The 72089-nt window shown below is 44.3% G+C and overlaps 1 long non-coding RNA gene across 1 annotated transcript; it reads right to left on the bottom strand.

Moving 5' to 3' along the window:
* Positions 1–28916: 28916 nt before the first annotated feature.
* On the bottom strand, positions 28917–55584 carry LOC117819853. The gene is made up of 3 exons (XR_004632645.1): positions 55456–55584; positions 55155–55217; positions 28917–29020 (listed from the first exon to the last, which is right to left on the bottom strand). It is a non-coding gene; the product is annotated as an uncharacterized LOC117819853 (long non-coding RNA).
* Positions 55585–72089: the final 16505 nt, after the last annotated feature.

Raw genomic sequence — 72089 nt, 5'->3', positions numbered from 1 at the left:
GCCTGACCATCAGTGGAGGCTGCACAAAGCGGCAACACAAAGAAAATGATTACCAGAGGAGTTCTGTCCAATGACTGACTCCTTTATGATGTTTCATATATATCTTTCTTTCAGCCATTACACCTGAAACATTCCTCCCTCGCCCTGCCAGAGCCGGTCCTCCATCCAGCCGGATCAAGGCTTCGGCCAGAAGATCTGACTGAATGCTCAGATTAACAAAGGGAATATTTGGGCTGTTCATTATTACAGTAAAGCACCAGCTGAGACAGCCTGGATCCACCCCTCAGACTCAGGACCATGTTAAAGATGGATGACATGACAGCTGCCCATAAGTGAAGCCAAAACATACTGAGCTTTCCTCCTGGTACTACTGGCAGCAGTACAGGTCATAAACCGGCCTCCTCCATGATGACTGGTGGGACATGAAGTCCTGTGAGTATGCTGATTTATGTCCCAGTGTTCATGTTCCTGACTCGTTTACTTTGGGTTATATTGAGGATCTAAAAAGAGGGGGTGTGACATCATGACTGACAGCTGTGTGGACCAGTCTGGGGTCTAGCGTTTTGGCAAAGAGCGCTTCATCACGTGGACTGTGAGAGTTGGGATCAAGCTGCCAGCTGACTGAGAGATGACCGACTGTAAAGCTGCTGCCTCAGCCAGCAGGAGGGGCAAAGTACCAAAATCAAACTTAGTTTGCAGCTTACCATTGTGTAGAAAACTCCAGGGTTAGGGTGGTGCCTTTAGTTTTTATAATAGGGTTAGGGTGGTGCCTTTAGTTTTTATAATAGGGTTAGGGTGGTGCCTTTAGGGTTAGGGTGGTGCCTTTAGTTTTTATAATAGGGTTAGGGTGGTGCCTTTAGGGTTAGGGTGGTGCCTTTAGTTTTTATAATAGGGTTAGAATGGTGCCTTTAGTTTTTATAATAGGGTTAGGGTAGTGCCTTTAGTTTTTATAATAGGGTTAGGGTGGTGCCTTTAGGGTTAGGGTGGTGCCTTTAGTTTTTATAACAGTCACCGTAAAGGTTCATGTCTTGGTAGCATGGCAGTGGAAAGTTTGGTGCCTCTGGATAATGATGAGAAGGTCGCACCACAAGCGTTGTTTATTTGGTAGAAGGTTCAATTTTGACCCAAATCTTGAGCTAGTTCAGGTCAGAAGAAAGTCCGACCTTTAGAGTGCTGAAGTTTTCACTATCTCAGCCTGGGAAATATTCTGCATCACTGAGTACTTTCTTTGAAGGCTAGAAACATGTATATTCTAAAGCTGCACAGTTTCTTACTGATTGCAGAGCTTCCTGATCCAGTAAAATGTGCCATCTCATCTTGTCATTGTTGAAAATTCCTCTCGGAGGTCTCAGTCCTCTCTGACCTGAGATTCATGCTTGCAGCAGGAAGACTGGCAGGACTCAGCAGGACATATTTGTCTGGCATGCAAAGCAATAATTTAATTCTGTTCATGATTTCTCACAGTTTGGTTTACTGGGAGGAGACTTTTAGTGAAGCTACGGGCTCGTGGCTGCTTTAACCTCCCTCTAGCAGAGTGATTAAACTGTGAGATGTTAATGATCATTGATGGAAAAGTAAGTTGTACTTGGCATTTTCCCATTCCCCGTGTCAGAAGTCTGCTGCAGATTGAAGGCATCCGGCCTCAGCAGCCTCACTCACTACAAAACCTACAAGTGATGGATTTAGCCCACAGCCACTAAGAATTACTGCTGAACCTCAGAGACCCTGGACCATGAGCACGAGCAACAGAAACGTGTCTGAGAGGCACTAGGTAACAGATATCTGTAAAAGGTACGTGAAATAATTCATGTGCTGAGAAAGAGCGCTGCAAATTGCCAATTACTCTCTGAGAATCAACTGAAACTTGTAAATGATGCGTTTGAGGCGTCTGAACGTCTCATCAGGGATTAAAACACTGAGCCTGAGGAAACACATATTAATCCTAATTACCATCTAAGAGTCCAGAGTGGCACCCTGTAATCAATACTGAATAAAAGACAAGCTGTGGTCATGAAGAGCTTGTGGTCAGAAGTCATGTCCTAATAAATGTAAACATAACACCATCTGAATCACCTCTCTGTCCATGAGCTAAAGGTCTTTAGCCTGATGCTAAACATGTCCATCTGTCTCAGTCACAGATTCAAAGACTGATGACAGTAAGGCTTTCTAATACTCGCCCTGAAACATTCCCAGTCTGTGCAAAGTACAATAATATGAAATGCACAACACTCATGCATCCACAGCCACATTCATTCATTCATTTATCTAACAGTGCTGATTTCAGAAAAATATACCATTCAGGTAAAGAGCGTGATTATGCTCAATGACAGGTCGGGAGTGTGGAAGAGGATGATATGATGATTCAGATCAAGATTATCCTCCATCGTTCATCGTCACATTCAGGAAGGAACTGGTGAGTGCCGCTCTGCTTGATCTCCATGTTGAGATCAAGGTATCGTGGTCGATATGTGAAGTTGATTTTGTGCATTTTAAAGCCCCCCAAAATCAATTTCCTGTTTATGGCGAGATAAACAGTGCATCGCCACGCCCACAACTTTTAATTTTCACAAAATGTTCTGATAACTTTGAATTGTCAATGTGTTTACCACAAATTGTGCATGATTTTATAGGAGAAAAGGCAGAGGGCAAATAAAAGTACTTCCTGTTTCATGGCGAGACATCAGGGTTTGAGGCGTCGCCAGAGACACACCCTTCAACGACAAGTCGCATTCTGACCAGTGATGCTTCATGAAGGTGTGACCTCCAACTTTGACTGCCACGCCCACATCCATTGACTTGGGGAAATTCTGTCTGATAGTTTTGAATGGTCAATGTGTCGACTACAGAATGTGTTGGTTTGGACTTGATCGGATAAAAGGCAGAGGGCGAGATCTCTTCTTTGCTCTTGATTTCTGTTTAAAGAATCTGTTTTAGTGTCAGAATGTCTGCTGCCTGTAAAAAAAGGGCCAGTTTTTCACTGTGGTGGCTACAGGGTGGAGAAATTGATCCTAATATTTACCCATTTGTGTGAATAATCCAAGGCCCTGCCACTGGTCTCAAAAAGAGGCATGCAGGGGTGAAAAACTCCTGACACAGATACAGGAAATGACTCTTTAAGTGCTCCATCTCCTCTCTGAACCGTCTTTTGTATATACTTAAAGAAAGTGGCTGCATTATGTGTTTGACCCAAGGTTGTTGGCAATCAGCAACAACATGTATTTACCGGATGCATTTATGTTTCTTGTACACTTTAAAGCCTTTTACTTTTGCACATTGGGAGGCCAGTTGGTCCAAACAAACAGAAACATAAGTACAAGTGAAGCTTTGTGCCAAAACGAGTGCCAAAGTGATCTGCATATAAACACAACCTCACTTAAAGCTTTCCACCCACACAAGCAGGTTTGTTTAGAGCCAGGAAATCACCAAATGAGAGCAGGTGTATCGTGACTGTGCTTCAGCTGACGGGATTTAAAAGTAAGGAACAAAAGGTTTCTGTTGTATTTTCATCTTTCCATCTGTTTCTCTGCTAAATGAAATATTTACAGCCCTCCGGTTGGTTGCTGTATGACTGCGGTTACATCATTTTTTAAGGATTTCAACCTTGAGGAGGAAACAATTCTATTCAGTTCACTTTTTAGTTTCTGTGTTTTGACAATCAGAATAAGATTCAGTGTTTGAATGATTGAATCGTTTACACCACAGTGTGATCAGAGAGTTTCACCACCGCCTGCCACAGGAAGGAGGTACCAGAGGCTCTGTGGTCATGTTCCCCCTCTCTTCTGCAGCTTGATTGGTCAGGTGATGCAATTTGATGCAAAATAAGAAACTGTTAATGACTCCTGTCAAATCAGTTAAGGCTCACATAACACACCTACTGTGGCTGATGAGGCTAACGAGCTGACGAGGCTAACGGGCTGATGAGGCTAACGAGGCTAACGGGCTGACGAGGCTAACAAGGTAACGAGGCTAACGGGCTGACGAGGCTAACGAGCCGGACCTCCTTCACGGAGAGGAAGGGGCTGCAAATGTAGAAACCATGCAAACTCTAAAACAGCTGCAGAAGTTATAAAATAGAAGCTGCTGCAGCGTGATTGAGCTGCAAATAAAATAATGACAACATCAATCATTACGTGTTCCTCAGCACCCCCTACAGGCCTGGAGCACTTCCACTGATATGCCAGTTTTGCAGCTTCTCCTTTTTGCATCTGTTGTTGACTTTTAATGGTTTGTTGTATCTGCAGTGTGTTTGCTGCTGGTGCAGGTGTGCTGTCTTTTTGCACTACAATCTTTCTTTGCTGTGCATTTCCAACGTGGCATTTGTTTTGGGCTCCAGCATGTGAACTGAATTCACCTGGTTTCTGCATTTGCAGCATGTTTCTCAGACTGAAGAGCTTCTTGTCTGCAGATTGGTCGGCCTCGTTGTTGACCGTACGAACATTTTGTGAAGACGTAAGATGTACGAGAATCAGACCTTTGTGATAATGTCGGGGTAAAAGAGAAAGGATGTCAGGAAGAGAAATACTTCAGTTAAGTACAGGAACATGAAATATCTACTGCAGTAAGAATTTGAACTTTGTGTCATCCCACCTTTGGCAAACTGTCTAATAACACACAGGAACATGACTGCTGAGAAGCTGAAGATTGCTGTTTGCATGTTTTGTGGAGGGGACCAGAGGGATTTGTGATTTATCTCTTTAATGAAGCAATTACAAGAAATGGAATAAAACACTCCTGAATTAGGCTTGTGGTCCCACAGGCTCTGAGAATACATTTCAGAGTGAAAAAAACACCTGACTGAAGGAAAAGAGAGCAATTAGAGTCGTGTTTCAGCAGAATTTGCCTCTCTGTAAACCGGGACAGAATTGCTGTTTCCTGCTAAAAAGCTATTACATTTTCTGTTCAGGCAATTTAGCCCAGGTTCTGTGTGTTATATGATACATGAGCTCTGAATACCTTGGCTGCTTTTTTTGGAGGTTATTGGAGTTTCAGCTCTGATGATACGCCGCTCTCATTGTGCTCTTAGATATGCAGCGCTCAGAGATTGAAACCCAGCGCTCCTCTGCAGTTAGCGAGTCTTACAATCTACCAGCTTTGCAACTTTTTAATAACATTTCCCCACTCTGCAAGATGTGCAGTATTGGATAATGTGCCACCAGCGTCACCCATAAGAGGATGATTAAAACCTGCTGCCAGGAGCTGATAGCATTAGCCGGCTGCCGCTATGATAAATGACCATCACATCTATCAACGGTTTTGTCAGAATAAGGGATAATATTTGGAGAAGCGATTATCGAGGCCGAGGGAATGAGACAATGCAGCAGGATGTCAGGGGGATTCATTAGCATCATTAGCAGAGATCAACCTCAAAGGTCACTTTTTGAACACTGCATTTACAATTCAGAATAGCCAGATTTGTTCACGCTGACCTTCCCTTCATCTTCCTCCCACCGTTAAGCCTCATTGATCTGAAGGGCTGCATGGTGAACTGTGTCTCAGACTGAAAGTACAGACAGTTTGAGAGGTGATCCTCCCGTCACATATCGCAACCACTTCAATTCAAAACCACAGATTGTGTTTCTAATGAAGAACAAGTCGAGCCGAGACCTTCGCTGTTTCATCTCTGTCAGATAATCTTTTCTTTCACACCGATGAATCCCCATCTGAAGGACATATTTACGTGCATGAACTCAAAGAAGTGAGAAAAGAATCAAAGCTGGTGTGACTGCCAGTTCTGTTCTTTAGCTGATCACATCAAAACTGAGAACAACATCCACAACCATTGACGGAACCAGGACGGCATTTTATTTACAGGTTCTGCACAATGTCAGACTAAACACCTGACCAACATCTGCACACCCGACCATCTAAACACCTGACCATCTAAACACCTGACCATCCTCTGTACACCTGACCATCTAAACACCTGACCATCTAAACACCTGACCATCTAAACACCTGACCATCCTCTGTACACCTGACCATCTAAACACCTGACCAACATCTGTACACCTGACCATCTAAACACCTGACCATCTAAACACCTGACCATCCTCTGTACACCTGACCATCTAAACACCTGACCATCTAAACACCTGACCAACATCTGCACACCCGACCATCTAAACACCTGACCATCTAAACACCTGACCATCTAAACACCTGACCAACATCTGTACACCTGACCATCTAAACACCTGACCATCTAAACACCTGACCATCTAAACACCTGACCATCCTCTGTACACCTGACCATCTAAACACCTGACCATCTAAACACCTGACCATCCTCTGTACACCTGACCATCTAAACACCTGACCATCCTCTGTACACCAAACCATCTAAACACCTGACCAACATCTGCACACCCGACCATCTAAACACCTGACCATCTAATCACCTGACCATCCTCTGTACACCTGACCATCTAAACACCTGACCATCCTCTGTACACCTGACCATCTAAACACCTGACCATCTAAACACCTGACCATCCTCTGTACACCCGACCATCTAAACACCTGACCATCTAAACACCTGACCATCTAAACACCTGACCATCTGCACACCCGACCATCTAAACACCTGACCAACATCTGCACACCCGACCATCTAAACACCTGACCATCTAAACACCTGACCATCTAAACACCTGACCAACATCTGCACACCCGACCATCTAAACACCTGACCATCTAAACACCTGACCATCTAAACACCTGACCATCTGCACACCCGACCATCTAAACACCTGACCAACATCTGCACACCCGACCATCTAAACACCTGACCATCTAAACACCTGACCATCTAAACACCTGACCAACATCTGCACACCCGACCATCTAAACACCCGACCATCTAAACACCTGACCATCTAAACACCTGACCATCTAAACACCTGACCAACATCTGCACACCCGACCATCTGCACACCCGACCATCTAAACACCTGACCATCTAAACACCTGACCATCTAAACACCTGACCATCTAAACACCTGACCGTCCTCTGTACACCTGACCATCTAAACACCCGACCATCTAAACACCTGACCATCTAAACACCTGACCGTCCTCTGTACACCTGACCATCTAAACACCTGACCATCTAAACACCCGACCATCTAAACACCTGACCATCTAAACACCTGACCGTCCTCTGTACACCTGACCATCTAAACACCTGACCATCTAAACACCTGACCATCTAAACACCTGACCATCTAAACACCTGACCGTCCTCTGTACACCTGACCATCTAAACACCTGACCATCTAAACACCTGACCAACATCTGCACACCTGACCATCTAAACACCTGACCATCTAAACACCTGTGCGTCCTCTGTACACCCGACCATCTAAACACCTGACCATCCTCTGAACACCTGACCATCTAAACACCTGACCATCCTCTGTACACCTGACCATCCTCTGTACACCTGACCATCTAAACACCTGACCATCCTCTGTACACCTGACCATCTAAACACCTGACCATCTAAACACCTGACCAGGCTCTGTACACCTGACCATCTAAGCACCTGACCATCTAAACACCTGACCATCCTCTGCACACCTGACCATCTAAACACCTGACCATCTAAACACCTGACCATCTAAACACCTGACCATCTAAACACCTGACCATCTAAACACCTGACCATCCTCTGCACACCTGACCATCTAAACACCTGACCATCTAAACACCTGACCATCCTCTGCACACCTGACCATCTAAACACCTGACCATCTAAACACCTGACCATCCTCTGCACACCTGACCATCCTCTGCACACCTGACCATCTTAACACCTGACCATCCTCTGCACACCTGACCATCCTCTGCACACCTGACCATCCTCTGCACACCTGACCATCTTAACACCTGACCATCTAAACACCTGACCATCCTCTGCACACCCAACCATCTAAACACCTGACCATCTAAACACCTGACCATCCTCTGCACACCTGACCATCTTAACACCTGACCATCTAAACACCTGACCATCCTCTGCACACCCAACCATCTAAACACCTGACCATCTAAACACCTGACCATCTAAACACCTGACCATCCTCTGCACACCCGACCATCTAAACACCTGACCATCCTCTGCACACCTGACCATCTAAACACCTGACCATCTAAACACCTGACCATCCTCTGCACACCTGACCATCTAAACACCTGACCATCCTCTGCACACCTGACCATCTAAACACCTGACCATCCTCTGCACACCCGACCATCTAAACACCTGACCATCTAAACACCTGACCATCCTCTGCACACCAACCATCCTCTGCACACCTGACCATCCTCTGCACACCTGACCATCTAAACACCTGACCATCCTCTGCACACCCCACCATCCTCTGCACACCGACCAACTAAACACCTGACCATGCTCTGCACACGTGACCAACTAAACACCTGACCATGCTCTGCACACGTGACCAACTAAACACCTGACCATGCTCTGCACACGTGACCAACTAAACACCTGACCAACTCAATACTTGGAAATGACTCAACCTAACTTAGTCAGGTGAAGAGGCGGAGCTTCAGACCTTCAGCCTCCTGACAAACAGCAACAACACACTTCCATGTCACTGGACTCAGCCACGCCCTCATTATTTAAAGACATGATTCTTTGCCTCAGTGAGGTCAAATCAATCTCAATCTCAATCAATCTTTATTTGTATAATCACAACAAACATTATCTCAAGACGCTTTTACAAACAGAGCAGGTCTAGACAGCTCTATGTCAAATCAGCGCCCCGTGCAGAGTGAAGGAACTAATTAGAGCTCCTGAGACGGGAGCTGTTTTTAAACCAGGCTGTGAACACTTTAATGTTTGCAGCTAACCTCTGGTGGACACCCCAGGAACTGCAGCTTTCTGCTGTTTAATAATTGAATATTATCTTACACTTTTGCAATTCCCCTTTAGGATAAGTGTACATTGCTTGCTGCATGATGTGCATGTCTGGTTCCAAAAGCTGAACAAAGCCTCCCAACCTGCCTTTAGCAATGTAAGTTAGTCTCTCCTGACAAATGCAGTCCCAAAGGATGTCCACAGTCTCCATGAACGGGCACTCTCTCCCAGCACAGTGCAGAATCAGTTTCTGTGGAGAGTCCTCCAGATAGACTTTGACATTTAAAGGGATTCTGGTGTTGAACACCTTTGACACACAGTCAGAGCCCTCTTACTTCAAAGAGACAAACCACTGACCCACTGTGACCCATTGTGTGTTCACACAGGAACAAATTCACCAAAAATACATGTTTTTATATAAAGTGAGGATGCAGCGCTGCTATCCTGCCTTGGCTGTGACCACAGAAATGTTGCAGATGGATGTTTGTAAATGTGCTCATGCTTTAAATGATGATATATTTTCTGGCATTGAATTTACTTTGGTAAAATGTGTGTAAAGGTTTTAAAAAGTGAATTATTTATTTTCTTAACTTTGTTTAGGCATTGTTTGGCTCAGGGAAAACTTTGTGTTAACACTCTACATCATGAGCTTTAATTTAATAAATGTGTGTATGTAATGAAGGCAACAACACTGAACAGAAGAACACATTCCAACTCTCTAAATTAAAAAGCTGAAGGGCTAAATAAATAACCGCAGCTGCAGAATGCACGGCTACATTAAGCTGGATTCTGCTTGAAATGTAAACTGTGTGTGTTCAAACAGAGTGAGTCATATTACCACCTCACTTTGACAAAGGAGCAGAGAGAGGAGGAGCAGGAGAGCAGAGCTGGCAGTCAGTCTGAGAGCAGCCGTCTGCTGCTGTGTAAACATCGCTTTCTGCAGCACGGATGATATTTCGCTTTAATTGCATATTGCATGCTGAGATGATATAGATAAATCAGGATATGTAGCCTCCTACTAAGGTGCTAATTCATGCTATTATTTAATCTTTCTGTTAACCTTGCTGTGTGGGTGTGTGTATGCACCTGTCTCTGTTTGTATTTCCTGTTTCTGCACCTACTCTCCATTATGTTATCTATTAAGCAGCTGTGCGGACAGTCAGTGTGAAGCAAGGCGCTCCTTAAATAAGTAAAAACTATGAACTTAAAATACTGTATCTGTGGAGAGCAGACAGATAGTATTTCAGCACGGTGTTGCCCAGATATCTCAGCTGTGTCATATTGAGACTCTCTCCCTATAAACAGAGCTAGTTCACAGTAATGGCTTCCTGAGGGACAGATAGGAAACAGACCCTACAGACGTTGATAGTCCTCCTCTCACAAGTCCCATATTCTTGTAAATTTGCAGCAGTCTCACTGGGGTGATAAAGCAGATGCACAATTTACAAGCTGTGGGACAGCAACAACACACATTTGAGTTATTACCAGCAGCACCAAATTGAAGCAGGAGTCATGTTTTATGCAGACAGCTAAAATATCCCTGTCTACCTCGAGTATCACTCCAATGTTTGCCAATTCAAATATACTTTATGGTTTGAGGACACAACAAAAAATAAAACCTTTATTGCTGTCTGAAGGAGGCTAAATTATGAAACAGTATTGAATATAAACTTTTATTTGTTCTAAGTTGGGCTGAAAATGAAAGCTGTGTCAGAGGGCGGCGCTACAGAAAAGCTGAGTTTGTCTTTCGTTTATGAGACTTTCCTTCAGAGCATCGATGTGTTTATCAAACTTCACTGTAACAGAGGAAACCCCGTCCTCACCATGCTTCATCCAACAAGTGTCAGAGAGAGATAACAGAGACAAGCTGTCACTTCTGTTTCGATGCAATCTCTCTCTTTTTAATTAAAGTCTGAAACAAAACGTCTGATGATCATTAAAGAAGAATCGCCATCAGAGAACAGAGTTAGACCGACCCTGACGAGAGGAACCTTCAGACCTCCTGAATATCAGCCCTGCAGGTTATTCTACCAGAGTCCTCCCCATATGATCAAACACGGTCCTGAAAGAGATCAGGGTCCTGAAAGAGATCAGGGCAGTAAAAGAGATCAGGGCAGTGAAAGAGATCAGGGTCCTGAAAGGGATCAGGGTCCTGAAAGAGATCGGGGTCCTGAAAGGGAAACACTGAGACCAGTCTCCAGCCTACAACCAGTCTCCAGCCTACAACCAGTCTCCAGCCTACAACCAGTCTCCAACCTACAACCAGTCTCCAGCCTACAAACAGTCTCCAACCTACAACCAGTCTCCAGCCTACAACCAGTCTCCAGCCTACAACCAGTCTCCAGCCTGCAACCAGTCTCCAGCCTACAACCAGTCTCCAGCCTACAAACAGTCTCCAGCCTACAACCAGTCTCCAGCCTACAACCAGTCTCCAGCCTACAACCAGTCTCCAGCCTACAAACAGTCTCCAACCTACAACCAGTCTCCAGCCTACAAACAGTCTCCAACCTACAACCAGTCTCCAGCCTAAAACCAGTCTCCAGCCTACAACCAGTCTCCAGCCTACAACCAGTCTCCAACCTACAACCAGTCTCCAGCCTACAAACAGTCTCCAACCTACAACCAGTCTCCAGCCTACAACCAGTCTCCAGCCTACAACCAGTCTCTAACCAACAACCAGTTCCAGCCTACAACCAGTCTCCAACCTACAACCAGTCTCCAACCTACAACCAGTCTCCAACCTACAACCAGTCTCCAGCCTACAACCAGTCTCCAACCTACAACCAGTCTCCAGCCTACAACCAGTCTCCAGCCTACAACCAGTCTCCAGCCTACAACCAGTCTCTAACCAACAACCAGTTCCAGCCTACAACCAGTCTCCAACCTACAAACAGTCTCCAGCCTACAACCAGTCTCCAGCCTACAACCAGTCTCCAGCCTGCAACCAGTCTCCAGCCTACAACCAGTCTCCAGCCTACAAACAGTCTCCAGCCTACAACCAGTCTCCAGCCTACAACCAGTCTCCAGCCTACAACCAGTCTCCAGCCTACAAACAGTCTCCAACCTACAACCAGTCTCCAGCCTACAAACAGTCTCCAACCTACAACCAGTCTCCAGCCTAAAACCAGTCTCCAGCCTACAACCAGTCTCCAGCCTACAACCAGTCTCCAACCTACAACCAGTCTCCAGCCTACAAACAGTCTCCAACCTACAACCAGTCTCCAGCCTACAACCAGTCTCCAGCCTACAACCAGTCTCTAACCAACAACCAGTTCCAGCCTACAACCAGTCTCCAACCTACAACCAGTCTCCAACCTACAACCAGTCTCCAACCTACAACCAGTCTCCAGCCTACAACCAGTCTCCAACCTACAACCAGTCTCCAGCCTACAACCAGTCTCCAGCCTACAACCAGTCTCCAGCCTACAACCAGTCTCTAACCAACAACCAGTTCCAGCCTACAACCAGTCTCCAACCTACAAACAGTCTCCAACCTACAACCAGTCTCCAGCCTACAACCAGTCTCTAACCAACAACCAGTTCCAGCCTACAACCAGTCTCCAACCTACAACCAGTCTCCAGCCTACAACCAGTCTCCAGCCTACAACCAGTCTCTAACCAACAACCAGTTCCAGCCTACAACCAGTCTCCAACCTACAACCAGTCTCCAGCCTACAAACAGTCTCCAACCTACAACCAGTCTCCAACCTACAAACAGTCTCCAACCTACAACCAGTCTCCAGCCTACAAACAGTTCCAGCCTACAACCAGTCTCAAACCCTTCCCTGGTCTTACACTTCACGGGTCCAGAGTCTGTGTTCGGTTCGTCCTTTGGAGGCAGCATAATGAATTAAAGATGGCTTTAGATAAGAAGGCTTCCTTTAATACAAAGATTCATTACACAAACTCATCAGTGTTGAATCACAGCCCTGAAACAAAGAATGGAACCAATCTCAGTAAACGGACTCCTAAAGAACGTGTCTGAAGTCCGGATCAGGTTTTACACAAGGAGGATATTTGCCTGTGTTTTGGGGAACAGAGGAAAAAATAAGCAAGCAGCACCGCTGGAACACAAACTCTAAAATCTCCAATAGGAAAGTAAAAAGCTGCAATATAAAACCACGTGTCGCGGAGGGAAGTGAAGGTGTGCAGCATTGGGCAAACTGATGGTTGACGCATAGTGCATTTCAGAAACCGACACACATTTTCCAAGTCAGCCTTTTCTGCTTTGTGCCAACAGGCGTGGCCTCTCCTCGAAAGCTTTAGCCAGTTCCTTCAGACATTATCGGACACAAATGATAAATGTTGATAGTCACCATCTAACCCAGACATTCAGCAACATCACTTCTGTGATGTACAAGGTATTATAGTTTGTAATGAATTATTCTGGCAGAGCTTAATACACAACTACTGTGTGTTCATGTACGACAGATGGAAACAAACTATATAACCCTGTATACATGTAAAACAAAAAGACAATATTTGATGTATAAATAACTTTAATAAAAAACATGACCTGATGTTTGGGGGTCAGAAAGTTGATTTAGCTTTTGTGGAAGAAGAGAGAGACTGTCACTTTTTCTGTGCTGCAGGAAACAAAGCTTTAAAATGTTTCTGGAGGGAGTAAGGGAGAAGTCTCTGAGCTGCTCTTACAGACTGAGTCAAAGACAAAGGAATCATGAATCAACGAGCTGTAAGTCTTAAGCTACATGCTAATGTTAGCATGCTAACAATAAAAGCACTTTATTCACCAAATGTTTTAGCTGCTACATGCTAATGTGTGGCAGTGCGTGTTTGTGATAGTTTTACATGAGTAATTTGTCTATTTTTTCACACATTGGCACACCTGATCCCCTCGGTGTTTGGACCATGGAAAATATTTCCTCCATATTCTGGAAACCTTGAATTTCAGCAGCAGGCTCCATATCCTTCCTGCCAACAGTTGTCAAGATAAGTCCACCTGGACCGAATAAGTGGTAAATTCGAATGAGCATTCATTCCGGAGAGCAGCGCAACAAAAACAAAAAGCACGTCGTCAGTGTTTCGGACTGAGTGACGGATGTGACAGATGAAGCGTCGTTTCCGTCATGGACATATCTTGTCCTCCACTCCATTACCCTCCGTACACAGTGTTATTATTCTGCACATGCAACCCCATCAACTCTTCTCATTTGGAGCCTCTTTTGTTGAGTCAGGGGGAATTGATTATCATTAACTCAATGGAGAGAACCAGTCTGGCACCATCACTTCAGCGTGCACTCACTGACTGATTGTATTGACACTCTGATGCTGAGATGAGGCGACTGATTTGAAGTCAGAGTTGTTCTGTCAATTGTCAGTGTTGCTACGTGTCTGAGAGAGTGTTTCAGATTCGATGGTCCGCAGGCTGCTGTTGTTATTCTGTCTCAATCTGACAGAGGCAGGGCATCATGTGGGGAAGGGCCACTTGGTCAAATCCGTCAATCAATCAAAATCCTGAAAGGAGCTGATGCTTAGGAGAGTTCTGTGAGCATTTAGAGGGACAGAGACGTACAGACGCTTCACAGCGTGTTCCTCTTGGACATGACGTCTGACAGAAATCAAACTAACTAGAGCCGAGTGGACTTGATGAGGAAGAACTATCTGAAGATGAAGAGCCCAAAAAAAGCTTCTTATAATCTTAAAGGGGACATATCACGCTTTTTTCATCAATATATATTGGTCTAAGAGGTCCCAAAAACATGTCTTTAAAGTTTATGCTCAAAAAAACACTTTGAAATCAGATTTTGGCATGCCTGAAAAACCCTCTTCTTCATTCCTCATCAGAACACTCTGTTTTCCCTCTGACCACGCCCCCTCCGGAAGTGGATGTGCCTCGGCTCTCCAGCATGTTGATCTAATGTTTACATGTTGGCTGAATATACACGGCTGCTCAGAGATCGCGTTACTTCAACCCTCTGAATCTGATCCAGAATCTGATCCTGACGGAGAGGCGCCTGTAGCAGGACCTTTCTGAAGGATTGGTCATAGATTTAGTGTTTCTTGTTGTTTTATTTGTCAGTATGTCGACGTGTGTCTTGGTACACAGCTACAGCTACAGCTACAGCTACAGCTACAGCTATGAACATATAGCTATGTGGCTATGCTAATTAGCACTAGCACTTATCCATGACAAATAAAAATCATCCACTATATCTTCAAATCTGCAGACGTGGGGAGTAAAACCGACCTTTGTGTTTATTAAGACAGCCTACAACTAGCATGCCTCCCTCCTAAGCTCCTTGTTAGCACACATTTGTGCAGGTAATGAAAAACGGGGGAGGGATTCAGTATTATTTTATACAGTCTATGGGCTGAACAAGCTCCGAGCTCTGACTCCGTGACAGACCGGATATTGTTGTGACGTAACAAAAACACGGAAGTCTGAAACGGCTCGTTTCACACACATTTACAGAAAGGTGGAGAAATCAAAACCGGGGCAGAATGGATTTTTTTCATTCTCGGGGGGTTTGTAGACATGCCAGGGACACATATTTCAGGTAAAGAACCATTAAAAAGTCAATTTTGCATGATATGTCACCTTTAATCACTAAATATTCCCATCTCTGCGAACTGTGCCTTTAAATGAGCTCTGTTTATATATAGACTGTACTGTGGGGGTCATCCTGTGTTTATATATAGACTGTACTGTGGGGGTCATCCTGTGTTTATATATAGACTGTACTGTGGGGTCATCCTGTGTTTATATATAGACTGTACTGTGGGGGTCATCCTGTGTTTATATATAGACTGTACTGTGGGGGTCATCCTGTGTTTATATATAGACTGTACTGTGGGGTCATCCTGTGTTTATATATAGACTGTACTGTGGGGGTCATCCTGTGTTTATATATAGACTGTACTGTGGGGTCATCCTGTGTTTATATATAGACTGTACTGTGGGGTCATCCTGTGTTTATATATAGACTGTACTGTGGGGTCATCCTGTGTTTATATATAGACTGTACTGTGGGGGTCATCCTGTGTTTATATATAGACTGTACTGTGGGGTCATCCTGTGTTTATATATAGACTGTACTGTGGGGGTCATCCTGTGTTTATATATAGACTGTACTGTGGGATCATCATGTGTTTATATATAGACTGTACTGTGGGGTCATCCTGTGTTTATATATAGACTGTACTGTGGGGTCATCCTGTGTTTATATATAGACTGTACTGTGGGGTCATCCTGTGTTTATATATAGACTGTACTGTGGGGGTCATCCTGTGTTTATATATAGACTGTACTGTGGGGGTCATCCTGTGTTTATTTATAGACTGTACTGTAGGGTCATCCTGTGTTTATATATAGACTGTACTGTGGGGTCATCCTGTGTTTATATATAGACTGTACTGTGGGGTCATCCTGTGTTTATATATAGACTGTACTGTGGGGGTCATCCTGTGTTTATATATAGACTGTACTGTGGGGGTCATCCTGTGTTTATATATAGACTGTACTGTGGGGTCATCCTGTGTTTATATATAGACTGTACTGTGGGGTCATCCTGTGTTTATATATAGACTGTACTGTGGGGTCATCCTGTGTTTATATATAGACTGTACTGTGGGGTCATCCTGTGTTTATATATAGACTGTACTGTGGGGTCATCCTGTGTTTATATATAGACTGTACTGTGGGGGTCATCCTGTGTTTATTTATAGACTGTACTGTAGGGTCATCCTGTGTTTATATATAGACTGTACTGTGGGGTCATCCTGTGTTTATATATAGACTGTACTGTGGGGTCATCCTGTGTTTATATATAGACTGTACTGTGGGGTCATCCTGTGTTTATATATAGACTGTACTGTGGGGTCATCCTGTGTTTATATATAGACTGTACTGTGGGGTCATCCTGTGTTTATATATAGACTGTACTGTGGGGTCATCCTGTGTTTATATATAGACTGTAGTGTGGGGGTCATCCTGTGTTTATAGAATATGTAGTGTGTGTTTTGAAGTCTCGCCCTTCGTGTCACACACTCTTTGAAGTTCTCGTACTTCTAGAGACTTGAAGCCAGAGGTCTGACTGCAGGGTCCAGGTTTGAATCCAGCCTGCGGCCTCCTTCCCACATGTCATTCCCCCTCTCTCTCCATGCTTCCTTCCCTTTCCACTGTCCTCTCTTCTTTATAATAAGTAATAATAAACGGTGTAAAAGCCCAAACATATAAGTTAACAGAAGAACTACTTGAAGCAGGACTCCTGATGTTCGTGTGTGAGCTGGACCTCCGGTGTGTTTGTACCTCGGGTGTTCCTGCAGCTGAAGGAACTCTTTGTTCCACAGGTCTGAACACACAGCTAGCTTGTGTTTTGGCAGTTTGGAGAGGGTGTATTTTTGTACCTGTTGCTCCGGTTAATTACGGCTCTGTCTCTTTCTGTTTGCCTCAGCAACCCTGCTCAGAGTGAGCTGCTGTTCTGCGCTGTTGAAGGGGGATTTGCTGTAATTTTGTAAAAATGGCAGCTGAATATGTGCTTTGTGCGCTTGGCTCCATTAGCATGATGGTCCATTTGTACCTGTGGTGTGCTGAGGTTTACGGAACAGAACTATTTTTGCTGGTAGGCAGCAACTCTCCGTCCCACTGCTGTCATCAGAAGCTTGTTTTCGACTGGTTTTGCTAATTGTTAAAGTTGGGAGGAAGACACAAACTGATGATACAGACATTCCCTGAAAGTGTAGAAACGCAGGAGGAACAACATCAACATGACATCATTAAAGGACCCAGCTCCGCCTCCACAGCCTCACACTCAGAAACAAGCCAGCTTTACATAAGGATGATAACTGAACCAATGCTTCATCATGTTTAAGGAAAGCACAGGGAGGAGGACGAGGTCTCAGCTCTGGATATTAATTGTCTGTATCATCTTGTATATTTATCACAGGTTCCAACCTTCTTCAACATTGGGTCTACTCTTTATTTTGTTGATGGATTCTTATGAATTATGGAAAGCTACCAACCAGAAGTAGACTTTGTCTTTCCTGGTAGAGATCCAGAAAGCTGAATAATACTGAGAAAGGAAACTGAGGGAAGACTGAGGCTGGTGCTGAAGTAAATAAAAGAACACACCAACAGGAGTTTGACTCGTGGACAAAATATTAAAGTTTGAGTTAATTTCCATCGAGCAGTATCACATATCACAAACTGTCCTCCTCCGGGGGTTTAACAACCTGCACAGTGAGACACCGTCTGATCTCCTGGGATAAGGAGGAGTGTAATCTGAATGTTGTGATGGGATTTTTGACCTCTTTCATATGAAGAAGCTCTGCTGATGTAAACTCTGCTGCTCTCCTGAGTGCAGTGGCCTTCTCGTGTGTCTGTATGAACTCAGAGGAATTATTGCACGCTCTTTAACATGTGAATAAATCCAGTTTCTAATTGTTGAAATGTGCTGTCTGTCTGAAGCTGTTTGTGTGGTGAGAGGAGCTGCAGGATCCTCTCTTGATGCTGTTCAGCCCTACAGACAGCTCCAGCTCTAAACAGTCAGATTCTCTCCCGCCTTTTTTCAGCTCTGCAGTGTTTCTCCTCAGAATGGACTGAATGAGGAGGTGGAGCTGACCCTGACTGAAAATGAACCTGTTATGTTTCGGTCTGCTGCAGCGTACAGTCCCTTTGCAGGCTTTTAAAGCAGTATGCTGAATTCCTCACCTGTACTGTATGTGCCCTGCATCGAGAAACATTCATTTCACTCCTTCATTTCTGCTATGATTCCTTTTTCTGAAACCTGTGCCCCTGTTCAGCTCAAGGTAAGTGTTTTATAAGACTGGGGTATCATTACAGAAGCTCCAGGAGCCATGTAGTCTTCACAATGCATTTCTGCTGAGCTGAACTCCAGGGCTGCTCTCTCAGTATTTTCCTGGCAGGGAGAGAAACAAACGAGAGGCTGGAACATCGGTGCACAGACACACTGTTCAGATGCATGCAGACACAATAATTGTGATGCTACAGTCAGTTTTTTGGCTGAGGGTGGTAAATTTGTCTACTTTCCCGGCCACTTGGGTGTAACATCCATTATTTAGGAGACGCATGCTGACACATGTATAACTCTGTTTCTCTGTTGGAGTAGTTCAAGTGGAAAGTGGTGAATTATGGCATTTAGGAGTCCCTGTGGCCTGGACGCTGTAATCGAGCTGTCTGCTGTGTGAAGGTGTCAGGGACAGGGTGTGGATTTCATCATGATATTGTGGTTCCTGATTCCTCCCTGTGATATCAGCTCATTACTATTAAGGACATTATTTAAAGATAGTTGAACATCTCTGTTCCCATGAGCTTCTACCTGGTGAGGGTTAGCTTGTGAAAAGCTCCATTCATACTAAAAATACCAGTGATGAAATATTCACTGCACTCGGTGTTCATTTAGCTCATTGCTCTCAGCAGCATTTTAACCATCATGAAAAACAGGATGTGGTTTTTAATGGACATGGACACTCCACAGGACGAGCAAAGAGCCTCACCAGGGGGACGCCGGGGAGCTGACGGGGAGAGGAACGGGGGAGAGGAGCGGGGGAGACACTTGAGGCAAAGATAGTGCACGAGGTGAATTCTTAGTAATATATTTCACTCCTTCTCCGGGGCATGACTCAGTCAAATTCAAACACACAGACACGAGACGCATAATGATATCATTAAATGTGACCTCCACTGCACAAAGACAGCACTGTCAATACTTCACCTCCGGCTGGAAGGGGGGAGGAAGAGTCGAGGCTAGGTTTGTGTTTTGCTTTGACTGAAGGACGTCACCATAGATTTAAACAACAGGAGAACCAGTTCACCTGAAACAGGGTTTTACTCCAGCTGTAAATGTTACTGAGGGTAAAAAGGACCAGCATGTTTCCTCTGGAGGATTCTACAATAACCAGCCTGCACAGGTCATTTAAGGAAACCTAACCTCCCCCAGAGAAGCAAATCCCCAAAGACTGAGGGTTTAGGTCTCCAATAAGACCTTCTAGAAGTCAGTGAGGGGGGTTAGTCTTTAAAATGAAGGCCGGTTTGAAGGTGGAGGGATAAGTAAAGGACAAAATACCTCTGTAGAATTTCTGTCTATATAACTATCTATATATATAGATATATCTATATATATCTATATATATATATATATGTAACAACCAGCTGACCCAACATTGTCCTGCTTACAAACCTGGTAACCAACCAAAAATACAAACAAGCCGAGTATTGATTTAAAGAAGAGTTCAATCAATCAATCTTTATTTGTATCGCGCCAAATCACAACAAGATGCTTTTACAAACAGAGCAGGTCTAGATCACTGTATGTCAAATTAGAGTTCATTGACCTAAATTTTGAATTTAATGAAAGTCTCTCGGGATGACTCAGGATAGATAAATAAATAATCAACATTGACAGGATGTTGCTGGTTGCAGGTTCCAGACGTCGGTTTAAATGAATGTTGGACTAATAGCCCGTGACCCTTGGGTCAGCTCTGCAGCTCAGGTTTAATTCACACTGCATGATTTATTCTTCATTTCCTTTGCATGATCAAGTTCAGGGTGCAAGGGTTAAGGTGCAACATGAACTCTCTCCTCTGAACAGCAGCCTGATCATCTCTGTGGCTGGTCTGCACACCGACTTGTAATCAGGAGACATAGAGTGATGCTCTGCTCCTGAAAGTTTTTGCATGACGTGATTTGGGGTGGATGTGAGAGTAAGCGGTTTATCTATTTATAACAGCACCAAGTTAAAAACAAGGGCAGAAGACTTTATGCTTTCTACATGCTAACTTGTGTCTGTTTGGTACTGAACTGCCGGACTACCATTGAGACAGCTCACTGTAGTTTAATCATGAATCAGGCTTTGATTTGAGCTTTTATGCATGTTGTACATCTTTCATCCGTTTTACATCCAGATTCAAGAGAAATATTTATAGCGGAAGAGCAGAAATTCATCAAAGCTCTCATTTCAAACCCTGTGATCTTCAGCCAATCTCTCAATTAAACCTGTCTTTATCTCCAGAGCGTTTATTCAGCTCAACTCGTCTCTCTCTCTCAGTCCACATCATTGAAACAGTGTCAGCTCCTGCTGTTTCCCCTTGAGGTCTCAGGGGTCAGAGAGTCAGTGGAGCGTCCCCTCTGATCCAGGAAGGCAGCTCACCGCGGGGATGTGACAGACTGACCTGCCTGGCAGCTATGATAGATACAGTGGGACCGGTCTGACCTCTCTGGCTGACATCCATAAGCTCACGGTTGGCCCTAGTCGTCATCTCTGGGTTGGAACAGGTTTGGGAATAGTGGGGCTGCTGCGGCATATTCTGCCCCATTTCTGCAGGAGTCCTGAATCGCCTCTTTGTGTGCCAGAAAACCATATTTGCTTTGAGGATTTCAAAGTGACTGAGTGAGCGCCCAAAGGCCACAGAGCAAGCAATACATCCTTTCTGATTCTGTGCGTCCAAGGGTAAAATGACCCAAACCAGCAAATAGAATAAAAATACAGTCATGGAAGAAGTGTCCAGGCATTAAGTAGTTCCAAGCGGAAAGCTTTGACTTTCTGCCCTCATAGATCACCGAGCATCCTTCTCAGGCGTGCAGATTTAGATTCTTCCATGCCGTTTAAGTCTGAAACGTCCAGCTGGAGTCATTTCTACTGAACAGAATCATCACCGACCTCGTGACTTCCCTTCTTTAAGAACACCTGGCTTCTACCTGGAGTTCACCACATTACCTCCACGAGGTAACTTTGTCCCTGTTAATCCTTACTCAGGTCCGGTTTAACCGAGGACAAACTACAGAATAATGAATACTACAGTTACCAACACTTACAATAAGTGACGATTGTTTAAAACGTACAAAAACATCCAATGAAAAGCTTGAGTCTGACCCAGACAGACTTCCTGTGAGACCCTCAGCCAAAGGTCAATCCTTTCTGATTATGCAGAAAACTCTCCTTTATGTCTTCATTTCAAACAGACTTCACTCATGCATTATTTATTCACAGGCCTTCTGTGGAAACTTTGACAGACTTCAGTTGATTTGAAACTCTGCTGCTCGATACTAAAACCAGAGACAGGGAGTAAATCATGTCAGCTTTGGCCAGGCTCTGCTGGCTTCCAGTCGCTTTAAGCATTGATTCCTCCAAAATACCAACACTCCCAGGCTCAGCTCATATTCCACATTATTCTGTTTTCATTACCCGTCATGCTCTCTCAGATCACCCCTGTCAATGTACTTGATATATGTACTTCCATTAGGAATAATTGGATATGTGAGCTTTGCATTTATTTAACGTTGAGTTTGATTTAATCTTGAATCCTCCCTCCTGAATAATCTGGGTTACAGTATATTTTACCTTAAAGTTAATATCCTTTATGCTGTGCTGATTAAATTGTGATCTTTTTGTGTGGAGCGCTTTGAGCTGAATTAGTTTTATGAATTATGTTAAACAATAAAAAGGGTTGACTGTATTTCTGATTAAATTGTAGCTAAGCTTTTGTTCCTGCAGATACATTTTTATCTCGCCTCTTTGGTCTCTTTCCTCCTCCTCCTCCTCTGTCTGTGTCCCCTTGACAACCACTTTCTGCTCTGTAGGACAAAGTGAAAATGATTGAAAAGTCAACAGCAGCTTTCTCAAGCGTGTATTCAGGCATACTGAACACCCGTCGGTCAGCCAAAAGCTTTGTTCTGCTGCAGACTCCCATCAGTGCAAAAGAAACTTAAAAAATATATTAAGGGAAATGATGCACAGAGACTGCCAGGCACTTCAAAAACCGCTCCCCCTGCACAGGAACCAAAAGACCCCGAAGATACGAGTCTATTTGCTGCACACCTCATCTCACACATGCACAATCTAAAAGTATTGATTCAGTCAGTCAGTCAATAAAAGCCATTCACTTCTCCACCCCTTATTCACTCAGCAGTCAGCAAAACTTAGCGTTGCTCTGCCTGAGATTTGGGCTTTATCCAAATGCACTGATGTGAAAATGTAAATATAACAAGACTGTGTTGAGTCCCTTTCTACAGGACAGTGGAGCACCTTCTAGAAACCTGAAATGTTCTTTGATTAATAAAACTCCATCTCTTGAATCATCCTGCGACACAATCATGGGGTTTGTTTTCAGGGTTGTTATTTTGCTTCTGGTCTCAGAGTCCAAAGTTTCAGTTAACAAGTCCTCCAACACGTAACACCATGTGAGCTATTCGTTTAAACCACCTGGTGTTTCTTTCAGGAGCTTTCTTAGGCATGTACCTTCCTCATGGAAACACAGACTCATATCACTGTGGACCTGGAACATGAACATTTGAAAAAGGACGCAGCTCCAGAGGTTCAGGCTTTAAAAATATGAGGTTAAGTTTTAAAAACATGTCATGGGATGAAAATAAAAACACTTCAGTCATCAAGGAACACACAATAAGAGATAATGTTTACATATATGTGCAGTGGTTATAATGTTTACATATATGTGCAGTGGTTGTAATGTTTACATATATGTGCAGTGGTTATAATGTTTACATATATGTGCAGTGGTTGTAATGTTTACATATATGTGCAGTGGTTATAATGTTTACATATATGTGCAGTGGTTGTAATGTTTACATATATGTGCAGTGGTTATAATGTTTACATATATGTGCAGTGGTTATAATGTTTACATATATGTGCAGTGGTTATAATGTTTACATATATGTGCAGTGGTTATAATTTTTACATATATGTGCAGTGGTTATAATGTTTACATATATGTGCAGTGGTTTTAATGTTTACATATATGTGCAGTGGTTTTAATGTTTACATATATGTGCAGTGGTAATAATGTTTACATATATGTGCAGTGGTAATAATGTTTACATATATGTGCAGTGGTTATAATGTTTACATATATGTGCAGTGGTTATACTGTTTACATATATGTGCAGTGGTTTTAATGTTTACATATATGTGCAGTGGTTATACTGTTTACATATATGTGCAGTGGTTATACTGTGTACATATATGTGCAGTGGTTATAATGTTTACATATATGTGCAGTGGTTTTAATGTTTACATATATGTGCAGTGGTTGTAATGTTTACATATATGTGCAGTGGTTATAATGTTTACATATATGTGCAGTGGTTATACTGTTTTCATATATGTGCAGTGGTTTCAATGTTTACATATATGTGCAGTGGTTATACTGTTTACATATATGTGCAGTGGTTTCAATGTTTACATATATGTGCAGTGGTTTCAATGTTTACATATATGTGCAGTGGTTTTACTGGTTACATATATGTGCAGTGGTTTCAATGTTTACATATATGTGCAGTGGTTATACTGTTTTCATATATGTGCAGTGGTTATAATATTTACATATATGTGCAGTGGTTTCAATGTTTACATATATGTGCAGTGGTTATAATGTTTACATATATGTGCAGTGGTTTCAATGTTTACATATATGTGCAGTGGTTTCAATGTTTAAATATATGTGCAGTGGTTTTAATGTTTACATATATGTGCAGTGGTTGTAATGTTTACATATATGTGCAGTGGTTATAATGTTTACATATATGTGCAGTGGTTATACTGTTTTCATATATGTGCAGTGGTTTCAATGTTTACATATATGTGCAGTGGTTATACTGTTTACATATATGTGCAGTGGTTTCAATGTTTACATATATGTGCAGTGGTTTCAATGTTTACATATATGTGCAGTGGTTATACTGGTTACATATATGTGCAGTGGTTTCAATGTTTACATATATGTGCAGTGGTTATACTGTTTTCATATATGTGCAGTGGTTTCAATGTTTACATATATGTGCAGTGGTTTCAATGTTTACATATATGTGCAGTGGTTATACTGTTTTCATATATGTGCAGTGGTTATAATATTTACATATATGTGCAGTGGTTTCAATGTTTACATATATGTGCAGTGGTTATAATGTTTACATATATGTGCAGTGGTTTCAATGTTTACATATATGTGCAGTGGTTTCAATGTTTACATATATGTGCAGTGGTTATAATGTTTACATATATGTGCAGTGGTTTTAATGTTTACATATATGTGCAGTGGTTTCAATGTTTACATATATGTGCAGTGGTTTCAATGTTTACATATATGTGCAGTGGTCCCGGGTAGGTCTGGATCCACTCCGTGTAAAATGAGGTATGAAATGATGAATTGAACACTTGGTATTTAATCTACACATGGACAGAAAAGCCTTGAATAGTCGTCAGTGCATTATATCTTGGGTTAGACTCTAGAGTAAACTTGATATGACCTACAGTCTGCTCTTGATGAAACTCTGTTTGTAACCTAAAATAAAAAAGACTTTTCAGGCCCTGTAGTTCTGCGTGCTGAGTGTAAGATACCGGCCTGTAACGCAGCGAGCCAGAGAGAGTGTGACCTCTTTGTGTAACAGAAAGGATCGATAAAAATGTAGGCAGGAAGCAATCTGAGAGAGAGTCTCTGTCTGAACACAACTGTGAAGGTCTTCTCCTCTGCCGCAGCTTATTTATTCCCTGCCTGAGATAATATCACCCATGGTGTCATTCAGTCTGCCTCCTCTAATTCTCTCTTCCCACATTTTGGAAGGAATCCAAACCCAGATAATGCTCCGTTTACAATCCAGCCGAACAGATGTGTAAGCTGTTTCAGTCAAATTCATCTGAAATGAATATTACACCTGCACAGCTTCTGCAATTAATATGAATTTATAAGCAACAAGTACTATAATTACGCTGCAAACTTCCTCTGCATGGAACAGAAATAAAGAAACACCCAGGAGTGCATCGCTGATTAGAAACTCACCAGAGGCAGAGACCGTTTCTACTCCAACATGTTGCAGAGATAAAATCTTTCACTTCACTTGTCCATGATATCAGCCGAGTTGATCCCTTAACGTCTTATCAATCTGATTCAGGTCCTACAAGTCTTCAGGGAGGGCTGCAGTTAGCATGGGTGGGCAAATCCTTAATGGTCTGTAGAAAGACCAGATTAGTTCATTGACATGCTTTACTCGCTCTCCTAAATTCAATTATCCCGTCTCTTGAATTAAATTATCACCTTCTTGTCAGGACAGATGTGTTGCTGTAGTAGATGGAGAAGGTAAAAAGTAATTAGATGGTGTGTGTGTGTGTGTGTGTGTGTGTGTGTGTGTGTGTGTGTGTGTGTGTGTGTGTGTGTGTGTGTGTGTGTGTGTGCATTAAGATCTAACCCACAGGATAAAGGGAACTCTGTTTAAAATGCACACCTCAGCATTTCGCACAGGCTGTTAAAATTGACAAACACTAACGCAGGACTGTGGATCCCCGAAGGCTCAGATTAAAAGACTTTTTACCCCATTCTGGTCTCAGTGCAGTCTGGGGAGGAAACTGGGGCCTTTGTCAGAACTGATGTTTGGTGCAGACAATCTGGTGACATGACAAATTCACAGTTTCTAACTTAAACCAGATCATTCTGATATTTCAAACATGTTACAGATTTGGAGAAATACTTCAGGAACTTCAGGATCCCCGGAAACCGATGAGAGAGAAGTCTTCAGGAGACCGACCTGCTGACAGTTTCAAACAACAGAGTCCATCTTAGCCCTAAGGTGAACTTGCATCCTGCTGTAGGGTTAGGGTCCGGTTCTGCTTTAATCTCCTCTCTCGCTACGTTAAGCGGTCTGTTTCTGTTTCTGTAACATCTGATGGATCTCTGGAGGATTTCTTAATGTTTAAGATAAAAACTATCTAGAGTTTTATGTTTGCAACAACATGTTTTTAATTTCCCTGTGGTCTCAATCTGGCCTGAGAGGGTCTGACTTTCTGAAATGGTATATCCCTACATAACCTCGTTACGTTGGCATTATAATTAGAGTTATTGTCATAAGCAGGATTTCAGTCAGTCTTGGGCAGTCCAGGACTCACAGCATATACTCAAACCCAGTATATACAAACAGACTTTTCCAGGAGGCCATGTGGAGGCCTTCCACATGATGTGCAGGAGCTGCTCAGGCTGCTTTCTTCCACCAAGGAGTCATCTACAAACAGGTTTGATGAGATCAGGATGAGAGTGGAGGTGCTGACAGCTCATCGCAGCTATCAGATGCAAAACAAGAGCAAACTGCATGGAAATGCAAAACGATAGAGACGCGTATGCGCCTGAATATCAGGAGATAGATATGTTTATGTTTCTCAGTCCTCGGTGTAGGAGAGTGAAGTTATTCTCTCACTAGTTTCATTCAGAAATAAAATGTCTGAAGATGCTGATTACATCAAGGTCATTAACACATTTTGAAAAGCAGGTCTAATCAAACACCTGTTGGAAAGAATCGCTGCAGAGTGTTCCACAGAGCTACATGTCCCCTCCTGGTATCACTAAAGAGGGGAAGAGCTCTCGTGGCAGTCTGTAGAGAAAGAAGAAGTCGTAGAAACAGAGCTCACAGGTTTCAGCTGCTGGGATTTAAAGTGATTGGCTGGTGTAGAGAAACACACGTGTTAGTGGGCAGCGTTCAGTTATTAACAGATGGATCTCACATAAATAAATGACAGGCTGATTTTTTTATTTGGGTCTGCATGAGCACCAGAGATGACTTCATTCATCTCTGCAATGCAACACTTCAATTAGTCAGGGTTTAGGCAATATTTGCTCAAGATGTGGCCCATCAAGATTTCCTGCATAATTAATCCTAAGTCATGCCTGCTATCTTTTATGGACGTGACATTTGCATTTTGTCATTTTCTGCCATGGAGCGCTACAAAGATTGACATTTGAGCAGCTGTGTCGCTCGAGGCAGAAGAGGAGTGGAGCCATTCATCTGGAGCTACTCACATTTCACAGCCTCAGCTTCTACTTCATCTTGTATATCCTATAAACTCTATGAATGTGCATAAATTGGTACACTTTGAACTCATTTTTGCATAAATTGATCTTCGTTAAAGCGCCCTAAACTTCAACATTGCTGTGTCGAGTGAGTATTTTGAATTGATTTATGGCCACATGGTTTCCTTAAGTCTTCCAGTCACTTTTTTAAAACGTCAACAAACTCTGAAGTCTTGAAGCAAACACAACAAATCATGGATTTACTGCTGAGTGCCTCTGGTTTCTTCATTGTCTAAAAATCAGTTTGTGGAAAGTTTTCAAAGACGGCTAATCCATCACGTCTGCTTGTTTTTGTCAGAATAGTCACTAAGTGGTGCAATGCAGAGCCTTCAAGTGATGCTTGGTCTTCCACGTATCTCTGACATGAGTGAAGCTGTCTTAAGAGTTCTCTCCATTCCATGAAGACATGATATGAGGTTATTTCCTCTCTTTGTTGTTTGCAGTATGGGCGGCGGTCACTCTGGCGACTTTAGAACGACTAATATAAATGCTGAAGCTTGCTTGAGAGTTGTCATGTATTCTTATCTCTGCTGGCTAACAGGCTGCTGGCAGAAAGGCTGATATGAGCACATAAATGGTGAGGAGAAAAATCTGTTGTTGGCAGGAAATGACTTGCCACAACTGTCTGCCCTGCACCAGTGATTTATGTCCCAGGATATCACTGAGCCACACCATGAATCTTCATTTGATGGAGGGCTTCATGACCCTCCAGTGTTTCATACTGAAACACGAACACACTGTGGGCTGGAGGAACGCTGCTGGAGGAACGCTGCTGGAGGAACGCTGCTGGAGGAACGCCGCTGAAGGAAGGCTGCTGGAGGAACGCCGCTGGAGGAACGCCGCTGAAGGAACGCAGCTGAAGGAACGCCGCTGAAGGAACGCCGCTGAAGGAACGCCGCTGAAGGAACGCCGCTGAAGGAACGCCGCTGAAGGAACGCCGCTGAAGGAACGCCGCTGAAGGAACGCCGCTGAAGGAACGCCGCTGAAGGAACGCCACTGAAGGAACGCCACTGAAGGAACGCCGCTGAAGGAACGCCGCTGAAGGAACGCCGCTGAAGGAACGCCGCTGAAGGAACGCCACTGAAGGAACGCCACTGAAGGAACGCCACTGAAGGAACGCCGCTGAAGGAACGCCACTGAAGGAACGCCACTGAAGGAACGCCACTGAAGGAACGCCGCTGAAGGAACGCCGCTGAAGGAACGCCACTGAAGGAATGCCACTGAAGGAACGCCACTGAAGGAACGCCGCTGAAGGAACGCCACTGAAGGAACGCCACTGAAGGAACGCTGCTGGGGGACATGCTGAAAAGCCTGCAACGATAAGAGAAGTACGCAACGCGAAGATGCAAAGGAGGATTTCAATGCTTTAAGAGAATTCCTCCTTTTATATCACGTCTGTTTGATAAACTGTAACTTCATGTTGACCGTGACATCGACAAGAAACACACAATTCGAGTTTTCTTTAGCTAGCGATCAGGAATCAGCGGAGAACTCACGACTAAGTAAGATATAACAAGGGACATGTGATCAACGCTAACTTTCACATGACAGTGATGATGTGATAACATGTTCAGAGACCTAGAACCATTCATCACAATGTTTAACGGAAGAACACAAAGGCACCAAAGAGGGAAGGATAACGTGTTCGCTGCTCTTTGGGTTCACTGAGATGGACCATCAATGTGTTTTAAAACTGAAGATCAAATTTACTTAACTACAGAACACCTGTACAGGTACACCTTTCAGTCCTGAACAAACAGGTACACCTTTCAGTCCTGAACAAACAGGTACACCTTTGAGTCCTGAACAAACAGGTACACCTTTCAGTCCTGAACAAACAGGTCCACCTTTGAGTCCTGGATCAAACAGGTACACCTTTCAGTCCTGAACAAACAGGTCCACCTTTGAGTCCTGAACAAACAGGTACACCTTTCAGTCCTGAACAAACAGGTACACCTTTCAGTCCTGGATCAAACAGGTCCACCTTTCAGTCCTGGATCAAACAGGTACACCTTTCAGTCCTGGATCAAACAGGTACACCTTTCAGTCCTGAACAAACAGGTACACCTTTCAGTCCTGGATCAAACAGGTGCACCTTTCAGTCCTGGATCAAACAGGTACACCTTTCAGTCCTGAACAAACAGGTCCACCTTTCAGTCCTGGATCAAACAGGTACACCTTTCAGTCCTGAACAAACAGGTCCACCTTTGAGTCCTGGATCAAACAGGTACACCTTTCAGTCCTGATCAAACAGGTACACCTTTCAGTCCTGAACAAACAGGTACACCTGTCAGTCCTGGATCAAACAGGTACACCTTTCAGTCCTTGAACAAACAGGAACACCTCTCAGTGATCAAACAAAGGTTTAATTTGATGATATCATAAAGCTGTTTTATAGCGTTGAATATTTTCTTTACTCTTATAAAAAGCAGAGTGACGACTCATAAGTCTTTGAATCCAAATGATTGAATTCTTTAAAAAGAAGTTTGTCACAGTCGGATGCACAGACCGAAGAATATGTGCTTCATTCAAATCCAAGAAATCCAACATTCAGACAGAGGGCGGCCCTCTTCTCTCCTCATGAACTGCTGAGTCATGTAAAGTATTTAGGGTTAAAGAGTTAGAGGCCCCATGATGTGTGAACAGGCTCAAGCACTGATGTCGTCCGTGAAAAAGAACTAGAGACACGTGCTGCGGGGCCACTGGCTGTAAATGAATCCATGCTAACATTAATAACAGATAACAGAACTTTAATTTAGAGAGTGATATGGAAGTAGATTTGATTGGAGTTTAGGGGAAGGTTGACAGCTCTGGTGTTTGAGGACGTTAAAGATTTCATATTTCTTTTTAGGCAGAATCCTAAAAATACCCATCTTTGTTCAAATCATAAAAACTGCATCAAATCCAAGCTGCTGATTCAGATTAGATGACCCGTGTCCTCACAGCTTCCACTGTTTACTTTCTCTCTGCATCAGGACACAGAGCTCTCTACGCACAGCACTGATAGCAGCCAAAGCTGACAAGCCTTGGTGAACAAACATCCCAAACTGCATCATGATGCCACGACAAAGCAGCGGAGAGCGGAGGGGTCAGTCTCTGTAGGTCTTCCCTTAAACCGAGCTGTGGAGGACTGAACCCAGCCTCAGCTTTGAAGCCTCGTCTCTCCATCAGTGTGAGTCGGTTTGTTGGAGAGATGACTGTAACCAGGGTTAGGGTTCAGGAGTCAGTCCATGTCGAGTCATCAGTCCTAACACTTGAGACTGGAGTAAGACTTGGGTCCCAGACCAACGAAAACCAGCTTTTAAACCTCAACGAAGTTTAAATCCTGTCATGGACTCTAAAAGAGGTTTTTAACAGACTTGATTTACTCGAACCCTAAAATCCAGGCGTGGACTCAAACACTGAGTTTAGTTGTGGTGTATTTTTTGGTTCATCTCTTTGTGAGTGTTTTATTCCAGGGCTTGTGCAGAGTGGACCTTCAGTAATAACAGCACGGTGTGTGTTTCTGTGTGTTTCTGTCACATCTAGAAACAGTGAATGTGAGAGCAGCCGGTGCAGACTGGCCGAGCTTGTTGGAATTACAGTGCTCTCAGAGGAGGGCGCTGGATCTGCTGATAAAAAATTCACAAACATTCAGCCCGTGGCTTCAATGCATTTCTGGTGTATAAAGCTGCTGCTGGTGGAGAGATTGGCAACTGTGCCTCTTTGACTGTGGATTCCTCGCTGTGTGATTGAGTGCTGATGTAAGATGGCGAGTCAAGAATGAAGCCCTCTGCACTTAAAAAGATTTTCTTTAGAGCCCGGTTGTTGAAAAGCCGCGGTAACCTTCAGACACAACCACAAAACACAACCTCCACAGTGACAGACAGGTGCGTCACCTGGACCTGGTTCAGTTTGAGTCTTTGAATTTTTAAAGTTAAAGGGACGTTTGGAGTGGATATGTAAGAACAGGAGTGTCTAATAAAGCAGCTTTATCACTCTATTAAAAACATATCTGCTTTAGATGAACCTCTCTGGTCCGTGGAAATCATTGTCACTCTTTAAACATCATGCAGTATGGATCAGAATCCAAGAGGAGTCTGTTGTGATCCTGCAGCATGGATCAGAGTTCAAGAGGAGTCTGTTGTGAGGATGCAGCATGGATCAGAGTCCAAGAGGAGTCTGTTGTGAGGATGCAGCATGGATCAGAGTCCAAGAGGAGTCTGTTGTGAGGATGCAGCATGGATCAGAGTCCAAGAGGAGTCTGTTGTGAGGATGCAGCATGGATCAGAGTCCAAGAGGAGTCTGTGTGGTCGACTTCTTTCTTCTTCTTCCACCTTCAGACAGGTTTGACAAAGAGGACACTTCATTTCTGGTCAGGACCCTCCTCACATCCACGCCCTTCCTTCAGGACCTTCTGTAAATCTACCCTCCACCCACAGAGCCACACTCCTGTATAATGACTCTAGAGACCAGGGCTCGTCTGTTATGAAGACAACTCCTAATTTGCAAACAAGGATGTAAACAATACAAGATTCAAAATATTGAAAATGTTTTCTGAGGAGGGAAGTAAATGAAACATCTCAGTCGGGCCTGGAGGACACAAACAATGAGTTTTTGTACAGCTGTTTGTTTGTAAGAAAACTCCACCGGGTATCTTTTAATTCTGATTATGTGAGCTGATGCCAGTTAAATACAAGCTGCATCAAATTAAATGTCAGCAAGATGGAAAAACACCCGACAGAGCAAAGAAAGTTCAGTGGAAACAGACATGAAAACCAGCAGGTGAGAAAAGACCTGAACCACAAGCCTCAGACTTTCCTCCAAAACTCAAACCTGATCCAGCGTCTGTTTACAGAACGTCTCTATGTGCGTCTAAATCAGTTTGTAACGCACTCAGCGATCAAACTGCATCCTTCCTGCCGCCTGCATCAATAAAAGACAGTATATAAAGAGGCCACAACGGGGACCGATCCACACCGCTTCTGTTTGGTGTTTCCAACCCTCTCTTGGCACGAATTCTTCTGCTGAACAAATTTATTCTTTTCTTTTTTCCTCTTTAGTTTTTAATTATTTAGCTTCATTTCTTTTGACATGCTGTGCCTCTGCTTGTAACAGTAAATCCATGAATGATTAATGGCAATACATTAATTATAGCACTCTATTTTTAGCCCTCAGTTAGTCACCATATTCAAATCATTGAACCGTTATCTGCTTCTTTTACATTTTGAGTGGGTATGTTTTCCATCTAATCACACACTCAGTGGTTACCATCACTACCAGAACACACAGCCGCCATCTGCCATCAAGAAAACGCTGCTGAAAGGATAAACAGCCACTGAGCAATCTTCTCCACCTGCTTCAGTAGCAAAGGACCGAGGCGGCTTAAAGGTCTCTCTTCTTGACAGCTTTGTCCGAGAAACCCAGGAGAGGGAGAGTGTCAGGACGGCTGTTAATTCAGTGTCTGCATGAGAGCTGAGTTATCATCCCCCGTGGATGAAAATAATTAGATTTCATTGGCTGAAAACACAGAAGAGCTTCCATCCAAACACAAACACACCGCCATAAATCCTCCAACAGCTGCAACGTCCAGCTCAAAGCCAGACCAATCACCACGCTGTCCACATGCACCCACTAAATGCTGCTGTAGTTTCTGTGGTCAGAGCGCTCGGCCCGATGGTGCCTAACATGGAACACTTATTTACAGGTCATTAAAATCACGTCAGAGATTTGCAGAGAGAGGATGAACTTGAATCAGAGCCTCCTTCTAAATAAAGGCCTCAGCTGTGAGGGGCAGCCCTTCACGTTAGCACAGCCGTGTCTGACCTCAGAGTTCATGAAGTGAAGAGAGAAACTTTGCATGAGCATGGCATGAAGCGAGTGCAGCTGTGGATCAATTTGCAGGTGACAGCATGAACTCAGTTCTGACTGTGTTGCATGTCTTCAGTCTGAGATTCAGCACGGCTCCACTCACAGCTCTGACACTGAAAATAGCAAAGACCATGAGAACATGTTCAGGATGGACTGCTTCACAAAGAGTCTTTAATATGGAACTAAGGATGAGGCCGTCCTCATTGAAGCTCTGTTAGTGATTCATTACTGTAACATTTGGTGTATAGGATGCACTCTCAGTACTTCAGGATGAAATGCAGAGAGAGGTACGGACATGACGGAGGCACAGTTCAGCTAAAACTTCATCACACTCATCTCTCACTGTTCCCATTCATCATGTATCACAAGCAAACCAGGCAACGCCACTTTGAACCAGCTCGCCTCCCTCAGCAGGTCCGAGTCCTGCGTTTAAAGAAAGCAGTGATATAAGACGTGTGATACTCCTCATGATACTCCTCATGATACTCCTCATGATGCTCATCATGATACTCCTCATGATACTCCTCATGATGCTCCTCATGATGCTCCTCATGATACTCCTCATGATGCTCCTCATGATACTCCTCATGATACTCCTCATGATGCTCCTCATGATGCTCCTCATGATGCTCCTCATGATGCTCCTCATGATGCTCCTCATGATGCTCCTCATGATGCTCCTCATGATACTCCTCATGATACTCCTCATGATGCTCCTCATGATGCTCCTCATGATGCTCCTCATGATGCTCCTCATGATGCTCCTCATGATGCTCCTCATGATGCTCCTCATGATACTCCTCATGATAATCCTCATGATACTCCTCATGGGTGCGTGGAGCGTGGATGCTTATTACAGTAATGAGACATGTTTATTACAGTAATGAGACATGTTTATTATAGTAATGAGACATGCTTATTACAGTAATGAGAGACATGTTTATTACAGTAATGAGACATGCTTATTACAGTAATGACATGTATATTACAGTAATTAGAGACATGTTTATTACAGTAATGAGACATGCTTATTACAGTAATGACATGTTTATTACAGTAATGAGATACATGTTTATTACAGTAATGAGACATGTTTATTACAGTAATTAGAGACATGATTATTACAGTAATGAGACATGTTTATTACAGTAATGACATGTATATTACAGAAATGAGAGACATGTTTATTACAGTAATGAGACATTCTTATTACAGTAATGACATGTGTATTACAGTAATTATAGACATGATTATTACAGTAATGAGACATGCTTATTACAGTAATGACATGTATATTACAGTAATTAGAGACATGATAATTACAGCAATGAGACATGTTTATTACAGTAATTAGAGACATGCTTATTACAGTAATGAGAGACATGTTTATTACAGTAATGAGATACATGTTTATTACAGTAATGAGACATGTTTATTACAGTAATTAGAGACATGCTTATTACAGTAATGAGACATGCTTATTACAGTAATGAAACATGCTTATTACAATAATGAGATACATGTTTATTACAGTAATGTGAGACATGTTTATTAGTGATGAGACATGTTTATTACAATAATGAGAGACATGTTTATTACAGTAATGAGTGACATGATTATTACAGTAATGAGACATGTTTATTACAGTAATGAGAGACATGTTTATTACAGTAATGAGACATGTTTATTACAGTAATGAGAGAAATGTTTATTACAGTAATGAGAGACATGTTTATTACAGTAATGAGACATGTTTATTACAGTAATGAGACATGTTTATTACAGTAATGAGACATGTTTATTACAGTAATGAGAGACATGTTTATTACAGTAATGAGAGACATGTTTATTACAGTAATGAGACATGTTTATTACAGTAATGAGAGACATGTTTATCACAGTAATGAGACATGTTTATTACAGTAATGAGACATTCTTATTACAGTAATGAGAGACATGCTTATTACAGTAATGAGACATGCTTATTACAGTAATGAAACATGCTTATTACAATAATGAGATACATGTTTATTACAGTAATGACATGTATATTACAGAAATTAGAGACATGTTTATTACAGTAATGAGACATTCTTATTACAGTAATGAGAGACATGATTATTACAGTAATGAGACATGTTTATTACAGTAATGAGAGACATATTTAGTACAGTAATGAGACATGTTTATTACAGTAATGAGACATGTTTATTACAGTAATGAGAGACATGTTTATTACAGTAATGAGACATGTTTATTACAGTAATGAGAGACATGTTTATTACAGTAATGAGAGACATGTTTATTACAGTAATGAGACATGTTTATTACAGTAATGACATGTATATTACAGAAATTAGAGACATGTTTATTACAGTAATGAGACATTCTTATTACAGTAATGAGACATTCTTATTACAGTAATTAGAGACATGATTATTACAGTAAGGAGACATGCTTATTACAGTAATGCGACATGTTTAACACAGTAATGAGAGACATGTTTATTACAGTAATGACACATGTTTATTACAGTAATGAGAGACATGTTTATTACAGTAATGAGAGACATGTTTATTACAGTAATGAGACATGTTTATTACAGTAATGAGACATGTTTATTACAGTAATGAGACACATGCTTATTACAGTAATGAGAGACATGTTTATTACAGTAATGAGAGACATGTTTATTACAGTAATGAGAGACATGTTTATTACAGTAATGAGAGACATGTTTATTACAGTAATGAGATATATGTTTATTACAGTAATGAGATACATGTTTATTACAGTAATGAGACATGTTTATTACAGTAATGAGACATGTTTATTACAGTAATGAGATACATGTTTATTACAGTAATGAGATACATGTTTATTACAGTAATGAGACATGTTTATTACAGTAATGAGACATGTTTATTACAGTAATGAGAGACATGTTTATTACAGTAATGAGATACATGTTTATTACAGTAATGAGACATGTTTATTACAGTCATGAGACATTCTTATTACAGTAATTAGAGACATGATTATTACAGTAATGAGATACATGTTTATTACAGTAATGAGACATGCTTATTACAGTAATGAGACATGTTTATTACGGTAATGAGATACATGTTTATTACAGTAATGAGATACATGTTTATTACAGTAATGAGATACATGTTTATTACAGTAATGAGACATGCTTATTACAGTAATGAGACATGTTTATTACAGTAATGAGATACATGTTTATTACAGTAATGAGACATGTTTATTACAGTAATGAGACATGTTTATTACAGTAATGAGACATGTTTATCACAGTAATGAGTTACATGTTTATTACAGTAATGAGAGACATGTTTATTACAGTAATGAGACATGTTTATTACAGTAATGAGATGAACAGACCCTGATGTGGATGTGAATCCACAGCGAGGCCTTTGAAAGGAGTAGTGCAGCTGTATTAGACCAACACGGCGGTGAAGACGGCGGCTCCGAGATGAAAGAGAACAAAGTGCCAAACAGGAAGCTTTGTTTTGATTAATGAGCGAATGAGACTCCAGTAATCTGTGAAATAACCTGCTGGGGTCGTTAATGAAATATGTGAATTAGCTAGATGAAAAGAAAAGTCACGTATAAAAGCGACCGTCTGAGCTGTGAGAATAAGAAAGCGTGTGGGAACAGGGTTATTACTTTACTGTTCATCACTTCACAAAGGAAGTCAGTAAACAACCGTAGGCTTCATCTCAAACCAAGCAGAACAAAGAGTGAAGGAGTGAAAGAGTGAAGGAATGAAGGAGTGATCGAGTGAAGGAGTGAATAAGTAAAAGACTGAAAGAGTGAAGGAGCGAAAGAGTGAAGGTGTAAAAGAGTGAAGGAGTGAAGGAGTGAAAGAGTGAAGGTGTAAAAGAGTGAAGGAGTGATGGAGTGAGGGAGTGAAAGAGTGAAGGAGTGAAGGAGTGAAAGAGTGAAGGAGTGAAGGAGTGAAAGAGTGAAAGAGTGAAGGTGTAAAAGAGTGAAGGAGTGAAGGAGTGAGGGAGTGAAAGAGTGAAGGAGTGAAGGAGTGAAAGAGTGAAGGAGTGAAAGAGTGAAAGAGTGAAGGAGTGAAGGAGTGAAAGAGTGAAAGAGTGAAGGAGTGAAGGAGTTAGAAAGAATGAACGAGTGAAGGAGTGAAAGAGTGAAGGAGTGAAAGAGTGAAGGAGTTAAAAAGAGTGAAAGAGTGAAGGAGTGAAAGAGTGAAGGAGTTAAAAAGAGTGAAAGAGTGAAGGAGTGAAAGAGTGAAGGAGTTAAAAAGAGTGAAAGAGTGAATGAGTTAAAAAGAGTGAAAGAGTGAAGGAGTGAACGAGCAGCTGATAGGACTCACCTTGTTCTCATTAAGAGGCAGAGTGTGTTTATACCACAGATAATTCTGTGAGTTTTCCTCTGACACAAAATAAATATCCCATAATCAACACAAACCCAAGAGTCTTCAGTCCGCCTGAATTTATAAACTTTTCATTTTCAAGTTTCACAAAATATTCTATAAAATACTGCCGAGCAGACGTTCTTCAAAAGTCCTGAGGGCAACACACACTCCATCTCTTCAGCAGGGAAACACACTGTACAAACAACAACAACAACAAAAACAACAACAACACACACTCCATCTCTTCAGCAGGGAAACACACAGTACAAACAACAACAACAACAAAAACAACAACAACACACACTCCATCTCTTCAGCAGGGAAACACACAGTACAAACAACAACAACAACAAAAACAACAACAACACACACTCCATCTCTTCAGCAGGGAAACACACAGTACAAACAACAACAACAACAAAAACAACAACAACACACACTCCATCTCTTCAGCAGGGAAACACACTGTACAAACAACAACAACAACAACACACACTCCATTTCTTCAGCAGGGAAACACACTGTACAAACAACAACAACACACACTCCATTTCTTCAGCAGGGAAACACACTGTACAAACAACAACAACAACAACAACACACACTCCATCTCTTCAGCAGGGAAACACACTGTACAAACAACAACAACAACAACAACACACACTCCATCTCTTCAGCAGGGAAACACACTGTACAAACAACAACAACAACAACACACACTCCATTTCTTCAGCAGGGAAACACACTGTACAAACAACAACAACACACACTCCATTTCTTCAGCAGGGAAACACACTGTACAAACAACAACAACACACTTAATCTCTTCAGCAGGGAAACACACTGTACAAACAACAACAACAACAACAACACTTAATCTCTTCAGCAGGGAAACACACTGTACAAACAACAACAACAACACACACTCCATCTCTTCAGCAGGGAAACACACTGTACAAACAACAACACACACTCCATCTCTTCAGCAGGGAAACACACTGTACAAACAACAACAACAACAACAACAACACACACTCCATCTCTTCAGCAGGGAAACACACTGTACAAACAACAACAACAACAACACCACACACTCCATCTCTTAAGCAGGGAAACACACTGTACAAACAACAACAACAACACACACTCCATCTCTTCAGCAGGGAAACACACTGTACAAACAACAACAACAACACACACTCCATCTCTTCAGCAGGGAAACACACTTTACAAACAACAACAACAACACACACTCCATCTCTTCAGCAGGGAAACACACTGTACAAACAACAACAACAACAACAACACACTCCATCTCTTCAGCAAGGAAACACACTGTACAAACAACAACAACAAGAACACACTCCATCTCTTCAGCAGGGAAACACACTGTACAAACAACAACAACAACAACACACACTCCATCTCTTAAGCAGGGAAACACACTGTACAAACAACAACACACACTCCACCTCTTAAGCAGGGAAACACACTGTACAAACAACAACAACAACAACACACACTCCACCTCTTAAGCAGGGAAACACACTGTACAAACAACAACAACAACACACACTCCACCTCTTAAGCAGGGAAACACACTGTACAAACAACAACAACAACAACAACACACACTCCACCTCTTAAGCAGGGAAACACACTGTACAAACAACAACAACAACACACACTCCATCTCTTCAGCAGGGAAACACACTGTACAAACAACAACAACACAGACATGTAAACAACAACAACAGTACTGCCATGTAAACAACAACAGTGCCATATAAACAACAACAACACTGAAATGTAAACAACACTGCCATGTAAACAACAACAACACTGCCATGTAAACAACAACAACACAGCCATGTAAACAACAACACAGCCATATAAACAACATTGCAGGTAAACAATAACACTGCCATGTAAACAACACTGCCATGTTAACAACACTGCCATGTAAACAACAACAACACTGCCATGTAAACAACAACAACACTGCCATGTAAACAACACTGCCATGTAAACAACCGCAATACTGCCATGTAAACAATAACATTGCCATGTAAACAACACTGCCATGGAAACAACAACAACACTGCCATGTAAACAACACTGCCATGTAAACAACAACAATGCCATGTAAACAACAACACTGCCATGTAAACATCACAGCCATGTTAACAACAACACTTCCATGTAAACAACAACAACACTGAAATGTAAACAACAACAACAACAGTACTGCCATGTAAACAACAACAGTGCCATATAAACAACAACAACACTGAAATGTAAACAACACTGCCATGTAAACAACAACAACACTGCCATGTAAACAACAACAACACAGCCATATAAACAACATTGCAGGTAAACAACAACAACAATACTGCCATGTAAACAATAACACTGCCATGTAAACAACACTGCCATGTAAACAACAACAACACAGACATGTAAACACTGCCATGTAAACAACCGCAATACTGCCATGTAAACAATAACATTGCCATGTAAACAACACTGCCATGTAAACAACAACAACACTGAAATGTAAACAACACTGCCATGTAAACAACAACAACACTGCCATGTAAACAACACTGCCATGTAAACAACAGCAACACTGCCATGTAAACAACAACAATGCCATGTAAACAATAACATTGCTATGTAAACAACACTGCCATGTAAACAACAACAACACTGAAATGTAAACAACAATGCCATGTAAACAATAACATTGCTATGTAAACAACACTGCCATGTAAACAACAACAACACTGAAATGTAAACAACACTGAAATGTAAACAACAACAACAGCACTGCCATGTAAACAACACTGCCATGTAAACAACACTGCCATGTAAACAACAACAATGCCATGTAAACAACAGCACTGCCATGTAAACAACACAGCCATGTTAACAACAACACTTCCATGTAAACAACAACAACAACAACACAGCCATGTAAACAACAACAACACTGACATGTAAACAACAACAACACTGACATGTAAACAACAACACAGCCATGTAAACAACACAGCCATGTAAACAACAACACAGCCATGTAAACAACAACACTTCCATGTAAACAACAACACTACCATGTAAACAACAACACTGCCATGTAAACAACACTGCCATGTAAACAACAACACTGCCATGTAAACAACAACACTGCCATGTAAACAACAACACTGCCATGTAAACAACAACACAGCCATGTAAACAACAACACAGCCATGTAAACAACAACACTCCTGAATACAGACAGCAGATTTACCCTGCAGTGAAGTGAAAGTGTGTCCAGATGTTTCTCCAGAGAAAAAGGACGTGATAAGTTACAGAGCGAAGTGAGTTTGCATTAGTTAGTGAACGAGTGATACGATGTTCGGACATACGTGTCTTATTATGCGTGTTGTGTTGCGTGTTACATGGCAGTGTTGTTGTTGTTTACATGGCTGTGTTGTGTTGTTTACATGGCTGTGTTGTGTTGTTTACATGGCTGTGTTGTGTTGTTTACATGGCTGTGTTGTGTTGTTTACATGGCTGTGTTGTGTTGTTGTTTACATGGCTGTGTTGTGTTGTTTACATGGTTGTGTTGTTGTTTACATGGCTGTGTTGTGTTGTTTACATGGCTGTGTTGTGTTGTTGTTTACATGGCTGTGTTGTGTTGTTTACATGGCTGTGTTGTGTTGTTGTTTACATGGCTGTGTTGTGTTGTTGTTTACATGGCTGTGTTGTGTTGTTTACATGGCTGTGTTGTGTTGTTGTTTACATGGCTGTGTTGTGTTGTTGTTTACATGGCTGTGTTGTGCTGTTTACATGGCTGTGTTGTGTTGTTGTTTACATTGCTGTGTTGTTGTTTACATGGATGTGTTGTGTTGTTTACATGGCTGTGTTGTTTTGTTGTTTACATGGCTGTGTTGTGTTGTTGTTTACATGGCTGTGTTGTGTTGTTTACATGGCTGTGTTGTGTTTACATGGCTGTGTTGTTGTTTACATGGCTGTTTTGTGTTGTTTACATGGCTGTGTTGTGTTGTTTACATGGTTTTGTTGTGTTGTTGTTTACATGGCTGTGTTGTTTACATGGCTGTGTTGTGTTGTTGTTTACATGGCTGTGTTGTGTTGTTTACATGGTTGTGTTGTTGTTTACATGGCTGTGTTGTGTTGTTGTTTACATGGTTGTGTTGTGTTGTTTACATGGCTGTGTTGTGTTGTTTACATGGTTGTGTTGTTGTTTACATGGTTGTGTTGTTGTTTACATGGCTGTGTTGTGTTGTTAACATGGCTGTGTTGTGTTGTAGTTTACATGGCTGTGTTGTGTTGTTGTTTACATGGCTGTGTTGTGTTGTTGTTTACATGGCTGTGTTGTGTTGTTTACATGGCTGTGTTGTGTTGTTTACATGGCTGTGTTGTGTTGTTGTTTACATGGCTGTGTTGTTGTTTACATGGTTGTGTTGTGTTGTTTACATGGCTGTGTTGTGTTGTTTACATGGCTGTGTTGTGTTGTTTACATGGCTGTGTTGTGTTGTTGTTTACATGGCTGTGTTGTTGTTTACATGGCTGTGTTGTGTTGTTGTTTACATGGCTGTGTTGTTGTTTACATGGCTGTGTTGTGTTGTTTACATGGCTGTGTTGTGTTGTTGTTTACATGGCTGTGTTGTGTTGTTGTTTACATGGCTGTGTTGTGTTGTTGTTTACATGGCTGTGTTGTGTTGTTGTTTACATGGCTGTGTTGTGTTGTTGTTTACATGGCTGTGTTGTGTTGTTTACATGGCTGTGTTGTGTTGTTGTTTACATGGCTGTGTTGTGTTGTTGTTTACATGGCTGTGTTGTGTTGTTTACATGGCTGTGTTGTGTTGTTGTTTACATGGCTGTGTTGTTGTTTACATGGCTGTGTTGTATTGTTTACATGGCTGTGTTGTGTTGTTGTTTACATGGCTGTGTTGTTGTTTACATGGCTGTGTTGTGTTGTTGTTTACATGGCTGTGTTGTGTTGTTTACATGGCTGTGTTGTGTTGTTGTTTACATGGCTGTGTTGTGTTGTCTCAGATTAATCTGAGATTAAGCTCAGATGAAGTTCTGCTGTTTCGTTCTGTGTTCAGAGGAAAATGCTCTTAGAGTTTCAGCTTGTTCCAAACTCCAGAAACTGTCACCTCACACGGGCAAAGACTCTGTCACTCTTCTATTTCTGCGACAAACGGGGACATGCACCAACACGCCATCTGTGCAGCATTAAGGCGCCATGGAGGCTGTCATGATTGACAAACTGGTAACAGCGACACCTTTTCGGAGCTCCTGTCTGGCTCTGGGTCGCTGGAGATGAAGAGTGATGGCCTGTCACTTGGGATCTGAGCATATGACTGGGGGACAGCCTCAGACGGGGGAGGAAACGAGCTCGTCTCTGGTGTGGACGTGGAGATGACAATATGCCACTTGCTTGATAATAGCCTTCTCAGTTTAGGGAATAAACAGAGGGGTGTTTATAATGAGATTGTGCTACAGGCCTTCTGATCTCCCACGCTCCAGGAGTCTGAACACGCCATTTAGCCTCCATGCTCACACTATAATACACAGGCCGGGATCCTTCTGAAGCTATTTATTTATCTGCACCGAGAGGAATTACGTGGGAAATAGGAGAGAGTATCAGGGGAAAACATCAATCGAGTATGCAGGTAAATAAAGACACATGGTTACAAGCAGTGAATGTCCAATGCAGCCTCTGCAAAGCTTTGGGGTTTAACTTCAAATCTTCATGCAGAGAAATGTTTCATGGAGTGTAATGAGAGGACAGCGAGGGGAGTTTCTGCAACTCCAAGAATTATTGTAACAACAGCGATGGGAAATACTAAATACATGAAACATTTAAAACATAACGGGGATGGCCTGAAATATGCAACATAAGATTAATGCCAGATCAGAAATATCCAGCGTTATTTTAAAGCACTCTGGTTCTCTCAATGACTCACAGCTCTCTCTGTGTTTCCTGAAGATCCTTTCTGTGCTGTTGGGTTCTCATCTTTGTCTTCCTCCGTCTCTTTGGTCCAAACCCTGTTCCACTGATTCAGACATGCTACAAGCTAATTCCAGTTAACATGGAGAATATAAAACACGTCGTCAGGGCTGCATTTCAGATTCAAATTCCCACCATCAGTTTGAAAAGTCAGCTTTCATATGTCAGTGCTTCATTTAGGGGTTTGATTCTGACATGCTGTCTGCAGTTTGCCTGCAAGCGTTTCTGTCAGTGTGAATGATAGATCAGAGTAATGTTTCAGTCAAACTCACTTCTTCTCTAAGTACAGTAAGACTGGGTTTCCTGACAACCTAATGATATCTGCAGTAACCTTACTGATTGTATGTTGTCAGAATTAAAGACACCGTGCTCCAGAGAAAGACCGACGACGACCCGTCCTCTCAGCAAATCCCTCAACGTGAGAAAGTCCACATGCAGGTGAGAGAGACTTTGTGTGACTCGTGTTAAAGAGTGAGAGGAGACGTCAGAGCTCCGGGTGTCTGAAGCTCATCTCCGGAACACGGCTTCGCTCTGATGATAAATGTTCTTATACAGTTCAGACAGATAAATATTTACATGATGATAAACTAAGATCAAAGTGTTCATGGATGAACAGCAGGCGCTCAGACCAGCCATGTGTTTTTATTTCAGAGTGCTTCTCAGATCACCAAGGCGACCCTCCGATGATATGAACAGGAGAGAAGAACTGATGAGGATGGAGGAATAAAAACAACAGAGGATGTAGATGTCAGCGCTGAAAGACGGGAGCATACAAACAGAGCATGAACTGACCCAGGAGGCCGATTAACGTTCTATATAAAGAGTTAGGATCCACTTCACAGTCTGCTGCAGGTCTCCACCGACTCGAAGCTTGTTGTGAAAAATGTCTGCATATGAATAATGTGAAAACATGTAATTACATCACCGCGGCGCCTTGGGATACACCCTGCACCGGTGTTTAAATTAATTCTTGGCGTGCCCTCTGCTTGACATTTCTGAGAGGAGGCTGGAACCCCATCAAGCTATCGCCGTTGAAAGCTCCTCCCCGCGGGGCAGCACAGGCCCAGAGCAGAATTCTTTCCACTCGCTCATACCTGCTTCTTCTTCCTGTACCTGTACCAGAGCAACCCCCCCAAGGTGTCCTTCTCCCCGTTTACTGACAGACCCGAGGCCTCCCATGATTAATCACTGCAGAGACACACCAGTTCACTAGTTAAAACAACAGCGGCTCACAGCTCCTTCACCTCTACCAAGGTTAATTAGCATCAGTGTCTCTCTTTTAATTACATCACCCATTTACGTGGAGCAGATAAGAATAATCAGAAAATCTCTGAGCGGCTTTCAGCTCGTTCACGGGATCAGCTGAGAAAACACTCGGCTCATGAACCAGCCGCTCTGGGTTCACCTCAGTGACGGTGTTTCTTTAGTTCCTCTGTTCGTGATGGATTTGGGTCACGTTCAGTCACAGCGTGTTGACCGTGCTAGTTGGTTAGCTCTGGAGAAGGTCAGGGATCCACTCTTTGGTCCAGACTAACTTTTAAATACCGACTGGGTGCGATGTGAACGTATGCAGCATGTGCAGCGTTTACAGCGTAAGCAGCATATGCAGCGATTACAGCGTTTACAGTGTTTACAGTGTTTACAGCGTATGCAGCGATTACAGCGTTTACAGTGTTTACAGCATATGCAGCGATTACAGCGTATGCAGCATATGCAGCATATGCAGCGATTACAGTGTTTACAGCGTATGCAGCGATTACAGCGTTTACAGTGTTTACAGCATATGCAGCGATTACAGCGTATGCAGCATATGCAGCATATGCAGCGTTTACAGTGTTTACAGCGTATGCAGCGATTACAGCGTTTACAGTGTTTACAGCGTATGCAGCGATTACAGCGTTTACAGTGTTTACAGCGTATGCAGCGATTACAGCGTATGCAGCATATGCAGCATATGCAGCGATTACAGTGTTTACAGCGTATGCAGCGATTACAGTGTTTACAGCGATTACAGCATTTACAGTGTATGCAGCGATTACAGCGTATGCAGCGATTACAGCGTATGCAGCGTATACAGCATTTACAGCGTTTGCAGTGTACGCAGCGATTACAGCGTTTACAGTGTATGTAGCGATTACAGCGTATGTAGCGATTACAGCATTTACAGCGTTTACAGTGTATGTAGCGATTACAGCGTATGTAGCGATTACAGCATTTACAGCGTTTACAGTGTATGTAGCGATTACAGCGTATGTAGCGATTACAGCATTTACAGCGTTTACAGTGTATGCAGCGATTACAGCGTATGCAGCGTATACAGCATTTACAGCGTTTACAGTGTATGTAGCGATTACAGCATTTACAGCGTTTGCAGTGTATGCAGCGATTACAGCGTATGCAGCGATTACAGCGTATGCAGCGATTACAGCGTATGCAGCGATTACAGCGTTTACAGTGTATGTAGCGATTACAGTGTTTACAGCATTTACAGCGTATGCAGCATGTGCAGCGTTTCCTTCAAAGTCAGTTAAGATTAATCACTTCTGCTTTAGCTGAGACGTTTGTCTGTCGGGGACGTCTCGTGGGACAGACCTTTTCCTAACATGTCCATATCCTCTCCTCCTCAGAGCGGCGAGGGAGGAAGTGAAACTGATTCAAACTGAAGAAATTCATCTTCCTTTCTTTGATGACTCAGTAAGAGCACATTTGACATTCATCATACTGAACTTAATTGTCTGGAAACTGTAATTATGACTGGATAGAGTTAATTGCCCATTAATTAGGGTATCATTGCTAGCACCGAGCCTCCCTCCCTGCCTTCATGTGACCCCTGAGGGCATTTAGACTGGAACAGAAAATAACTCCACTCTGATCAGAAGCAGCCGACAGAGCCAACTTCTGTCCTCGCACAGGATTCTCAGTAAAATGTGACTCCTGGCAGCTGCCAGTGCTAAAAATAGGCTTTGCCAGTTCCAGCATTGCGCATATGAGATTGTCATATCACTACCTCTTCCCATAACAATTAATCAAGTGTAGCTGAGCTACCCTCAAATGATGTTAGCCTTTTACCAAGACTCAAAGTGGCTGGCAATATTGTGAGGAAATTGCCTTTTGAGGAATGGCTGTTTCCCTTGCTACAATATCCGAGTTAGTCCTGAGAGAACGGCAGCACGGTTTCCTCTCTGCAGCTGGATCTGCCAACAGATTGTGGTTTTAATAGAGGAGGCCCTGTTCAAGCAGAATAGCTTTATTTCAGGCTGAGGATAGCGTGTGCAGGCGGCTTGTTCCCCAACAGTAGAGTGGGTAAAACTTCAGTGAATCAGTGCTCAATCCTACGGTGAACAGACGGAAATACTGAGCCCAGACGCTGCTCTGATCCACAAACTCCATTCAGTCTAAACTGAAAAGTCTCAGCTGTCACGTCCACGAAGCACTCAGTTCAAATATATATAAATATATTTCATACTTAAAGGCGTTCTGGGGTCTCTCTCTGTTAGAGCTGGAAGAATCTTACATTCATACTAAATACATGTGGAAATGAAAACACTTCATAAAACATCCACAGACAATCAGGAAACAACAAAGCCCTTCACAACCACAGACCATAATAAGCCTCATACAGTCAGTGTTCTCCTGCTGTGTTTGTTTCAGCAGCTAAACCTCCGGACGCTCGGCGGAACAAAGGGTCGTAAAACATCTGTGTTTGTTCGTCCAGCAGCCCCGGAGTGGACTCTTCATTTGGTGGTCAGTTAATTGAGCTGTACCTAATGAATGTGCCGGCCTGTTCCCTTTAATTAACTGATAACTCATGGAGGTCTCTCTCATTAGTCTCCCTGCGAGTGCTCTGAGGTTAGGATTCACACAGTAAGGTGAATGGATGTCTCCCCAGGACCAGCACCAAGAAACAGACTTCATTTAAAGCAGGCACTGCCTTAGTGTTCCTGTCACATGTTAACAGCATGCTGAGACCTCAGTGAATGAACTCACATTAAAAACCAGGTCTCAGGTCTGAAAGTTCATGTTACAGTAAGTCCAAACCGAGCGGTGCAATGTGTGGAGGATGTTCTCCATCCGAAGGGGAGTAAACATCAGTCAGGGACTATTTTTAGCTGCAGACTTATTGTACTGTAGTAAATACTTTTTAGGTCAGCAGGAACAGATCTGTGCAACGTGTGGCTCACTGATGTGTTTCACAGCTTTAGGACCACATGCTGGTGTGAAGAAAAGAAACGTGACTTCAGCCTCAGTGTTTCTGTGAGGATCCATCCACTGCTCTTTGTTTCTGCACAGAGTTTAATATCTAAAGTTTGGATCAACACTCCAACACGGTCTCAGCAGATGTGTGTCTAACATGAGTCTGGTCCTGCTGGAGGTTTCTGCCTGTTAAAGGAAGTTTGTCCTTGCCACTGTAACTTGCTAAATGCTGCAAAGTGCTCTGCTCATGGTGGATTAAGATGAGATCAGACTGAGTCCTGTCTGGAAGATGGGACTGGATCTGATCCGGTCTTGATGTTGGGTAACACACAGCGTTCTGAGAGTCTGTTTGGCCCGGTGTTATTTAGCTAAGAGCTGCACGGTGGCGCAGTGATTCTCACCGTCGCCTCAGAGCTGAAAGGTCCCTGGTTTGAATCCTGGCCGCGGCCTTTCCATGCTGTTATGGATTATTACCTGCAGGTGTTTCTGGTTGTCTATATGCAAGCCCTGCGATAGGCTGGGGTCAGCTCCAGCTCTGAATGGGCTGAGCGGTACAGATAATGGATGGATCGATGCTAGGCTAAGTTAAGTGATAGTAGCATCCATCCTCCCATCTCTATTCTCTCTCAGAACTTCTTCTCCAAATCTCAAACAGTCTCTTTTTGAAAGCTCCAGAGAGTTAGAGAGTCGGAGAGCCGGAGAGCCGGAGAGTCGGAGAGTTAGAGAGTTGGAGAGTCGGAGAGTCGGAGAGCTGGAGAGTCGGAGAGTTAGAGAGTTAGAGAGTCGGAGAGCCGGAGAGTCGGAGAGCCGGAGAGTTAGAGAGTAGGAGAGTCGGAGAGTCGGAGAGTCGGAGAGTTAGAGAGTCGGAGAGTCGGAGAGTCGGAGAGTTAGAGAGTCGGAGAGTCGGAGAGTCGGAGAGCCGGAGAGCCGGAGAGTTAGAGAGTAGGAGAGTCGGAGAGTCGGAGAGTCGGAGAGTTAGAGAGTCGGAGAGTCGGAGAGTCGGAGAGCTGGAGAGTCAGAGAGTCAGAGAGTAAGAGCAGGAGAGCCGGAGAGCCGGAGAGCCGGAGAGTTAGAGAGTCGGAGAGCCGGAGAGTTAGAGAGTAGGAGAGTCGGAGAGTCGGAGAGTCGGAGAGTAAGAGAGTCGGAGAGTCGGAGAGTAAGAGAGTCGGAGAGTCGGAGAGTAAGAGAGTCGGAGAGTCGGAGAGCTGGAGAGTCAGAGGGTCAGAGAGTAAGAGCAGGAGAGCAGGAGAGCCGGAGAGCCGGAGAGTCGGAGAGTTAGAGAGTCAGAGAGTCGGAGAGTCGGAGAGCTGGAGAGTCAGAGAGTAAGAGAAAAGAAAACCTTATTTTCCTAAAGATCCGTGTCCTCGTCATCTGCTGAGAGCTGAGGATGGATTGAAAACTATTAAGAGGGATTAAAGTTATGATCTTTATATTTGATCTTTCTCTGGATATCTGCATTGTTTGTTTATTTCAGACTTTTATTCCTTTAAGTTTTCCTCTTTGTGTCTCCTGCAGCATTAAAACCCTCCAAACAAAGAAAAGTATAACTTAGAGTCATTCATATTCTGCATGACCTGAATGTGAAACAGGAAGCAGGGTGTGAAGAAAGCACATCAAGGAAAACACGAGTGAGGCCGTCAGAAAGACGGGTCACTTAAGGAAGAAGTGACACTCTGGGTAATTGAGATGCATCAAGACGTCTGAGGAAATGATCTGTCAGAGATTGGAAATGGAGGTATTGTATCACAAAGGGACAAGGTGAAATCCCCATTTCCCACTGATTTGCTTCATGAATGCACAGAGGTGTCTTGGCAGTCAGCGATATTCCCTCTAAATGAGTTTGCTCTCCTCTCTGGGAAGCCAAATCTATAAAGCAGCTACTTTGGCATTTAGAAAATCCATTTACCATGATTGAAACTATCCAACCAAAACCTCCACAGTCAGTCTTTTCATTCTCAAGAGCCAGGACATCTCACATGTGATTTTTCCAAATACATTGAAAAGAGAAGCCATCTCCATATCAATATAAAAAATGACATCCTTACTATTATGCCAACAGAGTGCTGAATGAATATACGAGTGCACACGGGACTGCAGGAGTGACAGCGAGCCTTTAAGCACATGAAGCAGTGGATATATTTCCACAGCAAGGCTTATTCAGCAGAGCCGACTCTATAATCACATTTTTTATGTTTGGCATGCATTACCTCCGACACGCAGCTCTTTGTTATTGGTGGTGCTTTACAGCAGATCCTCTGCTGACTGCAAGACGAAAGAACGTCAGGCGGCGCTCTGTGATTACATGTTTCTGCACAAACACACCGACATGTGTTTGAAGGAAGAGATTTGAAGTTCCAACACTCAAAGTTTACAGGGAGAATGATTTGCAGCGTTGTGTTACTGGGCATGTTTTCATCAGATTAAAGATGCTGTTTGAGTCCAGCAGAAACCTCTGGAGTAGAAATCAACCCAATGCAGATTTCTGCATGATCAGGATCATGTGAACACACTGCTGTTAACACGTTAACTTTGAGAGCTGTAGGAGTGTGCAAAGATTAAAAACTGACATGACACAAACTGAGGATTCTTCCAGAGAGTCCGTGGACCGATGATCTCTACGTCTTCATCAAGTGTTTACTTATTTCAGTGGAAAGGAAACGAAGTCCTGTGAGCTCAGCAGTAATCAGTTTGCAGAGGCTAATAGAACGAGGGGCTTTGCTGCAGCATGATCACAGTGCGTTCGTTCCATGTCTGTAATAATGTCATAATTATGAATACATTACCTGCAGACCTGTTTTTGTTTTGGTCTTATTTCCACTTTCCTGAATGACCTAATGTTGTAAACCGTCTGATACAGAAGGACAGACAGCGATAAAAGCTAACGTGAGTGTCATCCAGAGGAGAAGAGACGGCCCATGAGTCACACTCGATCCTTTGGAAAGTCAGTTTTAATATTATTGTGCAGCGTTCTTCTCTGTTCCTGTAGACTGACTTTAGAGCAATCTGCAGAATCTCAGTCTCGGTCTCTCCCTCCCCGGGGGCCGCTGTAACGGAGTCTGTGGGGAGCAGGAGAGTCCAGCTTGCTCCCGTCAGCAGAGAGTGTGTGCATTTCAGCCTGAGTGTAAAATAAGCTGCAGGGATTCATTAAGTCCTTTCCTCTTTTTCAACATGTAGTTCAGAGTGTTGAGCTTCAGCAGAGAATTCAAGACCGACCTCAGCACCTGAGAGTCCTGCTCGCAGTCTTCACGCCATGACGACTCTTCATTAATCAGTTTAAAAACAGGCTCAGGTGAAGGTCGGGTTTCCTTTTTATTTAAGGTTTACATGAATAATCACACGACTTCAAGAGCTTTGTTTTTATGTTTGGTTTATAAATATCTTTATTTAAAATAAGGCTTTTATAATTCACTCTGACTCTGAAGTATTCCTGTGACACGCTAAAAGTCTGATAAATAAAAACAGCTGTTTGTAAACAGATAAATATAAACAGCTGTTTGTTTGTAAACAGATAAATAAAAACAGCTGTTTGTTTGTAAACAGATAAATATAAACAGCTGTTTGTAAACAGATAAATAAAAACAGCTGTTTGTAAACAGATAAATATAAACAGCTGTTTGTTTGTAAAACAGATAAATATAAACATCTGTTTGTAAACAGATAAATATAAACAGCTGTTTGTAAACAGATAAATATAAACAGCTGTTTGTACACAGATAAATATAAACAGCTGTTTGTAAAACAGATAAATAAAAACAGCTGTTTGTAAAACAGATAAATAAAAACAGCTGTTTGTTTGTAAACAGATAAATAAAAACAGCTGTTTGTTTGTAAACAGATAAATAAAAACAGCTGTTTGCTTGTAAACAGATAAATATAAACAGCTGTTTGTTTGTAAACATATAAATATAAACAGCTGTTTGTTTGTAAACAGATAAATAAAAACAGCTGTTTGTAAACAGATAAATAAAAACAGCTGTTTGTTTGTAAACAGATAAATAAAAACAGCTGTTTGTTTGTAAACAGATAAATAAAAACAGCTGTTTGTTTGTAAAACAGATAAATATAAACAGCTGTTTGCTTGTAAACAGATAAATAAAAACAGCTGTTTGTTTGTAAAACAGATAAATATAAACAGCTGTTTGTTTGTAAACAGATAAATATAAACAGCTGTTTGTTTGTAAACAGGTAAATATAAACAGCTGTTTGTTTGTAAACAGATAAATATAAACAGCTGTTTGCTTGTAAACAGATAAATATAAACAGCTGTTGGTGTAAATTTATCAACATGCTTCAGACTCAGAGGACGCTGAAACAGTTGTGACGGATTGATCTGGGTTTTGGTCCGTCAGCTGAACCACAGACTGTCCCCGTGAGGACTTTAGAGGTGTAACCCTGTCCCCCTCACGTCCAGCTAACAGGGTTTTGTTGTGTAGCTTAGCAGTTAGCGCTGACAGCTAGCTAAGTATTCAGGATCAGATAATCACAGCACAGAGCTGCTGCTTGTTTTGATTTAGTGATCCATGAATCTTCTTTTGGGACTCTGAAGTTATTTCTAGGCCAAGTCTGACGGAGAACAGGAGCACCTGGCCCACCGCACGCTGGTCAGCCCACCGTCGCCTAGCAACAGAGACGGCAAATTGTCCCTATCATTAAGTTTGTTGTGTTCCATTCAACACGGTCCCTACCTGCAGCTGTGTTTATAAGAGGGGGACTCTCTATCTCTCAGGCTGAAGACAGGCGTTACATTATTATAAATAAACTGTTAAACTCTCAGAATAAAGATAAGATAAGATATTACTTTATTAGACCTGCTCAGAAAGAGTCCTCCTTCGATCCGCCCCTCTGCTGCCGTGTCACGGTGAGGACGCACGTACGATTCTGGATGTCTATATTTTAAAATGATATCCATGCACACGTCCTCCTTCCCTTCCTCGTGTGTAAAGGTTCAGTTTATTAGTTATTTAAAACATAGAATAAACACAGACGAGGTGCTGAGGGCGGCCCTGCAAGCGTGTTGAACATATCAGCTCTCAGCTGCTCTCTCCTTCAGGGCTTCTCTCCTTTAATGTGCTCCCTCGTCCTCCTCTCCTCTAATTTATTCTTACACAGGAGCTCACTGTTTCTTCTGACCTCCAATTCTCCCGGTGCTTCGAGTGGCCAGTTGGACCGTGTCTTTAATGAGAGAAGAAGAACTGCGTTTCTCAGCCTGTACGAGGGGAGAGTTAAGAGCATGAGAAAAACAGATCCAGATTTAAATCTGGACCAGGATCCATGTAGACCTGGAGTGAAGGAGGCTGTGTATTACAGACTCAGACTCTCTGTGGTTTCCACATGCTCAGAGTCAGAGCGCTCACGCACTCGGCTGAGAACGCAGCTCATCACTAATGAATCACACAGCTGTCCATGCTCTGAGTGATGAGGTCATGAAACCCTGTGCACAGGGTGGAGTGAGCTGATGGAGGAGCGAGCTGATGGAGGAGCGAGCTGATGGAGGAACGTTTGAATACTTCTGTCAGCGCCCAGGTCAAACAGTGGTCCACAGCATGCCACGAGCCAGAAGTTCTGAAGCCCGGGACGGGGGTACGCGACAGAGCGGGGAACTGATCCCCTCACGGCTCGGTTCAACAGCGAGCGAGCGCCTTGACATGATGTGCAGCTCACAACAGCTGACCTCGGGAGATAACAAGATCACGTGAGACCTACACAAGAACAAGATTGCTTATCTGACTTCCTGTCCACTGGCTCTGACTACCTGTTGGCTCGATCTGACTTCCTGTCAGCTCGACCTGACTTCCTGTTGGTTGGATCTGACTTCCTGTCGGCTCGACCTGACTTCCTGTTGGTTGGATCTGACTTCCTGTCGGCTCGATCTGACTTCCTGTCGGCTCGATCTGACTTCCTGTCGGCTCGACCTGACTTCCTGTTGGTTGGATCTGACTTCCTGTCGGCTCGATCTGACTTCCTGTCAGCTCGATCTGACTTCCTGTCGGCTCGATCTGACTTCCTGTCGGCTCGATCTGACTTCCTGTCGGTTGTATCTGACTTCCTGTGAGCTAGCTCTGACTTCCTGTCTCTTGGTCTGTGAGGGGTGAGGCAGGCTGGACGAGCCTCAGCTTAAAGTGAACATGGTGTGTTTCTTTAGTGGAGTGAAGAGAGGTGCAGCACAGCGCTCTCTGTTTAGAACCGACTTTACACAGAGAACTGATTCTGGATTTAAAGGGTTCGGGTGCAAAGACCGGACGATGTGTGACCTGGGACCGTGTGGTGGATTTGGTTTGCAGTGTTTTGGACCTCTTGTAGGCGGGTCAAAGAACGATGAATAAAGAAGAAGAAGAATCAAACTGAGGTGAAACTAAAGCATGAACATCTCCAGCTCAGCTCACGACGGGCCTGACCCCTCACATGCTGATCCAGACTCAAAGCCTGGCCCACATAGACCCCAGGACTTCTCAGGACCGGTTTAACAGCAGAAGATAAGAAACCAAGATCTTTTACCAGATGGAGAAACATCTGCAGAGCTTTAATACGATTTAACAAACAACAACAAACAACAACAACAAACAACAAGGCTCCTCTACTGAACAACCACAAGAGACATCTTTAAAAGTTCCTTTAAGACAAACCAGAAACAGAGCAGACCCTGAGAGAAACCTCCACACAGGGCTTCAGCTGTCCACACCAGCAGGGACTGAAGAAGAGGAAGACTAGACCAACGCTGCTTCACAGAAGCTCCTCATGAAGCTTAGACCAGTTAGAGAGTCTCCACCGCAGCCAGGCAGAGTGACCAGAGACAAACAACATCCCACACTACGAAGAACAGCAACCCAACATCCACCATGAACACAGAAACCACCACAGCTGAGGTCTCTGATCTCACCCCGGCACCTGAAACCTGAACAGATCCAGGTCTCTCCTCACCCTCTCACATTATAAAGAAGGTTCTCCTTCAGTGCCTGCAGTCTTACCTTCTGCCCTCCTGCTCACGGTAGACATTCAGGAAACACTCTGGTCCTGCTCGGGCTTTCTGCCTGTCAAACAAAGTTAATCATTCCAGCTGTTAGCACATGCTTGTAGAGAGATTCTGTAAATATTACACCACAAAAGACAACTCGTCATGAGAGAACTTTAGTGCTCAACAGTAAAAAATAACAAGAAGCTGAAACAGGAAGTTTCACCGAGTAACAAACAAATAAAGATCCATGTGAAGAGCTCCAAAGATTAATTAAACAAAACAACTAAAAACAGAAAGGTCAAACAAAAACAAACCTTCAACGTCCACAAAATGATCCAAACCGTCCACCAGAAGATCCAAACCGTCCACCAGAAGAGTTGAAAACTTAATAATCCACAAAGATCCAACAAAGAGAGGAGACACTGAGAGCCTGAGGACACGCAGGAACACCAGACACAGGTGAGACTAATCAAGGTAATCAAAGGAGGGAAACACACAAGAGCAGGAAGTAAAGCTGAACCAGACACACAGGGAGCAAGACCTTCAAAACAGAACAGGAAACACTGAAGACTAATACACACAGAGCGCAAGACCTTCAAAATAAAACAGGAAACACTAAAGACTGAAACACACAGGGAGCAAGACCTTCAAAATAACACCAGCAGGTCTGCCATCGCACCTGCACTCAGACTCACCTGCACTCACTCACCTGCACTCACACTCACCTGCACTCACACTCACCTGCACTCACACTCACCTGCACTCACACTCACCTGCACTCACACTCACCTGCACTCACTCACCTGCACTCACTCACCTGCACTCAGACTCACCTGCACTCACACTCACCTGCACTCACTCACCTACACTCACTCACCTGCACTCACACTCACCTGCACTCACTCACCTGCACTCACACTCACCTGCACTCAGACTCACCTGCACTCACATTCACCTGCACTCAGACTTACCTGCACTCAGACTCACCTTCACTCAGACTCACCTTCACTCAGACTCGCCTGCACTCAGACTCACCTGCACTCAGACTCACCTGCACTCACTCACCTGCACTCACTCACCTGCACTCAGACTCACCTGCACTCACTCACCTGCACTCACACTCACCTGCACTCAGACTTACCTGCACTCAGACTCACCTTCACTCAGACTCACCTGCACTCAGACTCGCCTGCACTCAGACTCACCTGCACTCAGACTCACCTGCACTCACACTCACCTGCACTCAGACTCACCTGCACTCACTCACCTGCACTCACACTCTCCTGCACTCAGACTTACCTCCACTCAGACTCACCTTCACTCAGACTCACCTGCACTCAGACTCGCCTGCACTCAGACTCACCTGCACTCAGACTCACCTGCACTCAGACTTACCTGCACTCAGACTCACCTGCACTCAGACTCACCTGCACTCAGACTCACCTGCACTCAGACTCACCTGCACTCACTCACCTGCACTCACACTCACCTGCACTTAGACTTACCTGCACTCACTCACCTGCACTCAGACTCGCCTGCACTCAGACTCACCTGCAATCAGACTCACCTGCACTCACTCACCTGCACTCACTCACCTGCACTCACACTCACCTGCACTCAGACTCACCTGCACTCACTCACCTGCACTCACACTCACCTGCACTCAGACTCGCCTGCACTCAGACTCACCTGCACTCAGACTCACCTGCACTCAGACTCGCCTGCACTCAGACTCACCTGCACTCAGACTCGCCTGCACTCAGACTCACCTTCACTCAGACTCACCTGCACTCAGACTCGCCTGCACTCAGACTCACCTGCACTCAGACTCACCTGCACTCAGACTCGCCTGCACTCAGACTCGCCTGCACTCAGACTCGCCTGCACTCAGACTCACCTGCACTCAGACTCGCCTGCACTCAGACTCACCTGCACTCAGACTCACCTGCACTCAGACTCACCTGCACTCACTCACCTGCACTCTACTGGGTTGATATCTTAGGGTCAATGATTGTTATTTTGGACATGATGTTTTGTGACAGAGTCTGATTGTATTGAAATGTTCTGTGATCGTCATTCTTCTGTAAGTCCACCTTTAATACAAGAGATGAATGATGAAGTCACCGCTGTAGCCGCTGGATCGCTCTGCTGGCTTTCACTTGAACTCGTGAAACATACGAGGATATTTCGGGTGATTATCTGTGCTTGTGTGTAGACGTGCTAACAGGCATGTAAATCCTTGAAGCACGAATCTCTCTGACACAGAGCAACCCAGCTTCAAATGAGATGCTGTTTTTAGGGCCAGGCTGTGCTGCATGCAGCGCCTGGTTAAGCCCGGAAGGCTTAAATACATCACCATATATTTAAAGCCGATTCAAACTACTTCCTGTCAGGGACTCCGAGTTCAAACAGGTATTTGTTTACTGAGATCTGGCTTCACAGTCTCAGAGTGTTAGCTCAACTATTGTCCCTGAGCTGTGCTCTTCATGTTAGCCCTCTGCTAATAGTTCTTCTTCTCTTATTATGAAATCATATTTCACATGAACACATGCGGCTCAGTCAGCTGATGGACGGAGACGTTTCCACAGGCAGCTGTTGTAAATGTTTGTGTGATTAAAACCTTTGAGGATTACCTGAATCAAAAAGCTATTGTTACGTGAAAGACGTGTCAAGTTTTTAAAAGTCACTTTGTCTGACGAGCACAAAGAAATGTCCTCAGTCCTCTGTTGTGTTGGAACGACGGCAGAAATCACAGAGACAAAGCAACAACAGGAATCAGCATGGTTTAAAGTCAGCAGCAGGCGTAACTCAGTAACCCTTTCAAGGGGAGACCCAACAGCTGCAGCCGCCAGATTAACACACACACACACACTACATGACTCCTCTGCTTCTAAATTGGATTAGTAATTGCAACTTTCGCTCTGACAGGAAAAGTACATGACAGCTCTGAGCTCCTAATAACCCTTCAAAGTGCCCTTAGTGGATTAAGAACTAAATATGGCAGATGAAACAGAAACTGACAGCCTCCTTTCTTTCACTGCTGAGGGGAAATCATCACTCATTCACCGTTTGTTAAACAAACTGCAGGATGATTTCAGGTCCACAGGATGTTTCTGGGTTATCATGCTCCTTTTTTTCTCTGCAACCACTTCTCTGTGTCACAAAGTTTCTGCAGACCATGTGACCTTAAATAACCTTTGCTAAACTCTCTCATTAACCCTGAAACTTAAAGACAGCTCTGAACTCGACCAGCTGAGGAGAGGAGGTCTCTGCTCAGAGGGACCTGCTCCGGTGTCCTCCTGCCCGAGGTATGCACTTAGTGTTTGAGATTATACACATTTAAAAAATATATAATAATAATAATAATAATAATAATAATAATAATAATAATAATAATAATGCTACATTGCTGTAGAGCTTCCTGGTTCAGCCGGGGACTATCCACACTGAGGACAGGATCCCGGGGAGTCTGAAGCTGGCAGTTGGTTAACGGTCACTTTGAGCTAAACCTTCAGGAGATCCCGGAGTGACACGAGGTGGAGTTGAGGAAAAGACAGGATGACAACACTGTGGTGATATTTAAAGAACGTCTCTCAGGGACAGGCTGACTGGAGGGATGCTGGCAGGAGGATCTTTGCTGAATGTAGTAAACATATGGAGGAGTAGAGCGGCTGGGGAAAATGGAAGTGATGTTCAAACTTTGAAGCCTAGGAAGAGGGAAAGAGTCGGCCGTGGAGGAATAAAGGCAGGACATGAGAGAAAGATCTCCTCATTGAACTCTCTCCAAAGCTTTACCTTACAGCTGAGCGTGTGGGCGTTGAACAGCTTGGCGTCTGTAAATTAACACATCCCCCTCCCACACCTTTGCGCTCCTCATGGGGTTGTTAAATTCATGTTGTGAATGTAATGCATGGGCTGGTCTCAGTCCTCAGGGTCCATCAGGTACTCGCTCAGTGTTCAGGCTAACTTTGGCTCTCTGTTTGTTGTTGCTAGTTAAGACTGAATCCAGCTTCTGGTGGTTTGAGTCTGTCTTCAGTCAGGTATGAAGTTCCCGTCTCTAGGATACCTGGGAGAACTCCTCTGGCTCACGCTTCTTGATTCAGGACGTAACCTCCTTCAGAAAAGGTTCTTTGCATTAAGGATGTGATGAGACATCGGCATATGTTCCTCACCAGTAGCTCAGATGCTGTCGCAGACGCTGTCGCAGACGCCGCTGCAGACGCCGCTGCAGAAGAGGAGAAGATTGAAATCTGAACCCGAACCCTGAGGGTCAGATCTGTATCATCAGCAGTATGAGGTATGTTGTCTCTCCTGATCTCGTCCTGAAGGTAAAGTCCTCTTTATGAGACATCCTGATGTTTCCTCCTCTGCAGAGAGGAAGACGGTTAAAATGTCATGATGTATAATCTCATCACAGCACACCAGCATCAAGCATGAGCTGAACACTGAGTCCTGAGTCCTGCCTAACTCAGCCTCATGTTTTAAACTCAGGATGCGTCTAAACGCTGAGCCGGCAGCTGATCAGACTGATTGGAAAATGATTTCTGTGTGAATTAATCTCAATGAATCGGCTCCTTCACGTCACATGATCCACGTATAATGGTATCTAAAAATATATGGAGGGATACGCAGGCTTTAATCAGGCCAGGGGAGACAGATGGAGGAACTGCAGATGGATTCCCAGAGATCTCACTTCCAATATCGTTGGAGAGCCAGATACACACAGACTGGGATTTAAAGCTCAGGATGAAATTCTGGGCTCCTGGTGTGAAGTTCTGCCTCATCTATTGTGTGATGAATTCATGGCCCGTCCCCGGGCTCTGTGCTGTCGTCTGAATTCATAAGAAGAGCACATTAGCATAAACGTGCATATGAACTGTAAAGAGCTCTGACAGGACGGTCCACCTTCCTCCGCCGCTCCACGGAGAGTCAGAAATCTCCAGTTCATCCAATTCTCCGTCGAACAGAGAGCTGGAGACGGTTTCTGTTCTATTTCAGAAAATGGGCCGTTGATAATTCCCCTTTCATGCTTCATATGAATCCAGCTCCATGGAAAGACATCCATAGGCTGTATCAGCTGGCAGAGTGTGGGAGCATTAGTAACACTGAAAATCTCTCCCTTCACGTTTTTTCTTTTGCATTGGAGATGAGGCCTCCCACTGCTCCTCTTTAAAGCTGCCTTTCCCAGCCATGGAGTCACTCTGTTGGAAAAGTCTTTTCCAAACCGCCGCGGAGCTCTGTAAAGATTTGAAGGACGGCTATTTTGTGTCCTTTATCGTCAGTTTTCAGGCTGCTGATGCCCAGACGCTGAAGATTGTTGACTATTTGAGTCTGTGTTATCTGGCAGCCTGATGGAGCATTCACAGAATCCACGCAATTACCAAAGTGTCACAGCTCGCTCCTCTTCCCCTGTTTCCCAAAACAAGACGCGCACACTTCAGAGCGCCGAGGCGGTGATGACTTTAAAAGAATCAGAGTAATAACTGAAACCTATCGCGCTCCACCATCTCTGAACAAACCTAAACTTTATTTTTCTTATTCATTAGACGCACAAACACAGGAGCATTCTGGGTATCTGAGAGAGCCAGGCACGCTCACAGCATGCGTTACAGAGTTTCACCTCAGCTGGATCTCTGCATCCACAAACCAAGAATATTAAAACACCACATTTATACACGTTCCATATCAAAGGTAGCCGCACAGAGAGCTTCAGGACCAGGAAGACACATCTCAATAAAACAGAAGGTCACGACCTCCATCCCTCACTAAACGGTGTTATCTGTTTCAGCTTCTCTTCGTATTGTTCTTCTTCATGGCTGTTAGATACGTGTTTATCTTTCCCACAGAGCTGCACAATAATCCGTCACATGTGAGCATGTGCAAAATATTGCCCTCTTTGCAGATCCCCTCATAGAATCCTCCTCCACACTCAGCTGTGTAACTTCTCCTGTAGAGCTTGTACAGCCTCCATCACAGAGCCCAGCTTCAGCCTCCATCACAGAGCCCACCTTCAGCCTCAATCACAGAGCCCACCTTCAGCCTCAATCACAGAGCCCAGCTTCAGCCTCCATCACAGAGCCCAGCTTCAGCCTCCATCACAGAGCCCACCTTCAGCCTCAATCACAGAGCCCACCTTCAGCCTCAATCACAGAGCCCACCTTCAGCCTCCATCACAGAGCCCAGCTTCAGCCTCCGTCACTGAGCCCAGCTTCAGCCTCCGTCACTGAGCCCAGCTTCAGCCTCCATCACAGAGCCCAGCTTCAGCCTCCATCACAGAGCCCAGCTTCAGCCTCCGTCACAGAGCCCAGCTTCAGCCTCCATCACAGAGCCCACCTTCAGCCTCCGTCACAGAGCCCAGCTTCAGCCTCCATCACAGAGCCCAGCTTCAGCCTCCGTCACTGAGCCCAGCTTCAGCCTCCGTCACTGAGCCCAGCTTCAGCCTCCGTCACAGAGCCCAGCTTCAGCCTCCGTCACTGAGCCCAGCTTCAGCCTCCATCACAGAGCCCAGCTTTAGCCTCCGTCACAGAGCCCAGCTTCAGTCTCCGTCACTGAGCCCAGCTTCAGCCTCCATCACAGAGCCCAGCTTCAGCCTCCATCAGATCCATGGAGAGGGGCAGATCCATTTCATCTCCTACATTAAAATAATATTTGCAATTCCATCCATTCCTGTATAGTTATTGCTGTAAGGAGGTAAATGAGTCAATTTAGGAAGATGTATCAAAGTTTATTTTATTATGAAAAGGACACTTCCAATCAAAGGTCATTAAAAAACAGCAGAATGGGAGGGGGGATTGAGGGGTGCCAGCAGAGCAGCCTTAAATCAGCGGTGTGTTCCAGGAGAGCAACTTACCCACCACTCATGAACTCACAGCAAACAGGTGCAAACTATCGTGTCCCGCTTACCTCTGCAAACCGTGCCGAGCCTCCACCAGCTGCCGGGAACCACCTCACTACAGAGGGCACAATAAAGAAAGAAAGAAAGAAAGAAAGAAAGAAAGAAAGAAAGAAAGAAAGAAAGAAAGAAAGAAAGAAAGAAAGAAAGAAAGAAACCACAGGGGATATAAAAGTATTAAAATACGAGAGATAAGCTGGGTCCTTTAAAATATCTCCACGTCTCAGCATTGAGTTAACAATATCTGAAAAAGATAAACCTTAGCAACCAGACACCAGTTCACCTGAGGCAGAGAGGGGCCTATTTCAACACAAAGTAAACTTTGTTAATTTTAAGTAAATGCAAAATTAAAACAAGCGTGGAATAATCATTTTGATTCGTAACCTGCCTCAGAGCGAGGAACATGTGGCAACCAGCAAGCAGACAAGACCAAAAGGCAGCCATGTTGCTTCAGGTGCTTTATATAGGTTTAGCTGATAAGGAGCTGGACCAGGGGAGGAGTGGACCTGCTTTTAAGAGGCTGCATTCAAGGACAACAATGAAAGACCAAGACTAGAACCACTGCTCCCACTACACAAAGAATTAGAGCAGTCAAAGGCTGCCATTACATTCAGGTGGTTGCAGAGTTCAGAGCCTACGCCGCGTCCTGAGCTGCAGCTAACCAGATCAGGTTTCTGTAATGGAGCAAAGAGGCTGCAGACAGCATCCCTTTGTTATCTGTGAGCATGTGGACAATGTCCTCAGAGAGGATGTGGCTGCTGTTATCTTTGTCACCTGACACACACAAACCAGCTGTGATACATCACCCTGCTTTTATCATCGTGTTTTTCAAACAGAGTGGCCGAAACTGGGCACATCACAGCTGTGAACAACACATTATTGTTCCCACAGCAAAACAGAATCAGATAGCAGAGGCCGCCGGTTAGTGATTCATTACAGAAACATGGACGCTTATCACAAAACAAAAACATGAGAGCTTATCACTGACGGCAAAGGAAACTGGAAAAACAGAAAACACAGCCATGTTTGTGTGTTTTCATCCAGCTGATCTGCATCTAAACATCCATCAGATTACAGAAACAGACTTTGTTCTGAACACGCAGAGGAAGCAGCCGCCTGTGAGAGCAGCTGCATGTGTTAAAACCAGAAGACTGCGTTTGTGCTCAGGAGCTGTGGAGGTTACACGGTGTCCGTGAAATGATGGGTCATTAACGGCGGCTTGTTTGATGTAGGCTGACGGCAGCCTCCACCTTCACAGCCTGGGAAACAACAGCGTCCTTCACCGTGGCCTCCACCCTCCACAGCTCTGAGACAACGTTCCTGACTTTCCCTGTAAGAGAAGGAGACAAGGTACTTCATTTCTCCTCTCAGCGGCATCCAGCTGGACCCAAGTCTAAAGCCACAGAGATGTCCAGAACTGGTGCCTCACGGTGTCAGAGACCACATCCTCACCTTGACAATCCACATCCTCATCCTCACCCTGACAGATCCACATCTTTACCCTGACAGATCCACATCCTCACCCTGACAGATCCACATCCTTACCCTGACAGATCCACATCCTCACCCTGACAGATCCACATCCTTACCCTGACAGATCCACATCCTCACCCTGACAGATCCACATCCTCATCCTCACCCTGACAGATCCACATCCTCATCCTCACCCTGACAGATCCACATCCTCATCCTGACAGATCCACATCCTCATCCTCACCCTGACCGATCCACATCCTCACCCTTACAGATCCACATCCTCATCCTCACCCTGACAGATCCACATCCTCACCCTGACAGATCCACATCCTCATCCTCACCCTGACAGATCCACATCCTTACCCTGACAGATCCACATCCTTACCCTGACAGATCCACATCCTCACCCTGACAGATCCACATCCTTACCCTGACAAATCCACATCCTCACCCTGACAGATCCACATCCTTACCCTGACAGATCCACATCCTCACCCTGACAGATCCACATCCTCACCCTGACAGATCCACATCCTCATCCTCACCCTGACAGATCCACATCCTCATCCTCACCCTGACAGATCCACATCCTCATCCTCACCCTGACAGATCCACATCCTTACCCTGACAGATCCACATCCTTACCCTGACAGATCCACATCCTCACCCTGACAGATCCACATCCTTACCCTGACAGATCCACATCCTCACCCTGACAGATCCACATCCTCACCCTGACAGATCCACATCCTCATCCTCACCCTGACAGATCCACATCCTCATCCTCACCCTGACAGATCCACATCCTCATCCTCACCCTGACAGATCCACATCCTCATCCTCACCCTGACAGATCCACATCCTCATCCTCACCCTGACAGATCCACATCCTTACCCTGACAGATCCACATCCTTACCCTGACAGATCCACATCCTCACCCTGACGGATCCGACCACACCCTCATCCTGACGTACGTAATTCACAGCCTGAATATATCTCAGCTATTATTTTCTAACAAGTTCTCTGTGTTATAAAACAAACAATCCTTTATATGGACTTAAACAACAACACCATTTAGTTGGCAGAGCATACGTTTTCACACTTCAGGTGTGAAAGAACAAGAGGAAGGATGAAAATATCCTGCCTGACTCTTGTGAACAGACTTATCAGGCTACAGCAATCGCAGACAAAGTATGTGGTGCTCCCTCTCTCTGCTCCTCAGGTAAACTGACAGGAGGAATGATGGGCAGACGGATGAGCTGCAGAGAAGTTTGTCCAGATGTTACTCAACAGGACTGAGATGACGTCTCACTGTGACCCAGCTGAGACGTGGAAACGTTCTTCACTCTGAGTTTTACTTTTGAAGGTTTCCGTACGGTTCACCGTGCCAGAGGGAAGAGGCTGCACAGGGCGCGTTACAGGAAACATGGCGGTGCTGGACGGGGGTGTTAATGCAGCCTGAGTTATTCTCTCAGGATGAAGTCGATGGTTCATAAAGCTCCACCTCCACAATGTGACGCATGACTTCCTCCGACCTGATCACACACAGCTGTGCAGGCAGATGCTCACCCTGGGAATATCGTCCTCATGTGACATGTTAAGTTTCTCAGTGATAAACACAAACTGTAGTGACTCATATTTAAAACACAGCGAGGCTCTGAGATCTGCCAGATATTACTGCTCTGCCATTTGTCACATGATGCTGCAGAACAGCAGCAGCAGCCATGATTAATAGAATCACAGTGCTGGGGAAGAAAAAGACCAGCCGGCTGCTGCTGCAGCTGCTGCAGACTGCTGCTGCTGGCTGCTGCTGCTGACTGCTGCTGCTGACTGCTGCTGCTGCTGACTGCTGCTGCTGCTGACTGCTGCTGCTGCTGCAACAACAACAAGAGCATTGGGCCCTGAGTTTGGTTTGAGGTTTGGGCTTTGGCGCGCCCCCTTTGAGGCGTATTGTTGTTTTGGATCCGGTTCTCTCTCCCTTTTTTAGGCTCTTTGTCTTGCTTCAGAAATAAATCTGTTCCCTGGTGGCAGATCTCTGTCAGGCTGCAGCAGGTTTTCCTCCCTGTGTTGTGTTCCTGTTTTGCTGCATCCATTCTCTCCCCGCTTCACATCCCTCCTGGGTCTGCAGCAGGACAGCAGCCCTCTGTATGATGGTGCACTTTTCAGACTTCATGGTGATGACTCCTTCCTCCTCTCAGGTTTCAGCGGTAAACTCAGAATGTGTTAGCATCGGGCTAAGTCTGAGGGAAAGGTCTGCTGTTACTGTAGGAAGAGAGCTGGAAGGAGAGAAGGATTTAGGCTTCATTAGACCATCTGTCTGTGAGGAGTCTCCTGATGTTTGTTACATGAAGAGACAGAAGAGAGTCAACACGGTCCTGAGCTCACAGGACGGACTAACGGGACAGTTTCAGGAACACAACGGCTCTGACGGCTCTTTGCTCCAGGTGAGGGTGAGCAGGTGAGCTCTCCAGGTGAGCTCTGCAGGTGAGCTCTACAGGTGAGCTCTGCAGGTGAGCTCTACAGGTGAGCTCTACAGGTGAGCTCTACAGGTGAGCTCTAAAGGTGAGCTCTACAGGTGAGCTCTACAGGTGAGCTCTAAAGGTGAGCTCTAAAGGTGAGCTCTACAGGTGAGCTCTACAGGTGAACTCTGCAGGAGAGCTCTGCAGGTGAGCTCTACAGGTGAGCTCTACAGGTGAATTCTGCAGGTGAGCTCTACATGTGAGCTCTGCAGGTGAGCTCTACAGGTGAGCTCAACAGGTGAGCTCTACAGGCGAGCTCTACAGGTGAGCTCTGTAGGTGAGCTCTACAGGTGAGCTCTGCAGGGGAGCTCCACAGGCGAGCTATACAGGCGAGCTCTGCAGGTGAGCTCTGCAGGTGAACTCTACAGGTGAGCTCTACAGGTGAGCTATACAGGTGAGCTCTGTAGGTGAGCTCTACAGGTGAGCTCTGCAGGTGAGCTCTACAGGTGAGCTATACAGGTGAGCTCTGTAGGTGAGCTCTGCAGGTGAGCTCTGCAGGTGAACTCTACAGGTGAGCTATACAGGTGAGCTCTGTAGGTGAGCTCTACAGGTGAGCTCTGCAGGTGAGCTCTATAGGTGAGCTATACAGGTGAGCTCTGCAGGTGAGCTCTACAGGTGAGCTATACAGGTGAGCTCTGTAGGTGAGCTCTGCAGGTGAGCTCTGCAGGTGAACTCTACAGGTGAGCTCTGCAGGTGAGCTCTGCAGGTGAACTCTACAGGTGAGCACTACAGGTGAGCTATACAGGTGAGCTCTACAGGTGAGCTCTACAGCTGAACTCTACAGGTGAGCTCTACAGGTGAGCTCTACAGGCGAGCTCTACAGGTGAGCTCTGTAGGTGAGCTCTACAGGTGAGCTCTGCAGGGGAGCTCCACAGGCGAGCTATACAGGCGAGCTATACAGGTGAGCTCTGTAGGTGAGCTCTACAGGTGAGCTCTGCAGGTGAGCTCTACAGGTGAACTCTACAGGTGAGCTCTGCAGGTGAGCTCTGCAGGTGAACTCTACAGGTGAGCACTACAGGTGAGCTATACAGGTGAGCTCTGTAGGTGAGCTCTACAGGTGAGCTCTGCAGGTGAGCTCTACAGGTGAGCTCTGTAGGTGAGCTCTACAGGTGAGCTCTGTAGGTGAGCTCTACAGGTGAGCTCTGCAGGTGAGCTCTGTAGGTGAGCTCTACAGGTGAGCTCTGTAGGTGAGCTCTACAGGTGAGCTCTACAGGTGAGCTCTACAGGTGAGCTCTGTAGGTGAGCTCTACAGGTGAGCTCTGTAGGTGAGCTCTGCAGGTGAACTCTACAGGTGAGCACTACAGGTGAGCTATACAGGTGAGCTCTGTAGGTGAGCTCTACAGGTGAGCTCTGCAGGTGAGCTCTGTAGGTGAGCTCTACAGGTGAGCTCTGCAGGTGAGCTCTGCAGGTGAGCTCTGCAGGTGAGCTCTGCAGGTGAGCTCTACAGGTGAGCTATACAGGTGAGTGTCTGAGGGGGTTTTCCTTCATAAAGGAGGTTGGGGGGAGTCTCCTCTCTGCAGGAGGTCCAGCTGTTGAACGGGGGCATTAAGATAATTGAGATTTAAAGAATCTGTTTCTTCTGTTTGAACTCAGAGTCTTGGAGATTTAAAATCTTCACCTGAGGAACGTCAGACTCAGAGATGCATGAAAGGAAGCTGCTTGCAGCTGCAGCAGTAATGATCCTGTGTGAATGGAGCCATTATAAAGCTGTTAGATGAGACTGTGAAGACATTTCTTTCTCACACTGATGGAGCTTATTTGTCACTCCTTAATTACACACAGATGATCAGGACATCATACTGCACCTGAAACAGGTGGCTCCACCTGTGATTAGCTAGCTGCCAGGATGTTATGTTCCTCTTTGTGGTTCTCTTTGTGAGCTGATTCAGAGACACAGTTACCCCAGCTCCTCTCACACTAAAGCAGACCGGGCTTTCAACAAACTGGGGCTACGTTCAAACTCCAACTTGTGTTTGTTCGTCTGAGTTTATTGCTTCTCTTCAAAATGTAAGTAAAGTGAGTTTTGATTTGTCCGTGTTAAAAAGTTTCAAGAGAGCAGTTTATAGAAGTCCAGGAACCCTGAGGCGATGCGGACTGAAGAAGAAGAGAGAAACAGAGCTGTCAGGGAAAGATTTATTTATAACGTCCCCAGCCTTCATCTGAGGGAACATCTCAGAGGACTTTGGTGAGTCCTCCTCTCTGATTAAAGGACTGAAGCTGAATGAACAACAGGACCAAATGTCTGTTTTTAGATCCACCATCAGATGTGGAGGCGGTCTCTGTCTGCTGAAATAACCAGAGCTCTGCCGTGTTCCACTTTAACACCTCTCAGCTCACCATCCCTCACCGGGACAGATGGTTCTCACCTCACTTCATCCAAACCTTCACTCCAACCAGTCCTCACACTATATTTAGACCTGCTTTGACAACATGTTACATTTCTCTCACATTTCGTCGCACGTTTTGTAGAAGCACTTAGATCTCAATCATCTCACAGTTAGCTTCGTGTGGCGGCCGTGGATCAGCGGTAGACTCTGAGAGAAGGTTGGTTCGATTCCTGCGTCTGCAATCACAAGCCGAAGTGTCCGTGAGCACGACATTGAACCCCTGATTACTCCTTGTCACATGGTCAGCAGCGCCTGAAAGAGATCAGCTGACGTTCCCTCCCCGGGGCGATCACCAGAAACTCACTGATTTAAAACGACCCGTCTGAAGGTCTGAGACAGTCTGAGCTCAGTTCATCTGACACGGCTGAACCCAGGACCTCAGAGTCTGCAGTGAGTCCACCACCAGCAGATCGGCTACAGCAGCCTTCAGTCCTCCTTCAGTCCTCCTTCAGTCCTCCTTCAGTCCTCCTTCAGGTCCTCCTTCAGGTCCTCATGCCTGCTGGTTCCTCATTGCTCTGATGTGGGTATGGAGACTCAGTCCTTCTTCAGGTCCAATCTGGTTTACATGCACAGGTGATGGAAGTGGTTTCTGGGGCGTGGTCTTCAGGTCTTAGAATAACTTCATTATGCATCCACGTGTTTAATGATCAGTTATTCTTCAGTCAGTTTGATTAGACTCCTCGATCAACAGGGAACTAAACAAACTGAGACACACACACACACACACACACACACACACACACACACACACACACACACACACACACACACACACACACACACACACACACACACACACACACACACACACACACACACACTGTGTTACCTCAGTGTTCAATTAAAACAAACTATAAACACGTTCAGACTTTAACAACGTGAGTTTGGAAACATCTGCACCTGATGCAAACACGAGACCTGAAACCCTGAGACCTCCGCTGATACCTGAGACCTCCGCTGAGACCTGAGACCTCCGCTGAGACCTGAGACCTCCGCTGATACCTGAGACCTCCGCTGATACCTGAGACCTCCGCTGATACCTGAGACCTCCGCTGAGACCTGAGACCTCCGCTGAGACCTGAGACCTCCGCTGATACCTGAGACCTCCGCTGAGACCTGAGACCTCCGCTGATACCTGAGACCTCCGCTGAGACCTGAGACCTCCGCTGATACCTGAGACCTCCGCTGAGACCTGAGACCTCCGCTGATACCTGAGACCTCCGCTGATACCTGAGACCTCCGCTGAGACCTGAGACCTCCGCTGATACCTGAGACCTCCGCTGAGACCTGAGACCTCCGCTGAGACCTGAGACCTCCGCTGATACCTGAGACCTCCGCTGATACCTGAGACCTCCGCTGATACCTGAGACCTCCGCTGAGACCTGAGACCTCCGCTGATACCTGAGACCTCCGCTGATACCTGAGACCTCCGCTGAGACCTGAGACCTCCGCTGATACCTGAGACCTCCGCTGAGACCTGAGACCTCCGCTGATACCTGAGACCTCCGCTGATACCTGAGACCTCCGCTGATACCTGAGACCTCCGCTGATACCTGAGACCTCCGCTGAGACCTGAGACCTCCGCTGATACCTGAGACCTCAGCTGAGACCTGAGACCTCCACTGAGACCTGAGACCTCCGCTGATACCTGAGACCTCCGCTGATACCTGAGACCTCCGCTGATACCTGAGACCTCCGCTGAGACCTGAGACCTCCGCTGATACCTGAGACCTCTGCTGATACCTGAAGGTACTGCTGATACCTGAAGGTACGTCAGAAACTCCAGAAGTATCTATGATCATAAATCTTTGATCCTCAATGAGTCACGTCCCTCTGTCGGTGAAACACAGAGTTTCAATACCTCCACCCTCTCTCTGAGAAACCTGAAGAAGAGTGAGATCCTGCTCTTCCTCTTGTACACTCCTCCAGCTCCTGGCACAAACACTGAGACAGTGTTTCTGACAGCTGTGTGAGCGTGTTCTCACCTTGATAAGGAAAGGAAAGTCTGCTTCCTCTCATCCCTTTCAAACTGCAATGCTAATGGGGCGATAGTTAGGATTACTCCAACAGGAGACTAACTCTGGAAACTGTCCTGAACAAATGAAATAAAGCTGCGGTTTCTTCTCATGAAGAGTTTAATATCTGATCTATACGCAGCGCTCACGCTCCGCCATCACGGCCTGTTTTTGTCCTCAAACATCACAGCGGCGTCTCGCTCTCACCTGTCACAAATATATACTGCACTGCTAAACAAGTCACCTGCTAACAACAGCTCTCTCTACAGAGCCGCTCCTCTCCCCCACTGCTATTGGACCACTTTCACACATTGCTGATTCAACGTATACCTCCAGCAATATTCCCTCAATAACACAAACCACTCAGGCACTGCAGCCCAGAGGAGGTGACACTCCATCAGGACACCGTCCAGGACACAAAGACAGAGGGACACAAAGAAACACAAAGACAAAGGGACACAAAGACAGAGGGACACAAAGAAGAAGAGAGATGAAGACGGAGGGACACAAAGACAGAGGGACACAAAGAAGAAGAGAGATGAAGACGGAGGGACACAAAGACAGAAGGACAAACAGTGAAGAGGACTCTCTCACACTGATGAACCTTTGCAGCATTTTTAAGGTGAAGCATGAATTAAAACCTCTTCTTCCTGAAACCATGAAGACATGATTCTCTGATCGGTCTGCAGTGATTGATGTCTGCAGGATTCAGCCTCATACAGCCGTAACAACCAGCCTGTCTGCTGCCTGAGAGGCAGGACCGAGGGCACAGAAGTACATCGCTCTGCTGCTCATCAGCCTGCTGCACGAAAACAAAACAACACCTTTCTCCAGTTCAGACCGGCCTGAACTATGAGGGTTGCTCAGACCGGCCTGAACTATGAGGGCTGCTCAGACCGGCCTGAACTATGAGGGTTGCTCAGACCGGCCTGAACTATGAAGGTTGTTCAGACCGACACATACAGGGCTTCAGGAGGTCTCCATGCAAACTGCTTCATGGTGACGTGAAGTGTTTCTCCATCGTTTAGACTCTCAGGTACGATCATCCCTCAGCCTCAGGAGTGTTTACATGTCACTGCAGCTGTGTGACTTTATTAACTCCTCTGTGCAGCATGGAGATGTTTAGGTTTAGGTAAGGATGTGACTTTATTAACTCCCTGTGCAGCATGATGATGTTTAGGTTTAGGTAAGGATGTGACTTTATTAACTCTCTGTGCAGCATGATGATGTTTAGGTTTAGAAAAGGATGTGACTTTATTAACTCTCTGTGCAGCATGGTGATGTTTAGGTTTAGGTAAGGATGTGACTTTATTAACTCCTCTGTGCAGCATGATGATGTTTAGGTTTAGATAAGGATGTGACTTTATTAACTCTCTGTGCAGCATGATGATGTTTAGGTTTAGATAAGGATGTGACTTTATTAACTCCCTGTGCAGCATGGTGATGTTTAGGTTTAGGTAAGGATGTGACTTTATTAACTCTCTGTGCAGCATGATGATGTTTAGGTTTAGGTAAGGATGTGACTTTATTAACTCTCTGTGCAGCATGGTGATGTTTAGGTTTAGAAAAGGATGTGACTTTATTAACTCCTCTGTGCAGCATGGTGATGTTTAGGTTTAGATAAGGATGTGACTTTATTAACTCCCTGTGCAGCATGG

Source organism: Notolabrus celidotus, chromosome 10 (genome assembly GCF_009762535.1).
Source record: "Notolabrus celidotus isolate fNotCel1 chromosome 10, fNotCel1.pri, whole genome shotgun sequence".
Taxonomy (NCBI): Eukaryota; Metazoa; Chordata; class Actinopteri; order Labriformes; family Labridae; genus Notolabrus; species Notolabrus celidotus.
This window is presented reverse-complemented; position numbering and strand designations above follow the sequence as displayed.